The 71345-nt window shown below is 42.4% G+C and overlaps 2 protein-coding genes and 1 pseudogene across 6 annotated transcripts; 1 reads left to right on the top strand and 2 right to left on the bottom strand.

The window, feature by feature from the left end:
• The first annotated feature begins 14617 nt into the window (after positions 1–14617).
• Positions 14618–51854, top strand: PAIP2B (poly(A) binding protein interacting protein 2B). 2 transcript variants are annotated; one of them, XM_090280288.1, is made up of 5 exons: positions 14618–14807; positions 15432–15488; positions 47527–47675; positions 49362–49538; positions 50685–51854. In XM_090280288.1, exons 3-5 carry the CDS (start codon positions 47538–47540, stop codon positions 50739–50741), a joined length of 372 nt encoding a protein of 123 aa, XP_090136414.1. In that variant the 5' UTR covers positions 14618–14807; positions 15432–15488; positions 47527–47537; the 3' UTR covers positions 50742–51854. The 2 variants fall into 2 exon arrangements, with proteins under 2 accessions (XP_090136414.1, XP_090136413.1); XM_090280287.1 differs by lacking the exon at positions 15432–15488.
• LOC150006193 (large ribosomal subunit protein eL33 pseudogene) lies at positions 46912–47267 on the bottom strand (annotated as a pseudogene).
• Positions 51855–59077: 7223 nt separating the features above from the next.
• NAGK (N-acetylglucosamine kinase) lies at positions 59078–68271 on the bottom strand. 4 transcript variants are annotated; one of them, XM_090281498.1, is made up of 10 exons: positions 68178–68271; positions 66127–66211; positions 65876–65974; positions 64959–65100; positions 64061–64171; positions 63232–63344; positions 61652–61739; positions 60585–60682; positions 60020–60098; positions 59078–59407 (listed from the first exon to the last, which is right to left on the bottom strand). In XM_090281498.1, exons 3-10 carry the CDS (start codon positions 65933–65935, stop codon positions 59217–59219), a joined length of 882 nt encoding a protein of 293 aa, XP_090137624.1. In that variant the 5' UTR covers positions 65936–65974; positions 66127–66211; positions 68178–68271; the 3' UTR covers positions 59078–59216. The 4 variants fall into 4 exon arrangements, with proteins under 4 accessions (XP_090137624.1, XP_090137626.1, XP_090137623.1 ...); XM_090281500.1 differs by lacking the exon at positions 68178–68271 and adding an exon at positions 67962–68159; XM_090281497.1 differs by lacking the exon at positions 68178–68271 and adding an exon at positions 67868–67955.
• Between the last annotated feature and the right edge of the window lie 3074 nt (positions 68272–71345).

The raw sequence follows: 71345 nt of genomic DNA, 5'->3' as shown, positions 1-71345 counted from the left end.
CGAACTGTAACACCCGTTCCCCAGCAAGCCCCCAGCGTCCTTTGTAAAGAACTCCTACCAGGACTACCAAGGCCTCCACATAGCTCATCACTATATCTGGCAGCTTTGGAAATTACTAATGCTAGTTCAGCCCTTTCCTGCTCTGAAAGCACTACAAAAGAGCAACCTGGTTGTTGCTCTATAATCCAGAGGCTGCAAGCTTTGTATCTCTGTGTTGGTCTTATCTGAGCCAATCTGGCATTTTATAGTCCTCTAGACTTTTAGTTTGTAATAAAGTTATGGGTGGAAGACTGTATCTCAGGGGGTCATCAAGTCTAGTAACTTCAACCCTATACCCATTTCTCATGGAAGATGACCCTAACTGAGGTCAAATGTTATCCCAGGAAATGGGGATTCCAGCCTAAAATCCTCTTTTAGTCACTGTTTCCTCAGGGCTCTGCATCTGTGGCGAGGTCACATAACCCATCACAGCCTGCAGCAGCTGCACATGCAGAGGAGTTCTGTTCACATCAGGCAGGCTACCTCTTCCTAATGTTCTGAGTTTTCAATCTCATACACTCTAGACAGCCAAAACTGCCATGTGGACGCTCTCTCTAAAGATCAGGGAGCATGTGCTCAGGGTGATGCTCTGTCATGTACTTCTTGAGTAGCTTTCACTAGCTGTAAATATGCTCTACAAAGTATAGAATCAAACAAAACATCCTTCATATTACTGCTGTGTAAGACTTCCACACTGATGTCAACAGTACATGGAAAGTGTGAGGATTTAATGTATCCTCTTTAACTCCCAGTTCTTCCCTGGATGTTTCTGATCCAACCTCCTATCCTGCAGGTTTTTCCTAATAACCCCTATCTACACCTTCACAACCAATCTGTTCATCGTGAGGTTGTCTTCCTCCACAGTTATTTAATTTCTGACCTAGCCACTAGTGTGCCTTCCAGTTTAGAAGGGTACATCCTTTTCCACCTGAACACTGCCCAACATACAGTAATGACCAAATAGCACATCTCAGCCAAAGACTCAGAGAACCTGTCAACATCCCTTTGCAGAGTACTTCATCAATGCAGGGTTTGTGTTTAATAGTTTGCTCCCTGTCTAATCCGAGTGCCCCCACTATGTTCTTATGTCCCCCTGCACTACCAACCTGAAACTCCACAAGCTCCTGAGCAATGATGCTTCAACCACCCTCATGTTTACTTAACCTTGAGTCTCCAAACCCACCAGACCAGCCTGTGGATCACAACTGAGAGAATAATAAAGACAAGTATTGCTCACTTTATTCAATCCCTTCCCTAGGAATTAACTAGCATCCTCTCAATTTTACTTCCAATCAGTTCTTATCCAAGTCCAGATCTTCTCGGGTCTTGACTCTTGATGTTACCATCCATTGAGGCTTTGTTCCTGCCCTTTGGATTCACTGAATGAACTTGGTTTTCTGGGTTTGACACATCAAGTTCTCAAAGATCCTTCCTTGTAATCACTGCTCTGGTGTATCAGTCATGATGGGTTAAGTCAGGTTGTGTTCTCAAACAATTCCAAGGTCTCAGAGCCTTTATATAACAAAAATTTGTTACTCATTCTGTATGTCCAATGTGAGTCAGCAGGGGGCTCTACTCATTGTAGTTACTAAGAGATCCAAACTGACGGAAGCTCCATCTAAACACCTGCTACACAGAGATGTGGAGACATGGAATGGGCAGTCCCACACCTACGTGTGTGAATGAAAATCAAGAGGGATACCTTACCTCAGAAGCAAGGGGTCACAGCCCCACACCAGACCACCCATCTCAGGGTTCCAGTGCCAGAAATATAAGTCCCCATAACTTTTGGCTGAAAAAAACCAGTGGGGGTTAGGGCTGGAAGAAACTGTAGGATTCTCAGAAATCTTATCTTAAAGGGTGAGCAACAGACTTAGGACTTATGGAGACTCACTCCCTCTGGGCTTCAGCATGAGAACAGCAGCTAGAAGGGCATCAGTGTCATATGGGGAGAAATTGCAGTGTCTAGCATCAGGGTGAGTGCAAGGGGACAGCTTCCTCCTAGAAAAAATACCAAAGGCCAGGCAGCAGCATTGTCCCCATTCTGAGCCCTCCCCAACACAGAGCCACAGAGCAGCGACACCATATCAGAGACTACATCAACCTGGTTCACATGGGTTGCCCCACCCTGTGATTACCTAAGGCTCCACCTCATTCAACTTACTGGAACACTTTTCTACAATACGTCATGCTACTGAGACAGGGAGTCAAAGCACCTCTACCTAATTCATAGAGACAAACACAGGGAAGCTGCCAAAATTAGGAGACAAAGAAATATTGGCCCAAATGAAAGAACAGAACAAGACCCCAGAAAAAGAACTAAACAAAATGGAGATATGCAATCTATCTGATGCTGAGTTCAAAACACTGGTTATTAGGATTCTCAAGGAACTCATGCAGTACTTCTACAGCATAAAAAAGACCCAGGCAGAACTGAAGGATACACTGATTTAAATAAAGAACAATTTACAGGAAACCAGCAGTGAAGTGGATGAAGCTGAGAATCCAATCAATGATTTGGAACATAAGGAAGAAAAATCATTCAATCAGAACAGCAAAAAGAAACAAGAATCAAAAAACAAAAAACAATAACAACAAAAAAATCACCAAAACAAGGGTAGACTAAAAACCTCTGGGACAGCTTCAAATGTACCAACACTTGAATCATAGGGGTGCCAAAAGGAGAAGAGAAAGAGCAAGAAATTGAAAACTTATTTGAAAAAAATAATTATGAAAGAAAATACCCCTAATTTGGTGAAGGAAACAGACATACAAATCCAGAAAGCACAAAGAGTCCCAAACAAGATGGACACAAAGAGGACTACACCAAGACACATCATAATTAAAATGTCAAAGGTTAAAGATAAAGAAGTAATCTTAAAAGCAGTAAGAGAAAAGCAGATAGTTAACTACAAAGGAGTTTCCATAAGACTGTCAGCTAATTTCTCAAAAGAAACTTTTCAGGCTAGAAGGAGCTGGCAAGAAGTATTCAAAGTGATCAAAAGCAAGGTCCTACAACCTAGGTTACTCTATCCAGCAAAGCTATCATTTAAAATTGAAGGGCAGATAAAGTGCTTCACAGATAAGGTAAAGCTAACGGAGTTCATCACCACCAAGCCATTATTATATGAAATGTTAAAGGGACTTATTTAAGAAAAAGAAGAAGATCAAAACTATGAACAATAAAATGGCAATAAATGCATATTAATCAACAACTGAATCTAAAAAACAAATTAAGCAAACAAGCAGAACAGAAAAGGAATCATAGATAGGGAGATCATTTGGAGGCTTATCATCTGGGAGGGGGTAGGAGAAGAATGGGGAAAAGGTGCAGGAATTAAGAAGTACAAATGGTAGGTACAGAATAGAGAGGGGGATGTTAAGAACAGTATAAGAAATAGAGTAGTCAAAGAACTTATATGCATGTCCCATGGACACAAACTAAGGGGGGGATTGCCGTAGGGAATGGAGCGTACCAGGTGGAAGGGGCAAAGGGGGAAAAATTGGGACAACTGTGATAGTATAGTCAATAAAATATATTTTTAAAATATGAATAAATAAATAAAGTTTAAAAAAAATAAACACCTGCTACATCATCACTGTGGTAAGAAGATGTGGCATCTACTGTTCTGGCTCTTAAAATACCTGTCTGGAAATAATATGCATTGCCCCCATTCACATTTCATTAACCAAAGCAAATCACATAAATGGCAATCTACCATGAGTCTAGAAAAAATACTGGGGTACTTGGTTCTAATGACAGGTGCAAGCCCTCCCTACTTGTTATGGCTCATTTGCTTGTCACTTCTAGTGCCCCAGTCCCTTCTGTCACTCCTTGTTCTTGGAAGAAATTTCCATTCCTTTACCCATATTCACTCATCCCATATTGGCTCTACAACCTGGCTCCTGCTCTCTGCATTGCCGCTAAGGTGAATTCGCTGGTGTATAATTTCTACTTTTGCCTCTGATTCTGGTCTCTGCCTTTTGGCTTCAGGCCCTATTAACATGGGACAGAGGTGCCCTGCCCACATCCTTTGCCTGGAAACCACCAAAACCAGATTGGCCCTTGTCTGTCCGCCCTCTAGCAGAGGAGGTTTAGACACCCAGAGTCTCAGACTTGCAACTGGAGGACAAATACCAAAGCTGTGTCCAAGAAAGAGTGCCAAGGCTAAGGAACTCAGCCAAATCTAGTCATCATGAAAGGAGCCAGAAGCAAGTAACAAGATCCTGAGACAAGGTCGGTGAGCTGGGAAACATGAGAGTAAAGACCAACAGGGAGGAAGTTGCAAATAGAAACTCTATAAACATGGTCCTCTATTCACAACTTAGGGTTTTCTAATTAAATATCTTGAATCAAAGTAATGCCCACACATGTTTCACAAAACCTATTAGTTTTCCAGACTTTCCACACATATTAATAACTTCGCTATATATTTATTCTTTGATTTTTTCTTTTAGTTTTAGATTATTTAGTCTATTGCCTTTCTGCTGTGCAATATGGAGAATTAACTCTCTTATGGTGCTTACTACATACTTTCCTTCTCCTCATCCTCCCAGTGTAGTTATATCCCAAATTTTGTTAAATCTATGTTGAGTGTTAAAATGAGTATGACTATGTAAATATTTTCACAGAAGCAACAGAGCATAGTTAATAAATCAAAAGTTTGGAGATAGATTTGAATCCTGCCTCCACCACTAACTGTGTGTAATAAGCTAAATAATGGCTCCTCAAAGATGTTTATGCCCTAATCCCCAAATCCTATGACTACATTACTTTCCTTCATAAAAAGGGATTTTGTAGATGTGATTAAGGTAAGGATTCTGAGATGGAGAGATTGTCCTGTATTACCAGGTGGGCCCAATGTAATCACCAGGGTCCCATTAAGAGAAAGGCAGAAGAACCAGGAGAGAGAAGATGTAAGGTTGGGAGCAGAAGCCAGAGGGAGATGAGGTGCTGTGCTGCTGACATTGAAGATGCAGGAAGGGGCCAGGAGTCAAGAAATGTAGGCTCCTCTAGAAGGTGGAAAAACCAAAGAAATGCATCCTTTCCCAAAGCCTCCAGTTAGAATGCAGGCCTGCAGACACCTTGATTTTAGCTCATTGAAAATTATCTTGGACTTCTGCCCTCCGGAAGTATAAGATAATAAATTTGTGTTGTTTCCAGCAATTCCGTCGTCAGCAGCCGTCCCTCTCGAGAGACGATGGTGTAGCTTCTTAAGAGTCTATCTGCACCGCCGAGAATGGCTGTGCAGTCCGACTCGGGAGTGACACGGTATCTGTCTCCTCCCATGTTGAATCGACATCTTGCGATGACGCTGGAGTGTCCTCTCCAGTGAAGCTGAAGCTACAGAGCCTGGGCAGGGTGATATGGAGGGTCTGCTGTTGCCCATGCAGCAGACCCCCCTCTCTTCGCAGCTGAGGGATCCAAGGGAAAGACGGAGTCAATACAGCTTGGCTTCAGGTGCGCCGCAGGAGTTGCCGGTGTTGACTACAACGTCAAACCGCCTTAGGGACTCCGGCTCCGGATTTTCTGTCGGGGTTTACTCCCTTAGCCTTTCCCCTGAAGAGGTATGCCGCAAGTCAGCGGAGGTTTTTGGAATCAGAGTTTTCCTTCTCTGATGTGCCCTGACTGGAAGATCGAACCAGCGACACTTAGCTCACAGGCCGATGCTCAATCCACTGAGCCAAACCAGCCAGGGCGAATTTCCAGCAATTAAGCTTGTGGTAATTTGTTACAGTAGCAGGAGAAAACTAATACACTGTGTTACCTTCAGCAAGATACTTAACTTCTTTGACAAATATTTCTTATCTACAAAATGAGTTACTATGAAGATTAAAGGAATTAATAAATGTAAAACCTTTAGAACAGTGACTAGCACACAGTAAATGCTATACATGTATTTGCTGTTATTGTTTTCAGCGAAGCCACCAAGAGTAGTATGTGCCTGTTTTGTCTTTTCCTGGAGCTTATAATTTCCTCTTAGTCTTCTATTCATTTATTGTTAATTCATCCCCAGCTATTGATACTAGAATTGCCTGTCAATGTGGCCATGCATATAGGTAACATATCCATTCCATTTTTTCTGGGAGACAGCATTCCTAAAGCTCTGCGTTCTTCTTACCCTATAAGCAGGTTGCCTGTTGCAGAGCCCTTGGCCCTTCATTGTTATTCTAGGGATTCCCTTCATTCTCTTCTGTTCGGTCTGCTTTCCTTGATTTTGTCTTCCCTTTTTATTTTTTATTTTTTTTCTTTTCTCCAGCTTTATTGAGCTACAGTCGTGTCTTCCTCTTCCTTGATTTACTTTCTAGTTTTGGTGGTGCACATCCTGCAACAGCTCTGAGGAAGGGTACTTGAGAGGTAAATTTTTTGAGAACTTGATTGTCTGAAAATGTTTTTATTCTACCCTCACACTTAATTGACAGAATGGCTGGGTATAATTTCTAGTTCCATAGAATGAATGTTATTGTCCTCCTAAAATCTGAGTGTTGGATCTTAATCCCCAATGTGATGGTATTTGCAGGGGACATTTCCTGCCCTGTTTGGGAGCCAGAGGTTTGGGAGACCTCCTTATGTGCACGTTAAATTTCTTCATGTCTTCTTGGTATGTGTGTGGCATCTTCAGTATTGACATCCAAATACATTCAATGTCTGAAGAGTGACCACAATACAGCTCCATCACTTACTATCTGAATGATCTTGGGTAAATCACATAATCTTTTCCCACCTCAGTTTCCTCTTTATAAAATGAGGATAATAACAGCACTCATGCTGTTGTTTTAAAGATTAAATGTATTAATACATATTAAGTGCTTAAAGCATTACTTATAACATAGCAAAAATTCAACAAGTGTTAGTTACTATTGGTGTAAAGTGAACCTTTTTTATTCAAAGTTTTGGGCATTTGAGTTGTTTCAATTAGAGAACTCTGGTTAATTCAGTTATGTGACATATTTTTGGTATTTATATCCTTCCCTCTATTCTCTACTTCTAGAGCATTTCTCACACTGTCTCTTATTTTCCACCAAAATTTCTTTTTATTTTGCTTTATGGGATATTTCCTCAACTTTCTTCCACCTCTTTTGTGGCCTTTATATCCTTTGTCTTTTTAATAAACAATAGAATCCTTGTTTTTTTTTTTAAATTAACTAATTATTTATTTAGAGGGCAGGGAAGGAGAAAGGGAGAGAAACATCGATTGGTTGCCTTTAACATGCACCTCGATTAGGACTGAACCTTCAACCTAGCCATGTGCCCTGACCGGGAATGGAACGGGTGATCTTATGCTTTACAGGACAACTCCCAACCAACTGAGCCACACTGGTCAGGACAAATCCTTGTTTGTATGCTTTTTTAGCAACATAATAATTTTTTAAATTATATTTTACTGATTATGCTATTACAGTTGTTCCCCCTTTGCCCCCCTCCACCAAGGACTCCCAATCCCTCAGGCAATCCCCCACCAGTGTTCATGTCAATGGGTCATCCATAGGTTCTTTGGCTAATCCATTTTCTATGATGTATTGTACTGCCCCATGGCTATTCTGTAGCTACCAATTTGTACTTCTTAATCCTCTCACATCTTTACCCATTCCCCCATGACCCTATCCCATCTGGCAACTATCAATAATTCTGTCTCTGTTCTTCTTATTTGCTTGGTTTGTTTTTTAGATTCAATTGTAGGTATATATATATATTTATTGCCATTTTATTGTTCATAGTTTTGATCTTCTTCCTCTTAAATAAGTCCCTTTAACATTTCATGCAATAATGGTTTGGTGATGATGAACTCTTTTAGCTGTTTCTCATCTGGGATGCTCTTTATCTGCCCTTCGATTCTAAATGACAGCTTTGCTGGGCATAGCAGTCTTGGCTGAAGGTGCCTGTTTTTCATGACTTTAAATATTTCTTGCCAGTCTCTTCTATCCTGCAAAGATTCTTTTGAGAAATCAGCTGAAAGTCTTATGGGAACTCCCCTGTAGGTAACTGTCTGCTTTTCTCTTACTGCTTTTAAGATCCTCTCTTTATCTTTAACCTTTGGCATTTTAATTATGATGTGTCTTGGAGTTGGCCTCTTTACATCCATCTTGTTTGGGACTCTGTGCTTCCTGGACTTGCATGTCTATTTTCTTCACCAAATTAGGAAAGTTTTCTTTCATTATTTTTTCAAATAGATTTCCAATTTCTTGCTCTTTCTCTTCTCCTTCTGGTACCCTTGGATGCAAATGTTGGACCTTTTGAAGTTGTCCCAGAGGCTGCTTAAACTACCCTTTTTTAAAAAATTATTTTTTTCTCCTTCTTGTTATGATTGGTTGTTTTTACTTTCTTTTCTTTTTTAAGTATATTTTATTGATTATGTTGTTACAGTAGTTCCAATTTTTCCCCTTTGCTCCCCTCTGCCCGGTACCCCCCTTCCCTCCAGCAATCCCATCGCCCTTAGTTGATGTCCATGGGTCGTGCATATAAGTTCTTCGGCTTCACCCTTTCCTATATTATTCTTAACTTCCCCCTTTCTATTTTGTACCAACCAATTATGCTTCTTAATTCCTGCACCTCTCTCACCCCCTTCCCAGTTGACAACCCTCCAAATCATCCCCATACCTATGAATCTGTTCCCATTCTGGTTTGCTTTGTTGGATTTTGTTTTTGTTTTTTAGATTCAGTTGTTGACAGTTGTGAGTTTGTTGTCATTTTAGTGTTCATAGTTTTGATCTTCTTTTTCTTAAGTAAGTCCCTTTGACATTTCATATAATAATGGCTTGGTGATGATGAACTCTTTTAGCTTTACCTTGTCTGGGAAGCACTTCATCTGCCCTTCCATTCCAAATGATAGCTTTGCTGGATAGAGCAATCTTGGCTGTAGGTCCTTGCCTCCCATCACATTAAATACTGCTTGCCGGTCCCTTCTTACTTGCAATGTGTCCTTTGAGAAATCAGCTGATAGTCTTATAGGCACCACCTTGTAGGCAACTCTCCATTTCTCTCTTGCTGCTTTTAGGATTCTCTCTTTATCTCTCACCTTTGGCATTTTAATCATGATGGTCTTGGTGTGGTCCCCTCTGGATCCAGCTTGCCTGGGACTCTCTATGCTTCCTGGACTTGTATGTGTACTTCCTCTGCCAAACTTGGAAGTTTTCCTTCATTATTTTTTTACATAAGCTTTCAATTTCTTGCTCTTTCTCTTGTTCTTCTGGCACCCTTATGATTTGGATGTTGGCATGTTTAAAGTTGTCTCAGAGGTTCCCAAGCCTCTCCTCATTTTTTTCCATTCTTATTTCCTCATTCTGTAGTGGTTGACTATCTTTCTCTTCCTTATGTTCCAAAACATCAATTTGAACCCTGGTTTTCTTCCCTTCACGATTGGTTTTGTGTGGATTTCCCTTCGTTTCACTTAACATAGCCTTCACTTCTTCTCTTATTCGTTTGCTGTACTCAAGTATCTGTCAAGCATGCAAGCATCTTTATCACCAGTGTTTGGAATTCTGTGTCTGTTAGGTTGGCTATCTCCTAGTCACTCAGTTCTCCCACTATAACCCTAATCCACTCCCTCCTTTGGGCCATACTTCTCTGTCTCCTCATCTTGACAGACTTCTGTGTTTGTTTGCCTCTGTGTCTTAGGTAGAGCTGTTGCCCTTCTTACACTGTAAGGGGCGGAGCCTTAGGTATTCATCAGTACAGGGCGACCCATTTCACCATGTTGTGGCGCTGTATGTGGGGGAGGTGTCTGATAGGGAACAATGCCACTTGCTCAGCATTTGCCCCTTTTCCAGGTACTTCTCCCACTTCCCATATATGACTGGTGCCTCTTTAGCTGTTGCACTGGCTGTCGTTCCCAGAGTAGGTGGGTTTGCAGATGTTCTAGGACAATGGGGGCCCTTTAAACAAGTGGACTCTACTGAGAGACTGGCAGTTTCTTCTTCCACCCCAACCACCACTGGCTTGCACAGTCAGAAGCAATGAGGTTTTACTTTTCCCCATGAGCTGTGCATTCTGGTGTGATGCTGGGAGCACTCCCCAGGTGTCCTTTCCTACTTTTTAAAATGTCTGACCATGCTTTCTCCTGGCCTGCCACTGTTGCCACTGCTGCTGCCACCACACCATGACCTCTCTGCCCCGGCTTCGCCCCGTCTACCTGTCTGGATGAGTATTTCTTCCTTATATCTTTGTTTGTTGGACTTCCATGGAGATCAATTTTCTGGAACTTCTGGTTGTTTCTAGTTTTGAGGTAGTTGTATTACTTCCTAGTTGTGGAGAGAGATGCAGCGTGTCTGTCTAGGTCTCCATCTTGGCCAAAAGTCTGCCCACCTTTCTCTCTGAGAGAAAGCTGTCTCCCAGCTCCCACCTTGATGCCAGACACGTCAGTTCCTCCCTGTTTGCCACTGGTGCCTTTCAAGCTGCTACTCAGGTGCTGGAGCTCAGAGGGAATGAGTCAGAGTAATCTGTGTGGGTGTTCTTTAAGGGAAATTGCTTGGGACTCCAGAAGTTTCTTCTACTGACTCAATCCCTGCTGTTCTTTGCAGCCAGACGTTATGGGGACTTATCTTCCTGGTACTAGAACCCTGAGCTGCAGGGCCTGGTGTAGGGCTGGGAATCTTTGCTCCTGATATCCCTCCCAAATTTTTATTTATTACATGTGGATGTGGGGCCAGCCCATTCCACATCTCTGCCCCTCCTACCAGTCTGGATGGATGTGGTTTCTTTAATTCCATAGTTGTCAGACTCCCATTCAACTCAATTTCTGATGGTTCTAAGGGATGGTTGTTCTATATTTTAGTTGTAATTTTGATGTGGTTGTGATCTGTGTTTACCTAATCTGCCATCTTGACAAGAAGCCTGTAAATATCAATTTTTGAATCCCTGTCTTTTAATTAGCCATTTGGTCATCCAGAACTTGCACCATCAGAAATACTCTTCAAGTATCAAGAATAGATGAAATATTTGCAAATCACATATCTGACTAGGGATTAATATCCAGAATAGATACAGAACTCTCAAAACTCAAAAACAAAACAAACAAACAGCCTGATTTAAACATATGCAAAGGACTTGTATAGACATTTCTCTGAAGAAGATATACAAACATCCAATAGACACATGAAAAGATGTCAGCATCACTACTAATTAGGACAGTACAAACTAAAACCACCACGAGATACCACTTCCCACTCAGAATAGCTATTAGGAAAAAAACAAACAGAAAATAACAAGTTTTGGTGAGGATGTGGAAAAATTGGAACCCTTCTATACTATTGATAGGAATGTAAAATGTACAGCTGCTGTAGAAATGAGTATGGCAGATCCTCAAAAAGTTAAACATGGATATACCATATGATACAGCAATTCTACTTCAGAATATACACTCAAAAGAACCAAAAGCAGGGACTTGAGCCCTGACCACGTTGCTCGGTTGGTTAGAGTATCATCCTGTACACCAAAAAGTTGCAGGTTTGATTCCCCGGTCAGGACATATACCTAGGATGCAGGTTCAATCCACAGTTGGGGTGCATATGGGAAGTAACCGATAGAGGCTTCTCTCTCACACCGATGTTTCTCTCTCTCTCTCTCTCATCAATAAATATATCCTCAGGTGAGGATTACAAAGTAATAATAAAGTAAATGCAGGGACTTCAACAGATATTTGTATACCAATGTTCATAGCAGCATTAATTACAATAGTCAAATTCCATTGCCAGATGAATGGCTAAACAAAAGGTGGTATATACATATGTGTACACTATTCAGTATATATAAATAGTATGGAAAATTATTCAGCTTTAAAAGGAAATGAAGTTATGATACATGCTACAACATGGACAAACCTTGAAGACATCATATCTAGCGAAATAAACCAGACGCAAAGGACAAATATAATTCTGCTTATATGAGGTACCTATAGTAGTCAAATTCTTAGAGACAGAAAGTAAAATAGTAATTTCCAGATATTAGGGGAAGGGGGTATGTTTAATGAATACAGAATTTTAGTTTGGGATGGTGATAATGTTCTGGAAATGGGTAGTGGTGATGGTTGTACAACAATGTAAATGTACTTATGAACTGTGATGAACTGCATACTTAAAAGTGGTAAAAATAGTAAAATATATGATATGTGTATTTCATCACAAAAAAAAATTAAAAAGACACTCTTCAATGATGAAGAGCTATCACCATGACGGCAATGGGTTGTGGAAAAGGGTTGGTGAATTCTTGTTGTCTCCCTCTCTTCAACTGACACCATCTCCTATAACTTCATGACTGGTTATTGTCTCTTATTTGGAGGGCACATCAGAGAAGGAAAACTCTGATTCCAAAAAACCTCCGCTGCCTTGCGGCATACCTCTTCAGGGGAAAGGCTAAGGGAGTAAACCCCGACAGAAAATCCGGAGCCGGAGTCCCTAAGGCGGTTTGATGTTGTAGTCAACACCGGCAACTCCTGCGGCGCACCTGAAGCCAAGCTGTATTGACTCCGTCTTTCCCTTGGATCCTTCAGCTGCGAAGAGAGGGGGGGTCTGCTGCATGGGCAACAGCAGACCCTCCATATCACCCTGCCCAGGCTCTGTAGCTTCAGCTTCACTGGAGAGGACACTCCAGCGTCATCGCAAGATGTCGATTCAACACGGGAGGAGACAGATACCGTGTCACTCCCGAGTCGGACTGCACAACCATTCTCGGCGGTGCAGATAGACTCTTAAGAAGCTACACCATCGTCTCTCGAGATGGACGGCTGCCTACGATTGTCTCTTATTTGTCCCTTTGGACTCTTATTTATTCTGAATACCACTACCAAATATCCACATGGCTACTTCCCTCTTTGTCTTTTTTTTGGCTTCCATAGTTTCTCAAAAGAAGTCTGCTGTATTTCTTATCATTTTTACTCTTGTATGTAATGTATCTTTGTTCTCTGTCTACTTTTAAGATTTTCTCTTTATCATCGGTTATACCTAGTAATGAAATTATAAGAGACAGTGTCAGTGGTAGAGAGGAAAACAACAGAAGCCAATCAACAACATCTCATTGCTATCCTGGTAGTAAATCTTCATTCTTGAAGAGTATTTCCTGTTGTGCGAGGATACTAATGGGACGGAAGACCCTGTTTGTTTGTTTTTTAAACTGTGAGATAACATAAGCTTCTATAGCTCCATATGCCTTAAGGCAACCTTAGGAAAAGAAGCAGTGGAAGGTATGGGGAAGTTACCTCGGAAACAGATTTTTTTTCCTAAAAGAAATGTGTGTCTTGTAGGACCCATTTAAATTATTTTATCAGATTAAATTTAAAAGAACAGTAGTCAATCCTGAAAATACTTATATCTAAAAACACAAGTTGGAAATATATGAGGCAATGTGACTAGTTTTCCTCGTGTTGGGCAATGTACTGCCCCTGCTTACCAACCTCCTTCCCACTCTTCATTTCACATTATTCACATCTCTGTTCAATGCTCCTTCCTCAAACAGTTCTTAAACTGATCATTCTACCCAAAACAGCCATTTCCTCAAACATTCCTTAACCTTGCTTTATTTTTCTTTGTAGCATTTAATCACATGACATTTTATTATTTATTGGTTTCTTGTTAATTGTCAGTCCCCTTTCCTAGAGAATAAACACCATGGGTGCATCTTCATTTTCTTATTCATATCATGTACTCAAGAGCATAGATCAGAGCATATGCTCAAAAGTATTTGTTGAAAGAATGAATTTATCTAATTATTTATGTATTTACTTTATATTATTTATATGAAGCATATATTTAACATTTATTTCCCTATTATGTTATTTAACCTGACATTAACTGTTGGTTTCATTTGTATCATTTATCCTCTCGTGCAATCACTAAGCCTCTCCTTTGTGTTATGTATATAGTTAGCATGAACATTATATAAAAAAAGATTTCCATAAAGAAGTCCCCACTTACTGACGAATAAATTCAGAGTTCTTAGCAGGCAAAGATTGTACACCCTAAATTCAAGGGGAAAATAAGTTTTTATGTTTTCAAAAACACTCGAGAGGTTAGGTTTGTTTCTGGAAATGTGTAAGTCACCCTGCTTCCTTTCAGCCCTTCCAAGGAGCCCAACTCCCCAATTTTCCACCAGTGCCAGGTCCTAGCCTTGCTTAGATCTCCTTGGTAATTGATAGGTGGCGAAGTTCCACTAAGCGCCCCCCCCCACACACACCTCCTTGTTATCTGAATGGTGCGACCCGTGCGAGGGGCTGATAGATCAACCAATGGAAGGAAGCGAGAGTAAGAGCCTGTGTAAACAAACACAGAGGGGCTGTGGGTTGGGCTCCTCCCAGCAGGACGCCCAATGCCTTGGCTTTCTGCCTAACAGCAGGAGTCTCCCTCAAGAAGGCACCCCACCTGGAGGGAAAGAATGAAGGGAGAGAAGAGACAGATGTTAGTACCAATCAGAAGCTAGAACTTCTGAGGGAGTGGGCGGTAACTACTTCACATTTAAGCCAATAAGCACCACACGTGCCCTTCTAGGTGACTGAATGACATCCTCTTCAGTCCAATAGATGAATAGGGCGGTGCCCAGCAACCAATGGCTTGGGTTCGGGGGCGGGGTGAGGAGTCGAGCTGTAAGAGGCAACCTGGCGAGTGCTTCTCTATGCTGTGGCTCACGCTTTGGTACTAGAGGCCAAGACTCTTTTGGCGACGACGAACTCTACGGGGACGGCTGAGGCTCTCAAAAGAGCAGCGGGGTAGGGTCTGAAGGAGAGGCTTCAGGTCAGCCCCGGAGGGCTTAGGCGCCCGCGCCGCAGGGGAGGGTACCCGCGGTAAGTGCTGCTCTCCCGGTTTGAGGGGCCGCCCCGCGCCTCTTTTCCACCACCCTCGGGGCTGTGAGGGCCGGTGCGCGCCCCCCCTGAGCTCCAGTGGGGAGGTTAAGCCGGCAGGTCCCACGTCGGATCAGCTGCGGTGCCCCTTCGCCCTTGGAAGCGCGGGGCTTCTTAGTCCCTTTCTTCGCGCAAAGGCGCGCTATTCGTCTCCTACCTCCCAACTTCCCAACACCCCTGCCCCCCGCAACCCTTTCTAACAGCTGAACTGAAATCTCTGGTATGTGAGTCCCTTTACAACCTCAGTGCAACACTGCTAGGCAAATTAACCATCGTTCCATCGCACCCCCGCCCGCGGCCCCGGGACCCCCTTCCCGCGGTTGCGCATTTTTGCCCCTCCTCCATCCACTGCCCCTCCTCACCCCCGTGCGTTTTTTGCGTTTCTTCTAGTCCTTCCTCCACTCCCTTTACTCCAGCCCTCATTCTTTATACCTAATTTGAGTTAGGGACCTTGGCTATTTCTCTTCTGCCTTCCCTAACGCGAGTGAGTCCTTTACCCTCCTCGCACCCTCTACATTTCATCCTCATCTCTCATGGAAACTAACATTTTCCACTTGCCCCTTCCAGGCAACTGGAAGGTAAACACCGGAGAGGCAGACTACACTGTACAAGGAGCTTTACAAGGTTGGAAACTTTAATCGGTTTTGTAAATGGTAAACCATTCTTGTCTTCCTTTAAATGGCATTGGGTCATTATATTTTCTCTAGAACCTTTGTCCGGGTACAGCTGTTTTGGTGATAATTTATGAAATGCAGTTGAGAAGCATTTACTGGCAGCAAGAAATTTAAAATGTATTATTATTTTTAAGTAGATAGAATTGGATTACATTTTAAACAGTTTACCTGGAGTGTCAGAGTTTGCAGTGTGAGGGCCTGACCACTCTAGTTTGTCATAAATTATAGAACATACTTTAGCTGTATAGCACAATGTGATTTGATTACACCCAGCTGTGGGTAATATAGTATTAAAACTGTTTTTAAGTGACATTCTGTATTCCCCTTTCACAATTTGTATTCACCTTCATAGTATATAAGTTTGGATATCAGTAATGTCGATTCTAGCCATATGTTCTAGATAATAGCACATACTATGTTGTGCCTAAATAAAATTATGCTAATAATTTCATGGGGAAATTATTTGATTTAGACTTTAGAGAGTTTTAAAAATATTAATCTGGGTATTGGAGGGTTTTGTAACTGAGGGCTTTGTTTTGGGAAACGGGGGAAATTGAAGTACTGGGATAAGCCTGATGGACCCATTAGGCTGTGTGTGTATGAGAGTGCATGTAGAAGAGAATACACGTGTAACAGTGCTTAGTTTCATGATCTTACATAAATTGGAATTGTTTTTCCTAGTTCTCAGTGTTGAATTGTAAGCAGTGAATTTAATATCATGTCCAGGCTGTTTTGGCCAAAAATTTGCAAACTTTTGTGAAAAATTATTACCGTTTTTCTTATTCTATTTGTAACATACATATCAGTATGCTTCCTTGTATGGTAAGACTATATATTGTATGTAGAGAAGTCAGATAGAGTGAATTAAAAGGAATCTTTACTATGAGGATGCAACATTGTCCAATGGACCATATGTTCGAGCCCTATTAATAAATCACACTAAAAAGAGGAAGATCTTAAAGCTTTTCCAATAAATGCTCAGGTGTTTATAACAATAAAAAGAATTTATGACATAATTCTTAGCATTCAAAAAGAAAAGTCCTGGACAAATAGCAAATCTATGAGTGAGTCACAATTGTGAGTAGGTATAAGGCTGCAGTTGGAAACCAAAGTTATTTTGTACTGTCTTTTCATATGGATCTGTACTTATAACTAGTCGTTTGCAAATTTAAAGACTATAGTTACAGTTTCTTCCTAGAGGACTTTCCTTTAAGGAGTTCACAGTTTAATGGAAAGAAGACTTGAAAACAAGAATTAAATGTAGAGGGAGAGGTTCTGTAGTACAGGATGTGAACAGAGCTCAGAGAAGCACAGTGGCCCCGTGTCAGAACCCTGTCACATCTCAACTGCTCTAGACCTCCTGAAGTGCCATTTTCCTGAACCTACCTGTTTTATTTCACACACGTTGGCTTCTTTCTGTAGGTGTTATTCTCTTCCACAGTGTATGTGCCCGGAGAGGTCCTATTTCAAAATCTTGAAGCTTGCCACTGGCCTCCACTCTATCCAAATAATTGTTTTCTATATCTTTCTGTTATTTTACTATGAATTATTACAGTTGATTCTCATTATTCACAGTAATTATGGTCTATAAAGTTACCTAGATCACCAAATTAGCAAATATGGAGCATTGCTCCCAGGGGAAAAAAATACACACACACACACACACACACACACACACACACACACGTACGTGTCACATAGATTATAATATTAAGTACTAAGTACAACTCATCCTGGTAGATTCTGTTTTTTTATTTTTACAAAGGAGAAAATGAGGTTCAGAAGTGTTAAGTGACTTGTCTGAGGCCGCCCCCTAACAGGTGTTAGGGTTTTAGGATTCAAACCATTTCTTACTGGCTCCAGTGGCAGAGCTTCTTGCACTACAATGCACTGCCCCCTACCGTTTGTGTCCCTGTATGAGAGCTGAAAGCAGAGAACACTGCCTTGTTCTTTCTACCTTCGCTGGAAATGTGAGGGGAGACTCAAAATTTTTTCCATTCTATGAATGACTGCGAAAGTGCCACAAGTATTGATTTTAGGATTACAAGTAAATTTTAACAAGTAGGCAAATTCTTAAATACAGGACTCACAAATAATGAGGATCAACTGTACTTGTAAATGATCCCTGGAGGCTATTTCCTGGTACCACACGCCCCCAGCACTTAGTCCACTGTAAATTCCTTAGCTTTGAGAATTCATTCACATATTCATTTATTCAACAACTTTTTAATTATGCACTTACTTTAAGTCAGGGTCTGTTCCGGACTGGTGAACAAATTAGAGATTAAGCTCCTGCCCTTATAAGATGTTATATTCAAGTAAAAAAGACAGTGGGCAGTGTAGAGCTCAGGGGAGAGGTCCAGGTTGGAATTATAAACTTGACCAAAGTGAAACCTAGTGCACCCCCTCCCCTTTACATTCTCTAGAATACTGACTTCCAGAACACTTCCATTCTGCTCTGTGCATAAACGCTTCCCATTGAGCCAAGCCATGTCCTAGGTGATCTCCTTCAGTTCAACTTGTCCTTAGTTTGGGCTCTGAACCCTGGTCCAGTCTTTTGTGGCCAAAGAAGTAGGATTGGTTTCATTCATTATCTGTCCCACAGACATAGTGTATACAGAAGGACCCCTTGGAGACCATTTCTTCAGGAGACAATTGAAACTACAGCAATCCTTAGAGTTTGCTGAACCTCTGTCCATTTCAAAACCTATCACATGATCATAGATAATGTTCAATAAAGCATCTAACAAAGTTATTGACACATGCCACAATATTTCATAAAGCTTCCTTTTGGTGTTACATTTAATATTATTATTGTGTGGTTATTTTGTTCATATGGCTGTCTTCCTTTCTAGACTGAGCTCCATGAGGCAGGATCTACATCTTCATTCTTCTATCCTTGTCACTTAGTACAGTGCCTGTTATATATTAATAAATGCACAAATGTATGACTTGAGGAATTCCTAACTCTTTCTGAAAAGATGGGAAATATGAAATGTTCCTAGAGAAGGTATTGTTTAAGCTCGTTCTTACAGGGTAAGTAGGAATGTCTTCCTAGTGAATAAAATCTTGAGACTGTATGCTAAGTTTGGACCAGCAGGTGCAAAGGCACAGAGATATGAAAAGATAATGAAGATTACTGAACACTCCTAGTAGATTTTTTAAAAAGCAAGCAAACAAAAAACACCTAAGGAAAAAATTATAAGTGGGCTTGGCTAAAGAGCATGTCACAACTGAGTGAGTTAACCATGATGACAGCTACTTAGTTATGAATGTAAATTTTAGGGAGAAACTTTCTCAAGTTGTTGGCAGGGTATCAGTAATAGTTTAGAAATAGAAGTGCTGAACTATGGGAACTGTTACACTGCAATAAAATTATTTACTTCATCAGGAAGCTCGTGTGTCCCACACTGTTCGGGGTGTTTAAAATATAATCAAACTTTATTCCTGAAGAGCTCACAGGCTAGCAAGGAGACAGATGGACTGATTTATCATGTGATAAGTGAGGGAATATATAAATAAAATGCTATAAGGAGAAAGGACTAGTTAGCACTGAGGGGAAATTTTCTCAAATGAGGTGATAATTGAGCTAGAGGGGAGTTCACTAGACTGAATTAGGACTTATTGAATTCATATTTTGTGGTAAAAGATTTAAGAATTATCTATTTTTGCTATATGTGTTTTGAGTTTTAATTAATAGTTATATTTATTCAAACAGTTTTTCTGAACACAAAATGTGCATAGTTATGTCATAGTAGAAGAATTTTGTGTCATAACTGGTTTAACCACAAGTTTCTTTACTGCTAGGCTTCTCTAGAGCCTTTATTATATTATTGTCCATTGTGAGCTGTGGATCTTCAAAAGGGATACATTGCGTTTCTGTGGCCACTCCCTCCCCCACCCCCACAGCATACCTAAACACCTTTTGCAACAGAATTATATGAGACATAGTTTGAGGAACGATGAATTAAAATATATTTTACCAAACCATGATTTATCAGTGCTCTCCATGTGCATTATAAAATAATATGTATAATCTTAAATGAAAGAAGGAGAGACATTTGGAAAGAAAGAAAATATTCTAACAGAGTTATTATCATCCCCCCCTTGAAAAGTATGGCTTACCCATATTCTCAAATTTCTTTGGAGGTACCCGGGGGTGTTGCAAAACTAGGACAGAAGTCAGTTCAGGGGGCAAAGCCAAAGGTCATCTTGAAAGTGAGACTCTTCCAACTTAAGAGGATGCTGCTTTTATTATGTGTTAATATTAGGCCATATTAGACATTATGTTTTGCCAGTCAGATATTTCGTTTAGGAACATTCTGAAAATTCTCGCCGTATTCTGACTTGAGTTTTGGGGGTTGTATGCTAATGTTCTCCTTTGATAATGTCTGATTATATGAGCATTAGGGACTGAGGCCTTATACTATGTAATTTTAATTCATCTGCCAATTCTGATTGTGTAACTCCCAAGGAATTGTTAAGATTAAGGAAGCAGTGATCACTTTTTAGAAAAAAATATTTATTTATTTATTTTTAGAGGGGAAGGGAGGGAAAAAGAGAGGGAAAGAAATATAAGTATGTGGTTCCCTCTCACAAGCTCCCAACAGGGGACCTGGCCCTCAACCCAGGCATGTGCCCTGCCTGGGAATCGAACCAATGACCCTTTGGTTCACAGGCAGGTGTCCAATCCACTGAGCCACACCAGCCAGGGCATGATGACGTTTTTGATAGTTCACTGAATTTGAAGTCAGAAGATGTTGGTTTGAAATGTGTCTCTGCCAGCTTTCTATTTGAATGACCTTGGGCACAGCTACCTGACCATCTGTTGCCTCTGTTTCCTTTTTGATAAAATGAAGGTACATAGGGTTAGTGTAAGAATTAAGTGTTGCACATGAACATACTTTATAAACGTTGAAGCACTACAGAAATATAACAGACAAAAGAAACGTACCAAGCTTAATTTGAATTAACATTTTAATTTTAGTTTTTAATTTTACATTAAAAAAATAGTATGTAAAATTCAAAAGCATTGGTAGACATAATTGGGGGAAAACTACAAAGCCCTCCATAGATTTACCATACTGAGACAATGGTTAATATTTTGATGGATATATTTTATACTCTATGCATATTCTTGTCTGCATATGTAGACATATACCATCAAACCTCGATTCTCAAATGTCCCCCACCTCAAAAAATTCATTTCTCAACCAAGTTGTAAATGGAAAAAATGTCTTAGTTGTCAAACAAAGTGGATTCTCCATCCAGCAACCCTTTCATGCTGATACATGTATGATCAATCACATGTCTCTTATTCAACAAACAAAGGAGATTCAGTTTTCGAACAAGCTGCTTCTCAGACTTCTGGAATGAATTAAGTTCAAAAACCAAAGTTCCACTATATGCATTTTTTATATTAGAAATGGGTTCATCTTAGGTGTTTGTTTAGTCATTTTATTTTTATGAGATAAATTCTCTAAAAGCAGAGGTCTCCGACCTTCTTGGTACCAGGGACTGGTTTCTTGGAAGACAATATTTCCACGGACAGAAGTGGGGCAGAATAGGAGGCAGAGCTCTGGCAGTAAAGTGAGCAAAGCTTCACTTTCTCACCAGCTGGTCACCTCCTGCTGTGTGGCCCTGTTCCTAACAGGCCACAGACCATACAGGTCCCCAGCCCGAGGGTTGGGGACCTCTGCCTAAAAGTACAATTGTTTGGTTCAAAGAATTATTAAGTCTTTTGCTACATGTTGCTGTACAGAATGAGAACTAGAAAAGGTGCTATCTTCTTAGCCTGGTGAATGTGCGACCTTGTGGTAATCTAATATCCTGAATCACTTCAGAAGCTTCATCAAAGGCACATTCAGAAAAGACCTTGATGTATGTATGCAGTTATGCTTGACATTGTAATGGCATGATAGGAATGACTAGTGCTTCTTAACAAGGAGCTGGTTAAATAAACTTTGGTACAATAGTCCCTCTCTATATCACGGTTCACTTATCATGGCCTCACTGTATCACGGGATTTAAAAAAATATTATATTTAATTATTTATCATGGATTTTTCGCTATATCGTGGGATTTTGCAGTACCGTATATGTATGTTGTTAAAGTTGCATAGATTTAAGAGTGTAGAATATGTTTAAGAACGTAAGTAGTGTTTATAAAAGTGTGGAAAAGGTTAATAAGGGCCTGGGAATGGTTTATAAGTGTGTGGGAAGGGTTTATAAAGCCTTAAAATATATATAAATACTAAAATAAACGTAAGGTTCCTACTTCGCGGATTTTCACCTATCGCACGTAATACCTGCGATGTGAGGGAATACTGTACATCCAATTCATGGAAGATTGTATAGTTGTAAAAAAGAATGAGGAAGATCTGTGTACCCATGTAAAGGAACTTTAAGATAATGTTTTGATTTTTACAAAGGAATAAGGTATGAAACAATGTGTTTAGTATGCTTTTTGTGTTGAGAAAGAAAGAAGAGTAGAATAAAAACATACATTCATAGTTGCTTATAATTGCAAAAAAATTCTGAAGTGTTATATAAGAAATGGAACTGGGATTCCCTTTACACATATTCATATATACATACGAGGTCTGTCCAGAAGGTATCCAGCCATGTAATATGAAAAATAGAGACATTTATTGAAGAAGATAAAGATACAAGAAACACTGTACATGGGACAATGGTGCCTCTGTCCCCTTCAAAGTAGGCACCTTGGGACCTCACACAGTTCTCCCAAGCACCATCATCTGCCGCGTTGTATTTTCCTAAATCTCATTGACAGTCTGAAATCTCTTCCCTTTCAAAGGAGATTTTAGTTTTCAGAAAAGCCAGATATTGCAGGGTACCAAATCTGGGCTATCGGGTCACCTGGGTGATTTGATGTTTCACCAAAAAACTCTGCATGAGATATGATGCATAGTGGGCCCGTTATCATGATGAAGCTGCCAGTCTCCAGTTGCCCATAGCTGAGGTCTTGTGAATCATCTGAACAGTTTCGACAGAAGAGTGTTCAAGCTTAACGCAAAATTTGATGCATATTTGTTGCTCTACTTGCTCAGTCATTTTGAATGCAGTGGCCTCACAGTACAGATGCTCACCCAAGGGCTTCTACTGTCCCCAGTGACCAGTACAGTAAAGTCATCATTGTTCATGTATGTGCATTGCAGTCCACTCTTCTTGCTGCAAGGTTACATTGATTTCATGCAAACTGTTCTTGTTATATTAACAATGGCTGGACTTTCTTAGGACAGACCTCATCATACATACATATATATATATTTAATCCTCACCTGTGAATATGTTTATTGATTTTAGAGAGAGAGGAAGTGGGGAGAGAGAGATATCTATGTGAGAGAGACACATCAATTGGTTGCCTCCTGTACACTCTCTGGACAGAGATTGAACCCACAGCCTCAGTATGTACCCTGACTGGGATCAAACCCTCAACCTTTTGGTGCATAGTGACGTTCCAACCAACCAATCCACCCAGCCAAGGCTGTGTGTGTGTGTGTGTGTGTGTATGTACTTTTTAAAATTTTGGATCATGTGTTTGTATTACCTTTTTATAAAATGAGTGAATGAATGAATGAGGTTATAAGATAGAAGGTAAAAGGATCATAGGGGCTACCCACTACCTAGCAAATATATAGAAATAGTAGCAAAAATTGGAAGAGTGGCCCCAGGAAGGGACTGGCAGCCTTTTTTCTTCTTTTACTCAGTTTTGTATATTTTAAAAATAATTTAAGAACAATGAAACAATTTAAAACATTACCAGATAGCAGTCCCCATTGCTTTAATAGCTGGTTTCTTTTTCATATTCACTTGTAGTATTTTTCATATGCATACATATTATTTTCTATTGTAATCACACTTTTTATATTTTTAAACTTAATAATATTTTTTCACATGAGGATCTATTTAAAAAAATGAAGGTAAGGAAGCTTTGTCTAGTACACATCCCAGAAGTGGGCTGATCTACATCAGGAGGAGATATTCAAGTCCTCTAATCTACATGAGACACACATATATGAGGGGAAAAAAGAGATTTAAATAAATATAAATGAAAGTAACATTTCTCCTGATTATAAAATAAAACATGTTCTTTTTTGTAATTACTCAGGAAAAAAAAAAATAGAAAAAAAATGACCTTTAATTTTGCCACTCACAGCATTGGAGTTCTTTTGCTTTTTAGACCTTTTTTTATGCATATAAATATTTTAAAAAGTAAAATCATTATACATAGTCTTTTTTTCACTTACTGTAGTTTGGGACTATTTCCATGGCAGTAAATACATTCTGGCATCATTTTAAATAGCTGAATATATATTATTAACTAACAAATGCCCCCCTGTGGTGAAATTTCTTGTACATGCATTTTAGCAGACTTGAGCAGGTATTTTTGCACTGAATTCCTAGAAGTAGAATTTCTTGAGGAAAAGAGTACAAAACAGTTAATATAAATTTTCAAATTATCCTGTAGAAAAATTGCTTACATTTATATTCCCACATACAGTTGAGTGAGAACTCCAGTTTCCTACCTACATTTGTTATCTTTGCTGGTCTTTAGACAGAAAAATCTCACTTTAAATTTACATTTCTTTGATTTCTAGTGACCTTGACTTTTTTTTATATGCCTGTTGGCCATTTTTATTCCTGTAAGAATTGCCTGTTTCTTCATTGCCTATTTTCTGTTGAAGCATTTGTCTTCTTTAAAGTAATTTTTAAGATTTCCTTATAGGCTAAGGATGTAAACATTTTAGTTCTTGATGAGGTTGCAAATACTTTCCCCCAGAAAGTAATTTGCCACTTTAGTTTTGTTATCTTCCTAAATGAAAACTTTTTTTTTCCTGTAGTGTACTCACATCTATCCTTTTTTTTCCTTCTGTAACTTTTCACTTCCGTGGCTTTATATTAAGAAAGACTTTCATCCATCTCAAAGTTAAAAATATTTATTCAAATGTTGTATTTTTTGCCATTTTGAAACTTAATCTGTATGTAATTCATTTTTGTGTGAAGGTAGGCAGTTTGTTTTTTATTTCCCCTCCCACCCCAGTTTTCAATGGCTGAGTGGTTGCCTCAATGATTATTTGAGAGAGACTCTGGGTTTTTTCTAGTGGAAAAATCACACACACACACACACACACACACACTCTGGGTTTTTTCTAGTGGAAAATCACACACACACACTCTGGGTTTTTTTAGTGGAAAATCACACACACACGCACACACACTCTGGGTTTTTTCTAGTGGAAAATCACACACACACACACACACACACACATACACACACATACACATGTGCGCGCTTCTTTATTAGCCAAGGTTTTTATCCACTTTCCATATGCGTAAGTACTTAAGGAAAATATGCAGCCCTTCCTCAAATGATAGGGAGTGAAAGGGAAATGCAGATCAGTTCAGGGTTGGAACATCCAGGTATTTTACACAAGGTCAAAATCACTTCCTCTTACTTAATCGTCCTGTTCTTCACATTTTACTGACAAGGATATGGGGCTATACAGAGAAAAACAGAGCAGGTTCCCTTTTCCTTAAAAGCCACTTTGTATTTCTATTCTATCTTTAAAATCTCCCGGAGGGTAGGATTCAGAGCAGGCCTGGGAGACAACCTGCCGGCTAAGGGCCCAGCTGGGGGCGGCTCCGCAGGTCAGTCTTTTAAACTAAGCCTGTCTGCTTCCCACATTTCCCCATGTCTGTCTGTCCCCCACAATTATTCTTTCTCCACTATGTGAAATCCAATTTATAACAACGACCAAATTCCTCTTTCTGGGCTTTGTGTTCCATTGATGTGTTTATTTCTATGCTCATTCTATACTGTTTTAATTAATTTTATATTTTTCCTTATTCTTTTTAAAACATCTTATTGACTATTTTTATGTAATTATTAACCCACCTGAAATTAGAATTAATTGGTCAAGTTTTCAAAAAATCATTTTTGAAGGTTTTATCAGAATTTAACAAAAGCTTTATATTAATTTAGGAAGAGTTAATATTTTACAGTATGTCCATCCATTCATTCAAGTGATTTTAAAAATATTAATTAATTAATTTATTTTTAGAGAGTGGGGAAAGGAGGGAGATAGAGAGGGAAAGAAACATCAATGTGTGAGCGAAACATCAGTTGGTTACCTCTCACATACCTCCAACTGGAGACCTGGCCAGCAACCCAGGCATGTGCCCCTACTGTGACTCAAACCTGTGAGCTTTTGGTTTTAGGATGACATCCAACCCACTGAGCCACACCAATCGGCATATTCAGGTCATCTGAAAATTCTTGCAATATGTTGTTTTATATTCTATATATTTATTAGCTTTATTCTGAATTAGTAGATTTTGTGTGTGTGTGTGATATTATAATTTAGGTCTTTTTTTCTTTTTTTAAACTGGTTGTTAGTTTATATGAAAGCCATTTTGTATGTTTATTTTGCAACCAGTCTTACTAAGTTCTTGCTGTCTCTAATAGTTTTCAAGTGATTTATGATAGTTGTACCTCTTATCCTGCGTTCTTGATAGATTGCATTGGATGGTAGCATTAAAAGTTACAAGTAGTCATGATAGTGCACGTTCCTAATCTTCTTCCTTTCTTTAATGGGAATGCACTGAAGTTTTGAGACAGAGAGATGCTTTTGTGAGTATATTGATTGCAATGAAGAAGCTTGGTTTTATTTCTTTTTTAAAAATGTATTCCATTCTAAAATGATTTTTAAAGATTTTATTTATTTTTAGAAAGAGGGGAAGGGAGGAAGAGAGAGGGAGAGAAACATCAATGTGGAAGAGAAACATGGATCATTTGCCTCTTGCATGCACCTGACTGGGGACTGAACCCACAACGCAGGCATGTGCCCTGACCAGGGGTCGAACTGGGTGACTTTTTGCTTTGTGGAACAATGCCCAATGAGCTGAGTCATACCAGTCAGGGCTCCACAATGATTTTTTAATGTGTTTTTAAAATACATTTCTGGCAAATATTGAGGTATTTATGTATTTTTTTTTCCCCTTTGCCTAATATGATAAAATACATTTTTATATTCCTCTATTTTAGACCATCTTGCATTTCTGGGCTGAACCCTATTTGATCAAAGTGGTTTTGTTTTAAATAAATTGCTTGATTTTATTTGCTCATGTTTTATTTGAACTTATATGTTTGTAGCATAAAAATAGGTCTGTACTTTTCTTTTGAGCTAATTTTGTTCTTTTTAATGTGTTGAGTTACCTGTATATTAATAACTAAAGGACGCTTTTCATTTCTTTGTGCTCTGAAACAGTTGCATAGGAATTATCTGCTTTTTGAAAGTAGGCACTGTAGGACCAGTCCACAACTGGTCTTGCCCAATGTAAAATGCCATAATCTCAGTGATTTTAGTGTACATAGGAGCAGAACAGAATGTAATTATCTAGTGAGAGCTGACTTTAGGTTGATAATGGTGTTCTTGGTCTTTTTATTGCCAAAGCTAGTACTCTAGTATTACACTCATTATCTGGATGTTTTACAGGACCTTTGTTTTAATAGTGAACAGATATAATTGTTGAGTTCTGCAGTGTCAAAGATATACAGCGTGCCTATCAGGGTTCTGCTTCATTCCACTGAAAGCAAGAAGTTATGTAATAAAACTTTGCTGGGCTCGAAGCTTTTGAAGAATAGGGTGTTCTGACTTAATTTTATTAACTTGGAAATATAAAGGTGAAAAAAAATCCTAACCTTTAACTCCCTGTTGAATGCAGTTCTAAGATGGAGCAAATAATTCCACTTTACTTCTTTAGTAAGTTTCAGACTTAGCTCATGTTTTATTATAGAATTCCTAATGTGTCTGAGACTCACATTATAAAGATCCTTATTTAAAACTTTAGATGTATGAAAATGTATTGTATGTATTCAGGCTGATGGGTACAGATGCCGAAATCTCTCATTGCAACATGTTTTCTTATTTAACTCATAAAAATAAAACATATTTGATTGAGGGTGGGAGTTAGGAGAAGATTGTTTTTAAATTGGATGTCTTTATTTCATACTAAGATAGACTGCTATGCAGTAGCCCTGGCTTTGGACCTACAAAGGTTGCCCTGGCTGGTGTGGCTCAGTGGACTGAGCACTGACTTGGGAACCGAAGAGTCCTGGGTTTGATTCCCAGTCAGGGTGCATGCCTGGGTTGCAGGCCAGGTCCCCAGGTGGGGGCGCTCGAGAGGCAACCACACATTGATGTTTCTCTCCTCTTTCTCCTTCCCCTCTCCTCTCTCTAAAAATAAGTAAGTAAATCTTTTTAAAAAAGAAAAGAAACACATTTTTCTACTTGCTGTACACCAGTGGTTCTCAAATTTAGATTGCTTCAGAATCTCCTGAAGGGCTTATTTCAACAGATTGCTGGGCCCCACCCAGAACTTCTAGGGTGGGGTCTGATAATTTGCATTTCTAACAAGTTCCTGTCTGAGGTGATACTGATGCTGCTGGGCCAGGGGCTATATTTTGAGAACCACTGCTGTATACTAATTGTAAATACTAGAAATCTAATTCTAAAGGTTGAATTTGGTCTGGGAGCGTTGCATAGGTTATGGAGCAAATCATGAAAGATTCAGCCGTCTGCTGCCAGCATAGTGTTTTGGTCAGGTAATTAGTAATACACCGTGACACAGCACAATTCTCTTTTCATGATTGTAACTCCTAGCCAAATATCAAGTAAAAAATTGTTTCATTTGCAAGGCTTGGAGACCTGGGGACTCTGGTCAGATAGGATTTAATGATTAATCCCATGAAAACGGGGGTTATTTAAATGTCCTTTTCTCTCTCCCATTACTTAACATTTGGCCTTGCTTTAGAAGGGTCCAGTAATTTTTTTTAATGTTAAATAACTGAGTGCTTATTAAATTGAAAGTTTTATGTGTTTTTTAAAGATATTCTTGAAATGTTTTAAAAACAATAATTAAAGAGAATAAGAAGCTTTTTCCAAAAAAATGAAATCACTGGAATTTCTTTATCTTATTGTAATGTTGGAGAACATAGTCTGCTGCATAAAACATCAGAAGTGTTATGAATTTTTAATTGTTCCAATGATTTGTCATTGTATTGTTTGAGGAAATACTAGTAGTTCTTGTAATCCCTCTGCAGATGAAAAAGGAAGGCCAAAATCATAGACCTGGCATAGAAACTGGATATGGGAGACAGCTATGGAGGAATAGATAGATAGATACACACACATATATACATACATATGATACACATGTTACAGAACCCCTGGGCTGCTCCAGTTGAAAACAAACCCATGGGCTCTTTAGTTAGGGGCCCGATTGCCTGCCACCAAAATTATAACTCTCAATACCAGAGTTTGGTGAAAAGAAAACGAATTGTTTATTTAACAGTTATATAGATTTAGTTATTTGCGGATTTCTGTTATTAAGTCTTATGCTCTTTAAAATACCCACAAACACATATCCTTGCCTCCCCCCCTTCCAAACCAGGCTAGTTTTAGGGAAGTCAGAGAAACTGTTTCCCTACTTTCCAAACACAGTTCAGCTTTACCAGCAGCTGCCAATCATTCAGTCTGATTGGGGAGGTCCTTTCTGTGCTGTGGTGCCCTCCAGCTCTCAATGCAGAACCACCTGGATTCTCAGCCTCCTTGCAAACTGCCTTCTTCCTGCAAAACCGCGTGGATCTTCTCTCCTTCTCAAAACTGCATGGCGAGAGCCTCTTAAAGCAGCCTGGAGACTCCTTCTCCAAGCCACATGGAGGGAGCACACGAGAGAGCGAGAGAGCAAACCAGAGAGAGAGAGCTAGAGCCCGAGAGCGAGCGCGCGAGAGAGTCAGAGCGCCAGAGCGAGAGCGAGAGCCAGAGAGCGAGAGTCCCAGAGTGAGAGCACAAGCAAGAGCCAGAGAGAGTCTGAGCGAGAGTCTGAGAGAGTCTGAGCGCCAGAGCCAGAGCGCGAGTGAGAGCCCGAGTCAGAGAGTGAGAGTCAGAGCGCCAGTGAGAGCCAGAGCCCGAAAGAGAGCTTGAGAGAGTCTCAGAGCGAGAGTCTGAGAGAGTCTGCAGCTGCTTATATATCCCTGACTGCGTCATCTGACACAGTGGGCGTTGCAAACAGTTCTGACCATTCACAGGTCCTTACGTAGGCTCTGTGTGCTTTCCATACCGTCCCCTGGTTCAAGACCCCTCCCATCTGCCTGAGGCTTTGGATGCATTAAACCATTTGCATAAGAAAGACAGTAGCCACCAGCCTCAGGCATGTGGAAGCATTTGAAAAGCTGCTTACTTCTCCCCATCCCCCAGCAGCAAACTCTGGGGATTTTTGGACTCCCCTGTTTCTGTAACACACATACATGCATATATTACTTAAATTATTTTTTTATATAGACAAAGATAACTGTTCTGAACTTGAGCATGATATAGAAACTTCAAGTTGAAGAGAAAGCAAACTCTGGAAACCTCATCTTCTCACAGAGGAAATTTGCTTCAACAAATTTTTCTCACTTGTCTGCTATGTAATTTCTCTTGTCCTACTGTGAGAAACGCTCACAATAAAAACTGGGACACAGGACTTGAGCAGTAAAACGAGGCCTTTATTCACGAGTCTGCAGAGCCGGGCGCACCCTCACAGCCAGGAGAATGTGCGCGCCAAGTAGACAAAGGAAACTGGTTTTATAGTCTTAGCTTCCCCACCCTGAAATTGCCACCCTAAAGTGATTATCTTCTTTGCCCTAAAGTGAGAGCGATTAGCTTCCCCGCCCTAACGCAATTAGCTCCCCCTCCCCGCTCCTTCTTCCCCGTTTCTCCATTACTGGTTACTCCAGAGTTACAATCTAACACGGTTATCTAAATGCCCCTTCTGTGGTTTGTAGATATGCCAGTGATGTCAGCTCCCTTCTCAGAGACCCTCTAATTACATTTGCCCTTAAGACCCTTTAATTACATTTGCCCTTTGTTACTAATGACTTTTCACTGGTTTGAGAATCACTATGTCCTTGTTTCTAACAATTCCCCCCTGTCTCTTTTGGAAAATTGACTACTCAAACCATTCTATTTATCCCTTCAAATTTAAGGAGGATTTCTCAACTTTCTTCCTTATAGTTAGGATTCCCTTTGGTCTCTTGGAGGAGGAGATTATGAAAAGTTGCTGGCATTTGTTTAGTTAGTGCAGTCTCAGTTAGCCTTTGAACCAAACCTCTGACGCATGGAATAATACAACAGCCTAAAGCTGTGAGGACACCTGCTACCACTATGAGGGCTACCAGAGCTGATGAGATCATTCCTTTCCAGTTGCCAAACCAGTTTTCTAACCATCCTGTTATGGGATTATCAATACCTGAGTTTTCTGCCAGCTTATTTGCTAAGATAGTTAGTCCCTGCAGAGCCTTAGTGATAGATCCATCAGGGGCTGTATTATTAGGGATAAAGGTGCAACACTGCCCCCCAAGCATTACACATACACCTCCCTTTTCTGCCAGCATCATATCCAGTGCCATCCTGTTCTCCCAAGCCACTCAACTGGTGGCATCTAATTGTTGAGCGATTCCTTCTATAGTATTCCTAGTATAATTGATAAACCTCTGTTGGTTATAATAAATGTAGTTTATCTAATCAACAGAAGAGCACTGACTTAAACCCTGCTGCTATCTGATTTCAAGCTTTAAACTTATCTGGAACTTCTCTGGGGACTTCAATGGCGTCACTATAGATATGAGGATTATAGGATTCACCAGGCGCCACTGACCTTTTTTTCTTAACAGGGGCAGTCTGGATCGGTTTTGGAAATGCTAGGGTAAATGGGATAGCCAATTGAACAGGGCACAGGTTCCACTTCACCTGTTAGGTAGGATTTTCCAGAGACTCCTCTGCCCACAATACCACCAGACATCTGACCTGGGGATTCGGAGGGGAATATAGTTGCTGGCCCCACTGTAAAGGTGGCTCGCATTTCTGGTATGAGTGCATATTAGGAGTTCTTCCACAGGGGTACCCGAATTCGCTTCCCACCTAGAGAGGCAAGAAGAGTAATTCATGGGCCCCACTGAGTATGAAGGGAGGGATTGAGTCCCATTACTCCTTATAGAGGGAAGAGGAGAGACAAGCTTCTGCAAGTCCCATTTCCCCATGCATTCTCATCCTGGTAGAGAGCGAGCATACAGGCCATTCCCGAGGGGTCAGAGTCCCAGCCTAGTGGAAATGGTACGACCTGTGCCTGGGGTCTCCCTGTGGTACAAGCATAACAGTTGCGTTTATTCAGGGAATTAACAGCAAATTTGACCCATTCTACCCAAGCATTTGCGTCTCCGTACCCAATCTCTATCTCTAAGGTTTGTCTGAGGTTTAATACCTTAAAAACTTTTACCTTGGCTGGATTATTCTGGGGTCTTTTCTGAGGTGTTTCTGAGATCTAGCTGAGAGAAGTTAGATTTTCTAGGGAAGGAGGAGTTGTCACTAAGTGAAGACCTAGCCATCTTACTGGATCTATGCCAGATACATCCACTCCTAAGCCATAAACTCTGGTAGCCACATGGGGTTTCTGACTTAAGGCCTGTGGCTGGTTAAGTGTTAGAAGAGGGTTGCACTGGAGAGGCTGGCAGTTTGGGGAAGGAGCACTTTGGTGAAAGTTATTTTAAGCAAAAGAGAGACCAGTTTTAAAATGAAGCCCATTGACCAACCCATACTTCGCCAACCCAACCACTTAGTTCAGCCAAACTGTTGAGTCTCAGGAGGCAGCAATGCAGATGGGCTTCTTAAGTGCGGCTTGTATGTACAGACAACCACTCAGGAAATTAGATCATAGGCTTATGCCCTATGAAAACAGAAACACACACACATGTTAATTCACACAACACAATTCACAAACCAGTCTTTAAATTTGCAAGACTGTCTTATTGGGAAGATATCCAGTTGCAAGGCATTTGATATTCTTCTTGCCTGTAAATTAAGCATTGTTGATGTCACAGACCTGTTTTAACTTTCGAATGAAAACAAACTTTGAATTAAAATGAACTTTATAGACACAGTTAGCTGCACTAGTTTATAGTCTACCACTGAGCATTGTGATCTTCCTCAAATCATGATTTTTCTCCCTAAGATTACCCTCCTCGTTATTAAAGGGACTGCATTAAGTCCAGTTTTAATTTAGCCTGTTCATTTGCATAAATACAACAAGAGCAGCCATTGATAGCATAAATCTTTTAAGTCTGCTTTGCTGGAACTTACACAAGGAACCTTCAGGATTACCTTTAGTCTGCCCTCTGGGCACAGAAGCTGAGCCACATACCTGCCATCTGGCCTTGCCTGTAAAACCCATGCTTTTTACAAATTCTTCAAGCTTTCCATTGTGCCTAAAGTTTCCTCCTAGCCATTTATCAGGGAAGCAACCTTTGTTTCTTCCCTAGAAAGATTGCCATGGACCGCACAACCACCCAAGGTGCTAGGCCTTTCCCTCATGGGCTTGCATTAGCCTAGGCATGCCTCCTTCAGGCATGACATTCCAGTCAAAGCCTCGGCTGACAAAAACCACCATTAGCAACTGGTCTTATTAGTTTTATGCAAAGGAACCTTATGTCACTTCTTACTTCTTTACAATGCCAAATACTGGAGGGTTCCCGTAGGGAGAAAAATATAAAGGCGTGAAGGAAAATCCTTGTCCTTCAAAACTGCATTTCCATGCATTATACCTTCTATTACTAAAACCATACAATTTCTTCTCAAAACCTTTATAAATTTCTAACAAATTTTTCATTTACATGCTTTACACTTCTTTTGATTCCCTTTCTTTCATGTGAAGTTTTAAAATTTCCCTGGGAAACCTCAATTTTTCCTTTCAGAGCATAAACAGAACACAAGCAGCTGAGGTTTTCTTTTCCCAGGTTTAAAGCTTCCATAACTTTCTTTCTTTTTTATAATTACAACTTTCCTCAGACCTTCTGCAACATTCACAAACTTTCTAAATACCCTTTACTGCTTTAGATTTGACCATAACATGCTTCCAATCCTTGTTCTTTTCCACACGGCGAAGAACTGTACTTAAACTCAGTATCTGGCAGCTAAAAGTTCCTAGATTTGCAGAGATATTCTGCAGCTTTTTGAAGTTCCTGCTTCTCCTCTTCTCTTCTAACATACGCTTTCTGAGCTTTCCTAAGGAGTTTTTCAGTTGCTTTATTTGGCCCATTCATTTACTTTTTGCAATTTCTTACAAATATTTGGCCAGTTTCTGTTACAATGGTGACTTTTAAGAGTCCCTGTCCCACAGCATTCTCTGGATTTAGACCAGAATACTTCCTCATTTTGTCCCTAAGCTTCTGCAGGGATCTGATGGAGCTGTATTTCGAATGCCTTGGAGACATTCTGTGCATGGGGAACGGACTCCTTGATTCCCCTGATGATGAGGCTCCTAAGGTCTTTCATTTGAGCCCTAGCCTCCGGCCTGTTATCCCAATCAGGGTCTATACTGGGAAACTTCTGTTAGGCCGGGACAATTTCCTGACCGGGGGGATGTTCCCTTTCCCATATCCTCATAGCAGCCCGTCTGATCACTCCCTTCTCTTCCCCACTGAAGATGTCTAGTATAGACATTAATTCTGTCCACATGTATATGCTGGGTCCGGGGAACTGATCTAATTATTCTGCCAGTCCAAGGGGGTCCTTTACCAAGCGCTTCATATTGCACTTGAAGTTTCTAACTTCAGTGCTTGTTGAAGGAGCATTTGACATATCTAATATGTCCTGGACCCATGGAGACTTCCCTAAGGGGAAACCGGCTGCTCTGAGGGAACGGGGAAGTTCTTTAGGTCTTGACTACATTGTTTCAATTCCTTTCTTAATTTAGATAAGTTGCCACCAGCGCCGTAGGTGTCATGGGGGCGGATACTGGTGGGGTATCTGCTAGGTGTTCCTGGCCTCTTCCGTCTGTACTGTCCGTCCACGGTGCCTCTGCCCAGTTGGCCGCCGGCTGGCCAGGGCTATAAGGCAGTGGGAGACAGGACAGAGGGTCCCAGGCCTTCTCTTTTTCTTTTTTACAGGGAAGAGACCTGCGGATCTGCTGGTAGGTGGTGATCAGCAGAGAGTATATTCCCTCTCTTCCTTAAAGGCTGATGCCTGGCCCTGGCTGTTGTGACCCAGTGGACCAAGCACCAGCCCGCGAACCAAGTGTCGCCGGTTCAACTCCCAGTCAGGGCACACGACCAGGCCACACGCCAGGTCCCCAACTGGGGGCATGAGCGAGAGGCAACCACACAGCGATGCCCCTCTCCTCTTTCTCCAAAAACAAACAAACAAACAAACAATCCAAAAAAGCTGAACACACATATAAGACCAGGGCTTAACAAACCCAACATTCATCAGACCCAAATCGGGGCTAGAAGACAGATTTCCCCCAAATGGGTTCCTTTGGCCAAAGGAAACAACAATAATTTACCATTGTCTGTTTTTCCTTACTTTTGGTCCCCACCCCTAGGCCTAAAATTTCCATTTCCCATCCTCAGCTGATTCCCATGGCTGAATCCGGCTGTGTTCTCAACCTAACGGACCCAGCAGAGGGGCACTCCACACTCGCTTACTTGCACACAGACCGAGATGCTTCGTTCATCTCCGGCCGCTTCCCTCACAGGACAATGGACCCAGCGGAGGTGCACTCCGGCCGTCTCCCTAATGGGAGGACGGACCCAGCGGAGGTGGCACTCCGGCCATTTCCTCACAGGACAACGGACCCAGCGGAGGGGCACTCCGGCCGCTTCCCTTCACGGGACAACGGACCCAGCGGAGGTGGCACTCCGGCCGTTTCCTTCACGGGACAACGGACCCAGCGGAGGTGCACTCCGGCCGCTTCCCTTCACGGGAGAACGGACCCAGCGGAGGTGGCACTCCGGCCGTTTCCCTCACGGGAGGACGGACCCAGCGGAGGTGCACTCCGGCCGTCTCCCTAATGGGAGAACGGACCCAGCGGAGGTGGCACTCCGGCCGTCTCCCTCACAGGACAGCGGACCCAGCGGAGAGGCACTCCACAACTCGTACCAGCCACACACACAACTGGTACCAGCCACACGCACAACTCGTACCAGCCACACGCATAATCAGCTTCCCGAGGATGCCCAACCACCAAGGCGGTACTTAAGTCCAATTTTCCTACCTTGGCCCGTGCACGAGGTTGCCTAGTTGCCGCGGTGTTTGCTTTTGTTTCCCCCTGCGTCGATCCACTGCTGTCCCAACAAGAAGTCTCGGGTCGTTTCCGGACACTGAGGCGCGTGGGCCCTGGGTCAAGCAGGCCACCCAAAAGCGGGTAGGACGCGTCTCCCCGCCTTGGCTCAGAGCCCTTCCCGCACACAGGCGGAGGATCCCGGACGAGCCCCCAAATTGTGAGAAACGCTCACAATAAAAACTGGGACACAGGACTTGAGCAGTAAAACGAGGCCTTTATTCCCGAGTCTGCAGAGCCGGGCGCACCCTCACAGCCAGGAGAATGTGCGCGCCAAGTAGACAAAGGAAACTGGTTTTATAGTCTTAGCTTCCCCACCCTGAAATTGCCACCCTAAAGTGATTATCTTCTTTGCCCTAAAGTGAGAGCGATTAGCTTCCCCGCCCTAACGCAATTAGCTCCCCCTCCCCGCTCCTTCTTCCCCGTTTCTCCATTACTGGTTACTCCGGAGTTACAATCTAACACGGTTATCTAAATGCCCCTTCTGTGGTTTGTAGATATGCCAGTGATGTCAGCTCCCTTCTCAGAGACCCTCTAATTACATTTGCCCTTAAGACCCTTTAATTACATTTGCCCTTTGTTACTAATGACTTTTCACTGGTTTGAGAGTCACTATGTCCTTGTTTCTAACACTACTGCCAACTAACTGCCTCAGTTTTTCAAGTTGATCAGCTGGTTCAGCATTGACTGTTGAAGGAATAACTGATATTGCAAGCAGTGCATTGCGCACACTCCCTACTTGGAAATGTTCTTGTTTCGTCCCCCTTTTCTTCAGAGAAGACTTTGAGGAAAAGAAGAACAGAACCAGATCCTACAGATTAGACCAGTGCTTCTGAAGCTTGGCCGCACATCGCAAACAATTTCCAAGAGTGGTTAGATCAGAGATACTCAATCTTTAGGATTTCACAGGCCAGTAAATTTTCAAAAATATTTTGAGGACAACATACAATTACAATTTTTTAAAAGTAGGGATTGTAAAAACATTCTTACTAATACCATTCTATAAAAGGATATTTTAACACCAAAAGACATAGCAAGGCCTTAATTCAATGCAAAAAAGCAGTTCTTTAAATTGATTAAATTTAACCTAATGAAAAACACTATGTGGTCCTAATTTTTCTTAATTCACCACAGGCTGGTCAATGTTCAGCTGACTACATAAAAATACTTCAGCAAGTCTTTAAAAATACCTGCAGGCTCAGAGATCATGATTCAGAATGTCTGGGGACGAAGCCCCCAAATCTACATTGTGTTTTAGAAAGCTTTCTGACAACTTTGAATGTTTATGGTAGGGAATATAATTTATTTTGATTTAAACACGCTAGCATGTGGTGTGACCTTGTTTGTATTTTCTTTCCAAAGACCTGGTCTTACCATTGAATAGCATTTTTCTTCAGCCTGGTTCCTCTATTCCCATTAGCAATATTTAAGAAAAATCAGAGTTTTATAGCATAGTCGTCTTGGAACTAAAGTGGGAAGTGTGAGAGGGTAGGATAGTGGCTAAAAGCATGGGCTTTGGGGACAGAAGGACTTAAACTGAAGCCCCAATATGGCACTTACTAGTGTTGTTTCTTAGGGAAGGTGTTGAATCTCTGAATAGTGGAGAATTCATCTGAAAAACCACAGTAATGACAGCACCTCTCTGCGAAGATTGTTGTGAAGATTAAAAGAGAGAATGTTAGTGAAGTACTTAGAAATGCTGTTGTTTTTTTTTTCTCATCTTTCCCCGTTTTTGGGTAAATTACTTGTTGATCTTTGTAACCCAATTGTCCAGTGAAGCCCTCTCTTTCATTTGTAGGTCTGGATAAACTTCCTTCAAATACTTTCCGAATTGATGACTTACCTTTCCAATCCAGTTTTGCCCTTGCAATTTAGATGTAAAATTCTACCTTTTCAATGGTTTCCACATCAAAAAAATAAAAAAAGAAAGAAAGAAGAAGAAAAAACCCATAGGCCCTCAAGCCTTCTATGGCCCTAGCACTTTTACTGAAAATTGAAGGTCTTTGAGTAGAGATCACATTGTGCAGTGTGAGCCTTTCACTATCTGAAATGTACCCTTTTGAGTATTTCTTTCTTTACTTGTTCCAGCGCTGTGCCCCCATTAGCTAGAGAAATGTTCCCCTTTCTCTGATTGAACAGTTCTGTTCTTACCCTCATCCCTCAAGGATTCTCCTAATCCAAATTAATTTTCAAGGAGTTTCTCCCACCAAAAATGGTACCCTTTCTGAAAAGACTTCCAGTGAATACAGTTTTCTCTACCTCATTATATATGTATTTAGACTGCTTGGCTGCCCTCTCCTCACTTTACTGGGGCAAACTATCCTTTTTTTGCCAGGAAGATACAAAATAAATATGTGGTCTCCGGTGATTTTTCTTGGGACTCGTGGTATGGGTTTTTTCTAGTTTAGGTAACTGTACTGTGCCAAGCTTTTTATGCCTAACGTGCAGCTCTTGAGGAGAGTGTAAGTTACCTGGTGTTAGTAAATGCTAAAATAGTAAATAAGAACATGTAAAAATGGTTCCAAGAATAGAAGTGGGAGGGTTTTTCCCCCCTCTAGAGTAATTTAACCTATCAAGAACAGATTTCTGAGTGATGGCATCACACTGGCTATCGAGAATAACTTAATACTCAATGAAAGTGCTTAGCTGCAGATCCTAGCCCCTATAAAGGCATAAGCAGTCTTCCTAGGAAAGGGATTTAGAATACAGCATTCTAGAAATGGCAGTCAACAAATTATTTAGTGGGGAATTGGTACACAAAATCATGCTAGAAGCTGTAAAAGGCTCGATTCTTACCCTCAAGAAACTTCTACTTGACTGGTGTGGCTAGGTTGGTTGGGCATCGTTCTACAGACCTAAAGTTGCCGGTTTGAATCCCATTCAGAGCACCTACCTGGGTTACAGATTCGATTCCTAGTCAGGGTATGCGTGAGAGGCAACAAATCATTATTTCTCTCTCATAGTTATTTCTCTCCCTCTCTTTCCCCCTCCTTTCCCCTCTCTCTAAAAAGAAATAAATAAAATCTTAAAAAAGAAACTTCTCAGGTTATAATAGACTGTTTCCAAAACAAATAATGTATATGTGTATAATATATGCACTCAAATACATATATAATCAAATATGAAATAGGGGTGGAGGTTGGGGAGATCTTAAGCAGAGATCGTTTCAGGCTTTTATAGTGGCATTTCTGGTATGCATTTAAAAAACAAGTCAAACTATTATCAGATCAATTGAAGACACTTGAGGCCTTTGTTATTGAGAAAAGTTACACATATTTCACATGTAATAATTTGTCCTTTGGAATGTTTTTGACTAGTGTTATCTGCTAAAGATTTTAGTTCTCAGTATTTCCCCTGTTAATAGCATATATCTTTTTTGGAGCTGGATATGGAGAAATCAAAGTCTCTGATGTAGGACCATTTGATATTATTCTTGGAGGACAATTGATGGCCTTAACCTGCAGGTGTGGAATCTGAGTGCAAGGCTGGGTACAAAGAACTTGACCTCAACTGTAGGCAAGTCTGTTGATTCTACCTTTGGAAGTACCTTTAAATGCTTTACGGAGTGTATTTTATGTCTGTCCTGTACTTTTCCAATAGGTAATAGCAATGTCACAGAATATCCTAAAGGCATCATGGTTTCTAAAAGTTTGTGTGTTGTTAGTAACTGTTAGATTAAAAAACGTAATAAATAAATAATAAAAGCAATTAGGGGACTGCTTGATAGTTAAAGTTAAACAGAACTTCTCAGAGCAATGAATTTACTTGTCCATGGATTTTTTTTCCCCCCTAACAAGCAGTCACAAGACTGGTGTTTTGTAGAATATCAATTTGGGAACTACTCAGTAGGAATTAGGGCAATTGAGATTTGGACTGTTCCATGTAGAGTTTTCCAGTATTTTGAAAAAAACTGTCCTTAATCTTTAGTCTTTCTATAATCAGAATCACCTATAGCAGTTAATAAGCAAAAATACAAATGTTGGGTCTTGGCTTAGGCCTAACAAATTGTTACAGAACCCCTGGACTGCTCCAATTGAAAACAAACCCACGGGCTGTCTAGTTAGGGGCCCGATTGCCCGCCAGCGGAATTATAACTCTCAATACCAGAGTTTAGTGAAAAGAAAAAGAGTTGTTTATTTTACAGTTATACAGATCTAATTATTTGCAGATTTCTGCTGTTAAGTCTTATGTTAAAACACCCATAGACATATCCTTGCCTCCCCTCTACCAAACCAGGCTAGTTTTAGAAAAGTTAGAGATACCGTTTTCCTAATTTCTAAACACAGTTCAGCTTTACCAGTAGCTGCCAATCATTCAGTTCTGATTAGGGAGACCTCGTCTGTGTTATGGTGTCCACCAGCTTTTAATCCAGAATCTCGTGGATTCTTAGCCTCCTTGTAAACTGCATGGGTCGTCGTCGTCGGCAGCCGTCCGTCTCGAGAGACGATGGTGTAGCTTCTTAAGAGTCTATCTGCACCGCCAAGAATGGTTGTGCAGTCCGACTCGGGAGTGACACGGTATCTGTCTCCTCCCGTGTTGAATCGACATCTTGCGATGACGCTGGAGTGTCCTCTCCAGTGAAGCTGAAGCTACAGAGCCTGGGCAGGGTGATATGGAGGGTCTGCTGTTGCCCATGCAGCAGACCCCCCCTCTCTTCGCAGCTGAAGGGTCCAAGGGAAAGACGGAGTCAATACAGCTTGGCTTCAGGTGCGCCGCAGGAGTTGCCGGTGTTGACTACAACGTCAAACCGCCTTAGGGACTCCGGCTCCGGATTTTCTGTCGGGGTTTACTCCCTTAGCCTTTCCCCTGAAGAGGTATGCCGCAAGGCAGCGGAGGTTTTTTGGAATCAGAGTTTTCCTTCTCTGAAACTGCATGGGTAGTCCTTTGTAATCCACATGGAGAATTTTTCAAAGCAGCAAGGTACGTCCCTTCCTTAAAACTGCATCGTCAGTTCCTGTTAAATCCGTATGGTCAGCCTTGTTAAAATGTCTGCCGCTTATTTTTAGATCCCTGACTGTCCTGTGATGCATGTCACTCAGTTCTGACCATTCACAGCACCTCACGCAGGCTCTGCGTGCTTTTTCCATACCATCCCCTGGGCCAAGACCCCTCCCATCTACCTGAGGCATTGGATGCATTAAAGCCATTTTGCATAACAAAGACACTAGCCACCAGCCTCAGGCATGTGAAGGCATCCTGAAAGCTGCTTCCTTCTCCCCATCCCCTAGCTGCAAGCTCAGGGGTTTTTTAGACACCCCTGTTTCTGTAACAAAATCAGAATATTTGAAGGGTATGATATGGAAAGTTTCCAGGTGATTCTGATGTGCTCTAGAGAACCACTGAATAGAAATAGACCTTCTCAACACTTGCTAAATGCAGTCTTAATCCTATTTGAGTGTGTTTCTATTTTATATTCTGGGCTCAGGTCTAAGTACTAGACTATGTAGTAATTATGTTCAGTGTTGTCATTCTTCCCAGAGTGTTTGTATCCAGATTTTCAGAGTGCATTTCATCAGTAGGTCAGTATAGGACACAACAGAGATTATGTTCTATTTATATTGTCTTTCTAATCTGGCAGCCTGAGTTAAAATTCTGTTTGTAATTTACTTTTGTTTTTAATGTGTTTTCTATTAGGAAACCTAAATTTTCCTTTTTACTTGTGAGGCAATAAGCTTTTGAAAGCTGCTTGTCAGCTTCCAATTTTGCTGGTCAGTTCAGTTTTCTGTGTGGTTAACGAGGGCATTGATATTCTATTAGCAAGCCTTTTTCTTGTATCAAATGGAAGATAACTAATGGAGCATTGTGTGTTGAGGGCAATATAGGAAAGCTTAGCAGGGTGGTCACTCCCTTATTTTCTATTAAAGACCATTCAGCTTCCCTGAGAACAAAGGAAATGGAAATAGAGGGGACTAGATCATTGTAATGAGAGATGGACCTGAAATTTTTAAAACCTCTATATGCATATACTACCTGTCCTCCCCGCTCCACCTTCCATAAAAGCTGAACTGCTAATCCTTCCTCCTTTCCACCCTGATCTTCCACCAAATGATAGAGAAAAGCTGATGGGTTTGTTTACTTTGTAAAACAGGGAAACAGAGAAACAGAGAAATTACTTTAGTGCAGAGTATAACATGCCATATAAAAATATGTTCTACATGAATTTAAGAGGCTTTATAAAATTGTTTTTCATATTGCTTATGAAGCTTTAAAATGTGTATGTAGGTATATATATATATACCTACATACACATATACACAGCCCTGTGAGAAATTAGACGATGAAACAAAGTCACAAAGTTGGAATTTGGTAGGTTTATCTAGCAACTGTCTGGCAGGGAGACTTGCAGTAGGGGAACATAAGCATTCCTGACCCAGAGAAGTAAAATCTGCATTTCACGTGGCTTTGTGATGGGCCAATGGGCCACTTCTCTCCCGATCACATCTCTTTCCCGATTGCTCTCCTTCCCTCAGCTATGACTTTATGCTCACTATGTAGCTCTCTATTACTGATTAAGAATACCAGGCATTTAGATTTTGAAACATGGGAATGTATTAGCTATTCAAAAGATCAAATGAGTATCTCCTCTTACCCTCCCATGCCTGATACTTAGTTATTCCTTCTTTCTCCTGAATTTGTAGCCTCTTCCTCTCCACTAGAACCTTTCTGTGAAAATTTAAGCATGCTCTCGACTCTCCACTCTTTAAAAAATAAAGTTTCCAGAGACCTCTCATCCCTCCAGTTTTTGTTCATTCCTATCCCTTTCCTTGGCAGCTGGACTCCTTGAAAAGGTTATCTCATACTTACCATCACCTGCAAGTCATACCTTCATTTGCCTCTCACCCTCATTTCTCTTCTTGGGAACTCCTCTTACTAATAATTATGTTCATCATAGACTTCCATGATCCTAAATTCTGTGGACACTCCTCAGCCTTTCAGCAGTCTTCAACACACCCATCTACTAGGTGTATTAGTTTCCTGTCGCTGCTGTAACAAATTACCACAAACTGGTAGCTAAAAACAGCGTAAACTTATTCTCTGGCAGTTCTGGAGGACAGAAGTAAAAAATCAAGGGGTAACCAGGCTGCACTCCCTCTGGAGGCTGTTGGGGAGGGAAAATCTGTTTTTTGCCTCTTCAACTGCTATGGCCATAGGCATTCCTTGACTTGTGGCCACTTTACTCCAGTCTCTGCCTCCATGATCACATTTCCTCCTTCTCTCTTGTCTCAGATCTCCCTCTGCTTTTCTCTTATAAGGACACTTATCATTGGATTCAGGGCTTACTGACATAATCCAGGATGATTTACTTATCTCAAGGTCCTTAATTTAGTTATATCTGCAAAGATCCCTATTTTATAGGTTTTAGGGATTCCGGGGGGTGGGGGGGAGCTACCATTCAACTCACCATACCGGGGTTCTTTCTTCCCTTGATTTCTCTGATGACACACTCTTCTGGTTTCCTTCTCAATTCTCTGGTTTCTTCTCAGTCTCCTTTTCTACATTACCCTCCTCCTCTACCTGACTTTTAAAAATGTGTGCACATCATTTGTAATACAGTATTTCCTCACTTATCGCAGGTATTACGTTCCAGACCGTCCCCCCGCGAAGTAGGAACCTTACATTTATTCTACACTCTTAAACCTACGTAACTTTAACAACGTATGTATACAGTACCGCAAAATCCTGCAATATAGCAAAAAATCCGCGATAAATAATTAAATATAATATTTTTTAAAATCCCGCAATACAGTGAGACTGTGATAAGTGAACCGCGATATAGTGAGGGACTACTGTAGTGTCAGGAATAAAAAAAAATTTTTTTAATTAAAAAAGCAAGAGAAAAGGATAAATAAATAAATAATGTGCGCACACATCAGATCTGGGATTTGGACCCTCTTCTCAACTCATTTTGTTGTTTGTCCCTGGGAAATATCTTCTAGTCCCATGGCTTCTGTTACCAGATTTTTTATATTTAGCCACAGCTCTTTAGTTCTTGATACATATAGACATCCTACTTAACATCACCATTTGAGTGTTTCAGAGGCATTACAAATTTAACATATCCAAAATAGAACTCATCACCCCTTTTACCGTCACTCCCATCACCACCCAAGGATGAAGTTTTCCCTTCCCACAGAGTTCCTTAGCTCTGTGAATGACTTTACCATTTATCCAGTTGCTTATGCCAGAGTTATCCTTGATACTTTTCTCATCCTGTCTCCCCACAGAAGTTCATCACCACAAACAACCAAAAATAGTTTTGGAATCTGCCCACACTCTTCTCACTACCATTATCGTGGTCCAGGCAGCCATTATTTTCTTCATCTGGGTCAGCACATTAGCTGCCTTGCTGGTCTCCCATTATTCACTCTCGGTCTATCTAGTCCATTTTCCATATGGCATCCTGAGTTATGTACAAGTATAAATGGAATCATGTTGCTATGCTATCTAGAACCCTTTTTAATGGTTTTCATTGCTTTGATCATGAAATCCAAAATCCTCCATGTGGCCTGTAATGTCCTGCAGGATCTGGCCCTGTCTGCCTCCGCAGCCTCATCGCTCTTGCTTGCCATTCTCTCACCGCTTCTCCTTTGGCCCTCCAACTCTATGCCTACATACCTCCTTTTAGTTCCTGAAAGTTCTTTCCTGCCTCTGAGTCTTTGCATGTTCTTTTTCTTTGTCTCTTTATTGGAGCTGATATTCTTTAGGTATCAATGTGTTGCTTGCTCAGGGAAGCCTTTCCTAACCATCCTTCTCTCCTGAACTTGAATGGATCCTTCTGTTATTTTCTCATAGTTCCATTTACTTCTCCTTTTGTAACAGGGATCATAATTTTTCATAATTATTTGCTTGTCTCTGTCAAAGCACCACAGGTGCAGTTGGCAAGGGAAACAGGCACTTAGATATTAATGAGTGAGTGTATCTAGATATAACTAAGAATGGACGAAACCTGAATCTAGTGGCGGTGTATTTGAAGTAAAATAAAATTTAAAACTGTTATTCACAATATTTAACTTTAAAAAATGGTATTAACCACACTGAATGTCATTAACAAAACTGTAGGAAACAGTAAAGACTAGTTTTTATATCCACTGCTCAATAAACTTTTTCCAGGCAATTCAGTCGAAAGTCCAAAAACTCATTTAGACTTAAAGAATAGCTAGTCTTTGCTGTGAGCATGTGGATCTGAAAGTTTGTGGGAGATTAAAGTGTTGCACTGATGAAGCACATATTCTAGAAATATCCTAGATACATTAAAAGCCCTAAAATTCTTTATGGCTGAGAACCAAAGCCCCTATTTCAAGCCATTTTAGACATGAATCCGTGACCATAGTAAAATGTTAAATCAAATGCTTGGCAGGACTTAGCACCTCTATTTTGACTATGAACAGAGCTACATGTTTTTCTATCTTCAGCCAAAATGACAACTATTTTCCATTTTCGTCCTGTTTGCTATGTATATAAGAGGGAAGGTGAGGTGGAGGGGAAATAAGTTTCAAGCACTTCTTAGACATCAGCTCTTTTATATACTGTGGGTATAATTCTAAAGAACTTCTCAAGCAATGACCCACTTTATAAGTTATTTTATGAAAAATATAATAGAAGTTCTTCAAAACATAAGGAAATGATATATATTCTGATAGAAAAATTGGCAAAGTACTTTAGCAGAAAAATTACAAAACAAGAAACATAAAAGGTGTAAGTATATCTCAAAATATTCAGCCTCATTTGAAATCAAGGAAATCTAAATGTAAACAATAAATTGCAAGTTTTCTCTTATGAGATTGGCAGTGGTTTAAAGAATAATATACTCATGAATGCAGAGGAACAGGCACTTACGTACTGCTGATGGGAATTTAAATTCTTATGGCAGTGTGGCAGTAAATCAAGAGAATTAAAAAAGTAAACATACCTTCCAATATAGAATTTCTATTCTTAGGAGTTATCCTAAAGCAATTATTAGAAAAAATGAACACAAGAAGTCATGGAACCTTTATAATATAGAAACATTAGAAATGCCACCAAAGACAGCATGGCTATCGTCGGCAGCCGTCCGTCTCGAGAGACGATGGTGTAGCTTCTTAAGAGTCTATCTGCACCGCCAAGAATGGTTGTGCAGTCCGACTCGGGAGTGACACGGTATCTGTCTCCTCCCGTGTTGAATCGACATCTTGCGATGACGCTGGAGTGTCCTCTCCAGTGAAGCTGAAGCTACAGAGCCTGGGCAGGGTGATATGGAGGGTCTGCTGTTGCCCATGCAGCAGACCCCCCCTCTCTTCGCAGCTGAAGGGTCCAAGGGAAAGACGGAGTCAATACAGCTTGGCTTCAGGTGCGCCGCAGGAGTTGCCGGTGTTGACTACAACGTCAAACCGCCTTAGGGACTCCGGCTCCGGATTTTCTGTCGGGGTTTACTCCCTTAGCCTTTCCCCTGAAGAGGTATGCCGCAAGGCAGCGGAGGTTTTTTGGAGACAGAGTTTTCCTTCTCTGATGTGCCCTGACTGGAAGATCGAACCAGCGACACTTAGCTCGCAGGCCGACGCTCAATCCACTGAGCCAAACCAGCCAGGGGCACAGCATGGCTATATAAACACAGAAATGAATAAAAGCAAATGATGGCACACCATGCTGTTACTATAAGAATGGATACTTGGAGAATGTGTATGTGTGTCTATGTACCTGAATACAGTAGGGATGCCAGGAAAGTTCTATGCACCACATTGTTAATCATTCTTTACCCTGGTTAGTTGAACAACTAGTGACCGTAATTTTCTTCTTTCTGCTTATCAATACAATGAACATGTATTATTTTTTGAAATACATCCTAAAAAAAAACAAGAATCAGAGTAAGAGACAGTTGCTTACAATGTTCATTAAGAATGTATTTTCTTTACTTGTTTAAACATTAAGGAAGCCATGTGATCTTGATTAGGTTCTAGAACCTACAGAATTTGCCTTGAAAAGATTCCTTCCTCCACTTGCCTAGAAAGGCTAACTATCCCTAGACCTGTTTTTGTTTTTCTCTTTCCTTCCTCTCTCCCTCCCTCCGTTCCTTCCTTCCTTCCTTCCTTCCTTCCTTCCTTCCTTCCTTCCTTCCTTCCTTCCTTCCTTCTTTCCTTCCTTCCTTCTTTCCTTCCTTCCTTCCCTCCCTTCTTCCTACAAGCGAACAAATCTATTTTATGTATTTATTTTTCAGTAAGTTTAAGTCCTTGAGGGGCACACCATTACACGAATTCTGTGCCCAATGGCTTTATCAGGAAGGTTGCTTTGGAATTTAGCACAAGCCATGCCACTGATTCCATGAGCACGAGCGATCTTTCCCTAGGTGACTCTGGTTTTGTTCGGTTTGCCACCAGGAGTCACTGTGTTGTTCTTTGACAGACACAAGCCTGTCTCTTGCCTAGATAGAATTTAGTTTCATCTCAAGAATAAACACTTATAATTTTGAGAAGGGCTGTTTGCTCCCTCTGGTTCCAGAGATCCCAGTTATAGCCAGCAAAAATGTCCTTGGAACTCAGCCTCCCAGATGTATTTGTCATTATAGAAGTCCTGTTCCCAGCAGGCCTCCACAGGCTCCAAGATGGCAGAAAGAGGACTTGTTTTTTTCTTTAAACTTTTAAAGAATTGTACATCTGTATAGTTGATAACTACAGGATATGATTAGTTTTGTAACAGATACAGATTAGCAATTTGTGTTCCCCTATAGTTAATAACTTTGACTTGGAACTTCAGAAGCTTCTGGAAGAATCTGAATATTATAGGTTTTCATTTCCTTGATCCTTGTAATGTTTTATTCTTTCTTTGGCTTCTGTGTAGGTTCTGCCATAATGAACGGATCCAGTGTGGTGAATACATCACCCAGCGTAAAATCCAAAGAGGATCAGGGGTTGAATGGGCACGAGGAGAAGGAAAACCCATTTGCAGAGTACATGTGGATGGAGAATGAAGAGGATTTTAACAGACAGGTAAAGAAAGAAGTGGGAGGGCAATGATGTCTAAGTCAGCAGCTATAATATTTTACTGTCAGTCTGTTACAAAACAAATTGGTCATTGGCTTTAGAATGGTAAGCCATTCCAGGTAGGTAAGAGGACCACACAGTTCCTTCCGTGGTGTTGCTTTGCCGCCACTGGGACACTTATCATCAGCCGAGTAGCTGAAAGGTAACTGGAAGTCTAGCCACTGGGAAAGGGAGAGACCTGAAGGCCAAGGCAGGGGTTTCCTTTTAACCAACTGATGCAAAGTGCTCACATCCCTTCTGGGAACATTACGTGATAAATAGTTACATGGCCATATACAACATGGGAGACAGGAAATACAGTATTAACTAAACAGCTTGGTGCTGTGGGAAGAAGAGAACAAGCTTTGGGGATGCAGCCAGCAATTTACACTCCAAGAGGCTCACTGTGTCTTGATTTGTGTGAACAGCACATATACCATGCTTCCGTCGCAGCCCTGTGCCCAGGTTAACATTTTCTAGGACTGTACCTATGGATAAGGATAGATTTAATAAGGGGAACACACTGTCGTGCTTTTGGGGAGAGTCAGGGCAGATCTTGAGCAGTCACATTAAATCTTGTGGCTTGGAAATATTATGTGGTTATTGTTATTTTAAGTACTTCATAACTGTCTAATTTACTTGAAATTTTAAAAAGGTGTTGCTAATTATAATGTTGAAATACTATTTTTGAGTCTTGCTACCAGTAACTTTTCCTTTGAATTCATGACATTAACCATATTGGCTAGTTTGGGTGATTGTTTTTGCTTGAATCCCTCTGGTCGTGGCATGAGTGAGCTGTGAATTTGTCACCAAGCTGGCTGTGGGAAATGGGATGGTCAAATGTGAAATAAGAGGCCTGCTAAAATCACGCAATCTGCAGAATAAACTCTTTTGTAAGAGTTAACAATGACTGCAAACAAGTATAAAATATCCTAGGTACATATGGCTTCAGTTTAGGTCAATCTTTTAAGAAATTTGGAGTTGTTTTAATATTCAAATCATTTCTTGATGTGGAAGAATACTACATTAAAGACATTGTTTTCTATTGGTATGCCAAAAAATATTCTTTCTAAGGTTCTGCAAATATTTTTCTTCCTTAGGGGCCTCATTACCAGAAAAGTGGGCCAGAGCTGAGAGTTTGTTTTGATATAATGTCCACTATCCAGATAGTAGTCTAGTTAAATAGCTCCTGTACATTTTTCATAGTTGTAAAATGGGAAATTTAGGAAGAGTTACTTCATAACAAAATTGAGAAAAGAATTCTAAGCTATAAAGATGACTTGGCAAGTGCCATATAAATGGGAAATCTCTGTGTCACATATTTAGATTTTAGAAGATCTGTGAAGAATTTTTGCTATTTTGAATAACTTTCCTTAGTCTTATTGTTGATGGACTTTGGTTGAAAAAATTAAAGATTATATTTTTTCCAGCTAGTCATTGGAAGCATTCTGATTCTTAGTAGATCTCATGCAAGATCATTCTTAATCTTGGAGTAATAACCTCTGAAAGAAAGAGGTGGATTAAATAGAAAAGAAGGAAGAGAGGGAGGGAGGGAGGGAGGAAGGAAGGAAGGAAGGATAAGGTAGAGAAAAAACTGGGAGGGATGAGTGCCACGGGGACAGTAAGTCTGAGCTCCCCACCTTTGCTTGCCAGGTGGAGGAGGAGCTGCAGGAGCAGGACTTTTTGGACCGGTGCTTCCAGGAGATGCTGGATGAAGAAGACCAAGACTGGTTTATTCCATCACGAGACCTGCCTCAGGTCATGGGACAGTTGCAACAACAGTTAAATGGACTGTCTCTCAGCGATGGTCATGATTCTGAAGATATTTTGGTAAGAGCCATAAGTAATTCCACATGTCACATAGTGAAAAGAATATAGGGTTTGGAGTCACAGACTTTCTGGCCCTACAACCTTGAGCAAATCTCTGGAGCCCTCTGAGCCACTATTTCTTCATTCATCATGTGGGCATTAATAAGCATGTACATTGGCCATGACTGGCATGGTTCAGTTGGTTGGGCATCACTCGGCAAAGCAAAAGGTCGCTGGTTCGATTCCTAGTCAGGGCATGTGCCTAGGTTGTGTCCCTGGTCAGGGTGTGTATGAGAGGCAACAGATTAATGTTTCTCTCCCTCCCTTTTTCCCTCCCTTCCTATTTCTCTAAAAAAAAAAAAATAATAATACTAAAATAAATAAATAAATAAACAGGTACATTTAAAGATGCATTTCACCTGATAAAGCACAGTGAAAACATTAATGTTGCAGCAGCACCAACTTTCATTTTCCCCAGTAGACTTTTCAAAGTAGAATTGAGATCAAGGATACAAAATTAAACATGGAAAAGGTTTGGTTTCAGATTATCATTTGCTGCTGTCCTTTCCTGTCCCTCATATTTTTGAACAATGTTGTTACAAAAATTGTTCATTTTGGAAGCAACATGCTTATAAGAGGCCATTTTCTACTTAAAATTAGGAGACCCAATAAATGAATCCCCTGCCTGCCATGTTTACCTATGGAACTGAGTGATTTAGTTCTCACACAGCCCATATTCTGAGTGATTGTGCCTTGTAGTTTGCTAAGGTGTTGGGCATTCACAAGATAGTAGACAACCAAAGAGGGTACAGCAAGAGGAAGAAAGATGTGTGTTTTTAGGGATTGTGGTACCAAACTAGTTTGACGGGGTTCTCTAATGTTCATCAAGTTAAGGTATTCAATGAATGGAATTATTTTTGGAGTCAAACTTGCAATCCCCTAATGAAAGCATCATAAAGGAAGCAGGAGGGAGAAAATGAGTCTGGTCAGGGCTTAGCATGTCAGGAGCCATTGAGAGCAGCCCAGCAGTAATAGCCCGAGTTGCAAAGAATTCTATTTCTCTCCTTGAAGCTGAAAGGAAGGTACTGGTAATAATGGAAGCAGGGAGAAAATTAGTTTTAAAGTGCAGCTTGCGGAGGATTTATTATCTTTTGGTTCTTATTTCAGAGCAAAAGTAACCTGAACCCAGATGCCAAGGAATTTATTCCAGGAGTGAAGTACTGAGCCAACAGAAAAGCTTTGAGGAGGACTTTTATGTCCCCGGATGTGGAGACAGCGCTGCATAAAAAGGCAGAGCTAAAGGGGGTGGGGGGCTAGGGTTGCACAGCGGGGAAGGGGAATAGTGGTTTCACCTGACACTGTGACTGGAGTAGCTAATGTGCTCAGTCTTACTCTGCAAGCCTGAGCATTTATTTCTCTTTTGTTCTACTGACTTTCATTTTGAGCAGTTTCCTATTATTATTATTATTGTTATTGTTATTATTAGTTTTTGGCTTTTTGAGTTAAGGAAATTGCAAGCTTTTCCCCACTTCATCAGGAATGTTCTGCTATGTGCGTTTAAACAAAATAAGGCGACCAAGAAAAAATCTAGGTGTTTACGAATGCCTCTCACCCTGCTGTATACTTAAAAAGGCAGTGAACACCTAGAAAACTACTCTCAAGTCTTTTAAGCTGGATGGGAAGAGTGATGAGTGGAAGAAGCAGGTGTTGTAAAAGAATATGCAACTTGGCTCTCCCGATGCGACGCCTGGGGCTTCCAGCAATGAACTGGGATTACCAATGGCCTGCTGAGCCCGTGTCTTCCTGCCTTGAACCCCGTTCAAGAAAACACAGACTTAAAGTACTGGTTTATGGTAACTTTGTCGATGGTTGATGAAAGTTGTAAATCAGAAGGGGAAAACTGTGACGGTTATTGTCACCTGAGTCACGCAGTTACTGTTGGCCTGCTCTTACGCCTCTGTTTACAGCTCCTGTCAGACTCATCATTTCAAGGTAGATTTGCCTCTTTGTCTCTCATGGTACCTAGTTCCCTATCCCTTTCCACCCCCATCCTACTGTGGTTTTAAGAAAAGATATTGTTACCAAAGGTGTGTGAGAGGCATGCTATGCTGGCCATAATCTTCAGGCTGGAAAAGTCATCCTTGAATCCTGTGAGTTGTGTCTTAAGTTTATTTTGACATTTTTTTTTCAGCTCCACGAAGGTTTGGTCCTTTTGGTATCTTCCTTTAGAAAGGTTTATGCACTTTTATAAGTAAATATATATTTCAGGACACTAGCTGGAAGCTCATTTCACAATTTTGATGCTTTTCCCACTTTATAGAATTATACAAAAGAACTAAAAAAGGCTAGTAGTGAATTCCACTTGCCCCAAGTGACCGTGTGATCCATCGGGATAGTTTCAGCAGTTACCATGTTTTCCTGTTCCTACATCCCCAGCTCTGCAAGATTTCTAGGTTGGGCTCTCTGGGTTCGCTCTTATCATCTTTCCTGCCTGCAAGTCACAGGGGCTTTTTGTTGAAACTCATAAGGAACTAAACTGGGCACCAGGTACTGCCTTTGTGTGATAGTGATGTGGGTGGCAGAGTCAGGTCTAAAAGAGAGTGTGTCAAGTCCTGCCGTTCTCCCTGGACGAGGGCTCGCAGAGGCCTGAGCATAGTAGCTGCTGTGTGACTGCTGTTGTGTGTGTGAGAGGCATATCAGGTAAAGATCCTGTAACTTGAAATAAAGTCTGTGTGAGTTCAGTATGTGGAGGTGGGACAGAGATTGGAAGGTAAGAACTAGGGTCTGGAAAGCTTAAGAATTTTTCCTTTTTCTTATGAGTTCTTCATTGACTTTTTTGAACAGCCACAGCCTAAGGTCAGATTTAAAATAGAGTATTCCCTCACTTATCACGGGTATTACGTTCCAGAACCCCCCGCGAAGTAGGAACCTTACATTTATTCTACACCCTTAAACCTATGTAACTTTAACAACATACATATACAGTACCGCAAAATCGTGCGATATAGCAAAAAATCCGCAATAAATAATTATATATATATTTTTAAAATTTGCGATACAATAAGGCTGTGCTGTGATAAGTGACCTGCGATATAGCGAGGGACTAATGTGCGAACACACATCTTTTTCTCATATGACTCTATTGGATGGCATTATTTGAAAACTTGTTAGGTCACATGTCATAGGAGAGTAGCTTAAGGAGCTTGTATTGCCAGATGTGCACATTAATTTCCACAGCCTCTACCTCGAGAGAATGGAACTCTGACTTGTTTTCAGGGAGGTCTATGAGTAAAGAAATTTCTTTATTCCATCTTCAGCTTTCAGCTGGCATTGTTGCCTAAAACAAGGAGAGAGCCTTGGAAGTGCAGAAAAAGAAGTCTTTCTCTCCTGGGGCTGCTTTTCTTTATTTAGTCTCCATTAGCTTGTCCAAACTCGAATTATAGACTTGGAAATGTGTTGTCATTGCAGAAAGAACCATTTTCTAGACCCTAGATACCTAGATGTGTACTCCATCACAAAGAGTACGATGGATTCTTGTGTGGCTGCCAGTCTGGAAAGTGCTACAGGGATCCAGATCTAGTAATTTCTTCATCCTGAAGAAGCGTTGCTCTTCTGACACCAGGACAGGCTAAGATGCTAGGTGCAGTTGTCTGGTGTGAGGTTCCATTTTGGGTGTCAGTCTTTGCCGTGGTTTTACAAGGCATGTTTAGTCAGGACTAAGAACTCTTCCTGCCAAGTGAGCAGTGAACCTGAGGGCTGGACTATCCAGTCCTATTCTGACCCGTGTGTGCTAAATCCAGGATCAGAAAGCAGTTAGCAAGGTGACCCCTTTTTTAATGTCTCAATTGATGCTTCCAATGGTTCCTCTTATAGCCCAACTCTTCTCCATCTGTTTTGTTGTGAGGTGGGCACAGAGCTGTAACCCAGATCACAGGCTCAGCTATACTTAGTTTGCCAAGTCCTTAGCAGAAAATGCATTTGGGTCCTGCTGGACCTTGACTGGGAAAGACTGGGAGCCTCTATCTCAGACTTTTCATCATAGGAGAGAGTCTGGGTGCCAGCCAGGCTGGCACCTTTACTCTTTAAAGGTGAGGCTGGTATTTATAAGTCATCACTTTGATGTTGAATTTAAGTCGGTATTCTGTTGAAACTTTTTTTGGCAACTGGGAGTCTGAAAATTTGTATAAAAACAGAAAATGCATCTTTAATAGTTGCCAATTCTGGCTGGTCCCAGTGTTAGTTTATTAATGGTTGATTTCTGATTTTCTCTGATGATTGAACTCTAAAACTCAAAGGTAAAAATTGTTTTATCTCTTGCTCTTTAAGGAGAAAATCATGAAAATAAAGAAAATGCCTTTTCAGCTTCTCCAGGGTTTAGAACTACAGCAGAAAACTTTATGGGCACAGCCTAGGCCTAAGCACCTGCAACTTTGGGTCTTTGGCCTAATTTCTGAATGCAGCAGTTGACTTTTGGGACCATAAAAGGTCAAACCAAAAGAGATCATAAATAAAAGGCTGGATCTTTGTAGCACCTCAGTTTCCAAAGTCAAAATAGCTGAGATCTTTTAAGGTCCTAATGCTAACTATGGCTTAAAAATGTTTTACTGAAATACTAAACATTTTTCAAATTGTGTATTGCTACAGTGTCAGAAGTTTTGTCTTAATTTCAGAGAGTCTGGCAAGTAAGGTCAATTAGATACGCTGGCAATTTCATGTCAGAGAGGAAAGTCATTTGAAGTAGCCAAAGGTAATAGCTTGACTGACTCTTCTTAGAATACATTAGTGCTGCTGCAAACACCATGTAGAATCATTAGGCGCCCAGAAATCTACCTACTGTGATTGGAAGGGGCAAATGCTCTTTGAGGAAGGTTAATGTTCTTGGTTTAGGTGATCCTGAGGTATGGGAACAGGCAGAAGAGACCTGACATTTGACTAAGATTTCCATCTTTTGGGAAAGGCTGTATATCCTCCAGCAGCCTCCTTGGGGATTATGCAAACCTCATGAGTTTAGGAGGTGGGTCGAGAAAACAGAAGGGTTGACGCAGGTCTGGTGTGCATCGGGAACCTTCATCTCTTTCTACCTCTGCTCACGTTTCCCAAGTGCGTCATTTCTCCCTCGTTGCCCACCAGGATCCTTAGTTCTTGTCCCGCTGCCCTGTGTAGTGCAGAGTACTTTCTGCAGCTACTACTCTGCTGTCATGTGAATTTCACCCACAGACTTGGTTAGTCACAACTTTGAAAGGTTTTTTTTTTCCATTTGCTTTTAATCTTCTGTCTTTATTTGTCCCATATTACAACTGTAATTGGTGACGAGAGACAGGGCAGTAGGAGGTTGATGGAAGGCAACACTTGTTTTTTTGCTTGCTACTTGACCTTCTGCCCACGCCCCTACTGCTGTCTCCAGTCAGTCTAGTTTTTGTGAGTCATAGGAATAGGATAGCTGAGTACACTGATCTCCACAGGGTATCAGCCAAGAGTCACCCCAGGGGTAGAAGAGAAATCTGCAAAGTGGCAGATGCACCACCTTTATTCCAAAAGAAAAGGCCCCCCCTTAGATTTTGTTGTTACTAGGAGTCTCATTTTTGAGACTACCTTCTTACTGGCTACCTTTTGTTTTAAAATAATGAAGAAACATTCTAGGCAATTTACTATAAAATAGTACACTGTTTTTACTCTGTAACTCAACATTAAGTGATAATTCTGATCTGTTGATTGTGAGCCTCAGGAATGTTTAGTGCTTGATGGGTGGTTTGGGAGGCAGAGTCTTTTTCACTTTTTACTTAAAAACAAAAACAAAAACAAAAAGAACCTTTGAGGCATATCTTACATATAAAGTTCACCAATTTCAAATATTAAATTCAGTGATTTTAGTAACTTTCCTAAGTGTTGCAGCCATAACCACAACTCAGTTGCAGAACATTTTCATCCTCCACAATAAGATCCTTATTTATTACATGATAATTCCTGTTCCCAACTGTAAGGGACATCAATCTTTGTCTGTATAAATTTGTCTTTCCTGGACATCATATGAATGGAATCTTGCCTCTGGCTTTTTTCCCTTAGCATATTTTGTGGTTCATCCATGATTAACTTGTGTTGGTAGTTTGTTCCTTTTTATTGCTGCATAGTATTCCATTGAGATATATCACCTTTTTTCAGCAAGATGTCTTTTAAACTTGGATTTCAACCTAGTGGTCTAAACTCTCAGAACATAGGACTCTAGGGGATGGTGCTGTGCACGACAAAGGAACTGTTTCTCAGAACCAGCTTTGTCATCAGAAGCTCCACATGAGGAGCCTGAACTGCTGCAGAAATTTTTATAATTTTGCAACTTCTATTTTTTAAGGAACTTCTTAGCTATCTACATGTCAGGATTTTTGAAGTATCTGGTAATTAATTTATTCTAAAGTATGAGCATGTGTTTGAGTGGACAAGAAAGTGAACCATCAATAATTTCATGTTGGGGATTTTTCCTCCCCAACTGAATGGAGAGTCCCTGAACTTTCTAAGTACAGTATCATCTCCATCACAAAGCTGAACCTCTATTAAAGATCATGCTGCCTTTGTTGGACAGATTGTGGGGAAGGAAGACTGCAAGCAGAGGAGGTCCAGAGCAGAAATGCAGTGCAGCTTGTGAAACAAGAAGCCCCCAGAGGGTCTGTGCACGGTCCACCTTCTGTTGGTGTGGATGGCGAAGCGCTGATGGTGTCCAGAGGCAGCGAGCACTTCCAGCAGGCCCAGGTCTTGAACCTTTATCCCTATTTCACAAGCGTTTAAAAGCTCTTTTTGTTCCCCTCTCCCCCTAAATAATCATTACATGGTAGTTACTAATACTTCTTTGGAAGGGGCAGGGCTTTAAAATGGAAAGAAATCATTTTCATAAAAATATCAAAAATGGAAAAAAGATTACTTTAAAAAATTGCTATACAAACCAAATGGCAGCTGTTGAAAATCTCAATAAAAATGAGAATAAAATGTACTTGCTGACAGTGAGACCCTTTTTCCTAAGTTTGGGTCATTATATATCATTATACAGGTGTTTGTGAGACTTTTTTGTCTCAAGATTGATCATAGTTCTGGTTGCATAATTTCCCATTCTAAATAGTGTTACAAGGAAGTATTAAGCATTGGCCTGAATATTACAGACCTGAGTGAATTCCTCTTCCACCACTTTCTTTGTGCTTTCAGTCTGAACCTGTTTATTTGTAAAGCTGCCACACCTCCTTTCTAAATTAATATGACAATTGGACTGAATTTAATTTCAAAATACTGCCTGGCACATAATAGGGACTTAATACATAGTGGCAATAATGTGTACAGGTTTGAACAAAAAGGTGGTAACAGGAAATCCTTGGGCTTAAAGGGAAATTGGATAGCTCTTATTTTTCCTGTTTCTGGGCAAAACTCGTATCTAGAATACAGGGAATCTGTATCTGCCTTTCAACTATTGAACAAGTTTGAGAGCCTGCTAGGTCCCACACACTGTCCTAGGTATCAGTGCTAGAGGATGACAAGGAAATATCATCTCTGCTGTTGTGGAGGTTAGTTTGATTATTAGTACTCAGTTTACACCTCACTTGACCCTCCCGATCATTTTCTGAGAGGATTTATAGGATGGTAAAAAGATCATGGGACCAGACCATTGCCCATGGGTTTTGCTTTGAGTACTGTCATCTCTGCCTCCTTCCTAAAACCAGAAGGGAAAGAAAAAAAAAAACTGAGCTGATTTGCCAATTCATAGCTTTTTGAGATGTTACAGTTATGTATATACAGTGACTGAATCCTTAAAGATGTGAATGGCATATGTTTTTAAAATTTCATTAAGGTTAATTGAAGTATGTTACAGAAAAGCACAGATATTGTAAGCATGCAGCTCCATAAACTTCACCACTTTCGGTTGGCATAAGGTGTAAGGATATACTTTTTTAATCCTTAGAGCACCCATCACAGCTAGAAGACATTTGATAAATGTTTGCTGAATGAATAGTAGATGCAGCTGGTACTGTCCAGATCACACAGGTAGGTTAAGACAGTGCTGGCCTCATCGGATTCCAGGTCTGGTTCTAAGCTCTTGCCTTGTCACAGGTATTATAGGCTCAGATGAGCTAACTATATGTATGTCCAATGCCATGGTAGAATCCCATTAATTGCTTCTGATATTCATCAGTAAAGTTTTAGATTCTAATCCAAAATACTGCTTGATCCTGACCGTGACATCATGTAAAAAACTTCTCCAAGCTCACTGCTTATTAACAGTGTTACTGGGACAAAGATATAGCAAAAGCACCTCCCTGGTGTCCCTATTTTCTTTGCCAGCCTTTTACCAGATGATGTACTGGGGACTTGCTGAGAGCTCGCCCCTCGCAGTATGGACCATAGCTAAATGCAAAGATGGCTGGCATTCCTTCAGAAGGGACTTGGCTAGAGTTCTTATTGCTCAAAGCTTCACCTTACTATGTTGGGCTAGAGCTGATGGAATGAGAACTCGCTGTCATTGTACCGTGATACAGTGTTATCTGATTTGGGAAACAAACATCCAAGACCACTTCAATAACTTCATCCAAACTCAAAAACAGTGGGGTAGAGCTTCCGCAAGTGCAGATCCGGGACCTCTGCAGCAAGAATTACACAAACATATTTAAAATTAATGAAAATCCCCCATCTCATCCTGGACCTATTGAATCAAGTCACCTTACAGAGGGAGAAGAAAAAAAAAATCTGAGTCTAGAGTAATTGACACATACAAGTTTGAGAACTGATGTCCAGGAAATAATCCATGCTTTCTAACATCTTACACTGTAAACACCTAGAGAGGCAGCCACTATTAATGAAAATTCTGTCTTCGGTCTTCACTAAGCAGCATCGGCAGCAGAACAGGAAGTTTTGGGCTTGTCTTAACCAGTCAAACTACAGTATCCAGAGGACAGGAATCATGTCTGCTCTTGGCTGATGTTAATCTTTCCTCATGCCACACAACAAATGCCAAGTGTCACACTGTAAACAGAGCCAGACTAGTAGTCCCAGAACAGGTAGTTAACCTAGTTAAGTTGTATCTAGTTGGCCTTGGATCTCGGCCATTTCCATAACCTCTCAAAGAACTCATTCATGCAGAAAAACTGCAAAATGTGCTGCTTATCCTTAAGTACCAATTCCAGTGAGGTAAAAATTCTCCCTGACAAGATTTGCACCCTGTCCCCTAAATCCTACTTGGGACTAACAGTAGGGAGTGTGGTATGTCTAAGGTTATTCGCAGGGATGTTGAGCATGAACATTTAGTTCCACTGGAAGTGCTCTGGCAGGGATCAATACCCATTTAAAACAGAAAACCGAGGTCGCCAAGTTAACTGCGGCAGCAGCGTAAGTTCACCAACAGCGGGGAGGGGTGGCACACACAAATTATACACCCCACTGCAGGGCAAGCGGACTAATCCACAGGCTGAGCAACTAGGGTGGGGCTTTAACCTCTGGGCTAAAACCTTCCTGAACCCTCTGGGATACATGCAGGTAGGTACACTGAGAATGTACACAGCAAGTGTGCTTCATAACACAACCCAACTGGGGAGTGGGTAAAGTGCATTTATTTTCTTCTATATGTGTTTTTCTTCAAAAAAAAAAAAAAAAGTAAACGGAAAAAAGCCCCCTCCCTTCCAGCACCCAATGTCCACTGTGCATGGAGGGGGTGGAGCCAGGGCCAGCCCCCTAGGAGAAGGTGTGAGAGTAGAAGGCAACAGCATTGGCACTATAGTCCATGGGGAGGAGGTGCCCGACGTGCCTGGCCCCCAGGCTGGCCCCGCCCAGGGCGGAGGAGTGCCTCAGCTTCATCAGGGTGAAGCTGGAGAAGGAGTTCTGAGCCTGGATCTCTCTGCCCTGGGTCAACGCCAAAAGGAAGCCTGGAGGGAGAGAATGCAGAGAACAGAGATGAGAGAAAACCAGCAGCCTGTGGTAGAGACCAGGGAGGGGACAAAGAGCAAGAAAAGACAAGGCCCGGGCCTCGAGGTATTCCTGTAGGCGTCCTAGAGGGGCTCACATGTCAAATCCCCAACAGGTGGTGCACCGTGGTGCGTGAGGCCAGTACTGGAACCCTCTGCCCTCCAGCATGTGATGCCAAGGAACCCCAAGTTAGCAACAGGGGTCCTCGGCCTACTTCAGAATGTCTAATGGAAACCAGAGTTGCCCAAAACAAGGAAGCAAGGGCAAAGGAGGCACGTTTCTTTCCTTCTGACCAGGACTGTGTTGACTAGGGATGTCACCACATGCTGGTCAGAAGCTCTGATTTTAAGTTAAATTTGTCTTTAATTTTTGAAAAGTGGTGGTTATTTAATAAATCCTTTGGAAAAGAACATCTTTTTAAAGAAGCTGGATTGGACCTTATAAAAGGGCTTCCTGGCAGACTGAAGGTTGAGAGCCTTGAGCTGAGGTATCAGTGGCCTGGAGCAGGTGGCTTTCCCGAGCGGCCACCTTTCCAGCACCATCCCTCACCCTTATCCCCACCCCATACTCACCTTCCTTCAGCAGCTCCCAGCTCTTCCACACAGACCCCACACACAGGATGGGGAGGCCAATTTCCCCTTTGAACAAGACCTGGACAGGGCAGAAATGGACAGTGGGAGTGACCAAGTCTTTCCAATGCTTAAAGGGGTACTTTCTTAAGACCAGCATTCCCTATCCCACTTATACTCCCTCTAGTTGAGAACCAGAAGGTGAACTCAAGAAAAGAAAAAAGGGAAGGAAAACAAGGAGATTCATAAAGACAAGGGGGAGAGGGGAAAGGAAAAAGCATTGAACAAGAGGGCAAGAAGAGAGGAAAATGGGCACAAACATGACTTCAAGGGAGAGCACATGTACCACATTAAACCAATGTACTACATATATAAAGACTATAGGCTAGCCACAGAGGGGAAGCAATGTACCAAAGAACGTTTTTATTTTTTCTGCAAAATTTTTCTCAAACCCGTTTTCACTTAAAATCATATCCAATTTACAGTTTGATGGACAGTCTCACCCCTCATGGGAAAGAGCCAAACCTGGCCCAGCAGCTCCCAGCCTTCATTTCCCCCCTCAACTCACCGGATCAATCTCAGGCAACACAGCCACAACGTGTCTTCCCAGCATCTCCCCAGCCTTCCTGAAGATATACCGGGAGAGGGGGTCTCCCTGCTGAGCACCTGGGGTTGGGAAGAGGGCAGGGGTTGGTGAGCACCTAGGGAGCCACCAGCGCTTAGTTCTCGCTCTCTGGTGCAGGGCAGCAACACCTAGCTCTCAGTCAGGGACAGATGCCCGCCTCACAGTCTGTGGGTAAGTAAACCTCCGAAGCTGCCACTCTACCCTTACTTCCTCCACCCCACCAGGCACACCTACCCTAGGAGGGGGTGTCCTGTATGGAGGTTGCTCGTTCCATCACTTCAGAAGGGAAGTGCCCCACTAGAGCAGCACACTGGCACCTGGTTCATACTCCAGGTTACATGGAGTTACTGAGTTCTGTCCCTGAGGGCCTCTTGGCTCTGGGGACCCAGGACCCTATTTGAGCAGCTGACTGGTGTTCCTGTCAGGGTGCCCATCCACCCCCAACAGTCTACTGTTGGTCAGCGCCTTCCCAGCTCTGCTCTGATAGGGCCTCAGTCCAGGAGGACCTAAGAGGACGCTCCAATGCCCCGAGGCTGCAGGAATCCAGGGTAAGGGAGTGTGGCCCAAACAGTGGAGACTGAGTAATGTGCAGACAAGCAAGCCCTATAGTTCAGCCTTTCCTGACACCCAACTAAATATGCCTAACCTCTCCAGAATCCCCCAGTTCTTTGGGTATCATTGGTTTAAAACAAGTTATAGATTTTCCCAAAGGGCAACTGCTTCATCAATTTCTCAGACACAGACATACAGTCTGCAGAAGCCACAACAGCTGTCAAGAAGAGAAACACAGATTAACAACCGTCAATATGACCTGCATGTCCTTCTGCCTCCGCCTCAAGGCCCACCAGTACCAAGGCCCACAGTGGCAGGGAACAGAGGTCACTTGGTCAAAGGGAGATTTAACCAGCTTCCACTGCCCATCTGAATCTTACTCCACTATGCCACTGCCTTCCCATCTGGGAGGGCTCTGGGGAAGAAAGCAAAATAAAACTCCGCCCCACCTCTAGTACCTTCTGCAATTTTCCGGCAAAACCCAGCAAACCTGCATTTATCAAAGTCCCTATACAGGTGTACGAGGATTCCTAGCCGATCTGGCACCTGAGAGGCAGAGAAAGAGTACAAGACAGTCATCAGAAGCAAAGGAAAATTCCTAGTCAGCCCACCCAAGCTGGCCTTCCTGATCTCTACTGTTTGAAAAGCTGGAATAATGTTTGTTTTTTTAAGCTCTAGAGAGTGCAAGGATTTGTGATCCCTCATTTGGGGAACGTTCTTAATTTTCCCGACATGAACTCCATTGCTCCTTACAGATTAGTTTGGATAGAGCACAGATCTCTGCTCACCAAAGTGTGTTCTATAGTTCCTTGAGGTGTTCTTAAAAAGATTTCTTTGGTCAAAGGAATCTAAGGACTATTGTACATTATAACTCTCCCTTAGAGATTCACAATGCACGTTAGCAAGTTAAAGACTCTGAGAAGTCCTAAACCAAGAAATCTGTATTTGTTTCCCCTAAATTTATTTGAGCACAGACGGTCCTTCCACCCCAACAAACTTACACACTAGTAACACCTCTGAAGGTCCTGAGGAACCAGTGATTCATTCCCCAGATATGTTACTAAGGTGGAAGAAGGGGGGGGGGGGGCTAAAATTTGAGCACCTACAGCAATGTATTAATAAGCATGTTATACAGACTATCTCATTTGCTCTTTGTAATGACCTTAAGAGAATGACCAAAGGATAAGAAAGGGAATGGCAGACATATCACTGGGGTTTAGAACCAATATGCTGAGTCAGGACACCTTAACTCCACTTCCTACAGCAGCTGCTATAGGACGTGATTTCTCTCCCTAGTCCTCAGCTTGGCCCAGGCCAGTTTCTCTATCATTTGCACCTTAGTCTTGAAACTACAGGTCCTACTTTCCAGCATTTCTAATCTCCTTCCCTGGCCCCAGCCCCAGCTCCCCTGAGTGGCCCTCATTCAGAGAGATGTCTGTCACATAAACATTCTCTTCCTTCTCCTCTCCCTACCTTTTACCTCTGGCTCAGATCAAGAAAGCTGTTTCCAAACCCATTACAGATAAGCATGGCTCAGAGAGGAAGGAAAGTCAATTCCTGATACCCTGGGTAAGAGGCTATACCTCCCTAAGAACTCTCCCTGTCCACCTCTCTTAATGGCTCACTCCCTGACCCACACAGGCCAGAAGCCGCTCACTGCCTAATGCATCTGTTCAACTTTACCTGCTGTCTCTGTCTGTGAGCCCTGGTCCCTAAGCTCACCCTGCACTTCTCACTCCAGTTCAGAATGTCATCTGCCTTCACCTCCCAGCAGGGTCTAGCTGCAAAAATAAAATCTGGCTAACTACTTGTCCCCAGCCTACCCCTCCCTCATCCCTGATACCCTCCTGGAATGCACCACCCACATCATTCTGAATCCTGTCCTCACCTGTGACTTTTCCATCCTCCAGCTCTGACCCATAACTCACCTCTACTTTCCTTTGGCTCACCCAGTCTCCCCCCTGCATACACTACTGCTCTCAGGCTCTCACTGCCTGGTCCCAGGTGTGCGCGTTTACCGGGGGCACAGGAGGAGTACCTGGAAATAGTTGAACATGGCCTGTTTGACGTAGCCAATGTCATGAGGTGCTGCCTCTAAGTTGTCGATGGAATCAAACACTATTTTCACTGCTTGGTGTGCAATCCAGTACGCTGTGGAGAGGAGAGAAAACTAGGAGATGGGGCAATCTCCCTGAGCTCACAAGGAAGAAAACTCAGACCTAGACAAGGTTAGTGATCAGCTTGTATACTACAGCAAATTAAGTGTCCCAATTCCCAGCCTGGAGGCCTCTAATTAAACTGTACCTGACTGGTCCACATAAAGGAAAGCTGGAGGGGGAAGACAGAACAGGTGACACTGTGTCACACCAGCTGCTACCCAAAACTCAAGACAAGGTCAGTCAGTTATCACACAAACCACTGGATCACTGATGAACTGGACCCCAAGGGCTCCTATGAAAACGTACACATGTTGCCTATCAATAGGTGACAGGGGGAAAAGCTTCTATACCCCTTTCCCACCAGCAGACTGGTGCAGCACCTCCTGGCCTCTATCGCTTTAACCTTCATAGTGTCAGTTCCTCCCCAGGGCTCCAAAAGTCAACACAGGTAGTCAACAGCCATTATGCTGAGGCATGAACCTGAATTCTGGGTGCAAATCACTGCTGAAGAGCAAGACCAGCCACTTGTCCAGCATTTGAATCTCTATGATCTCTGTCATTATTTTGTACTCAGGACCATCAGATTCAGGCACTGTCCCCAGAAAGTCCCAAGGGGTCAGCAGGCTGAGGGCAATAGAGAGAAGATAGAGAGCTGCAGAAAGGGAAGGTTCCAGGATTCTGAGCCAGGTTCAGTAGGCAGGAGCTCACCTGAGCCCTCATCCCCCATCATGTGACCCCAGCCACCGCAGCCACTCTCAGAGCCATCAGGGTTGACGAGCCTGCAGTTGGAGCCTGTCCCAGAGATGAGCACGATACCACCTGGGGAAAGGGCACAGGAAACTCAGCATGCCCTGCAAAGGGTGAGCACACAGCTTCCGACTGAGGAAGGACAGGACAGAAACCAACCCTGGGCCAAGGAATCACCACCCAGTCTTGCAGAGAAAACTGAGCTAGCTAGTTTCCTGCTGAAGGTGGGGGGCCTGCCTCTCAGGGAAACTCCAATCACATACAGCCCTACTCTGGGGGAAAGAGAGAAATATGAGCCTGTGTCTCCTTGCCCAGCCAGCCTTCAAGTGACTACCTGCTTTACTGAGTACCTACTATGTGCCAGGGATGGTGCTAGGCCCTATTCAGTGATACTCAATACCCTAAACCACCTTATCAATACAATTACCCCCAGTTAATAGATGAGGAAACTGAAACTCTGAGAGTTCTGTAATTTCTCCAAGATGGTACAGCTGGAAAAAACAGGAACTGATATCAAATGCCAATCTGGTGGTACCAATGCTTTTTACCCTCCTATCAGAGCTCCTCCCACTCACTTCTCAGCACTTACTGCTTTCCTCAGCCGGCCTCAGGACCTCCTTCCTTTGGAATGGAGCCTTAAGTCTGACTCTACTCCTTGCTTCTCATCAAGATAGCCTCTTGCCCTCCCTCCTGTCCAGTCCTTACTCTGGCAGGGACTTAAGCTAACTAAAAGGGGGAAGGGAGGAAATGATGGCAGTTGCCTTCCAGATATTTGCAAGGCAAGTTCTGCCCAGCTTCATATAAGGAACTTTCCCAAGAAAAACAGTTCTCAACCTCACCCCTCCCTTCACGTCCTCACCATCCTGGGTAGCTGTGGCGATGGAGCCAGCGGCATCAGTGGTGATTAAGTAGTTTTCACTCAGATAGGGAAATCGATCCCTCAGCTCCTCCGTCAGGATCCTCACCGCATCCTCCTGCTCCCCACCGCTCAGAGATAGGCCCTAGGCCAGGGAGAGGTGAGCAAGTGAGAGGCCCCAGACCCAGCTCCATTCTCCAACCCCTTCCCTCCTACTATCCGACCCTGCTTATCCAGCCTCAGTCCTCCCTCCATCCCACATGATGGCCCCTCAGAAGGCTGCGGCTGTAAGAAGAACCTGGACTGGAAATGAACAGAGAGGAGTTTCAACAATGCCAAGTTTGGAGCTTAGGACAACAGGAGTGCCACTAACAGAACAATTAGACAGAGGAACAAGCTGAGGAGAGATGCGCTTGGCCTGGAATACATGGGGTTTAGCTGCAGAATATCTCCCTGAGGACATGTCCAGGGAGTAGCCAGAGCCACAGCAACTTGGGAGAAAAGTCAGAGCTGGGAATATCAGTGAACATTTAATGAGTACTTGGTGGCCAGGGTCTCTGCTAACCACTTCAGGATGGGTCATGACATTTTACTTGCCCAGCAACTCTGAGGTAGCTACTGTTATCTGCACTTTCCAAATGAGGAAACTGAGGTTTAAAGAAGTAACCTGCTTAGAGTCACACAGATGTCGAGTGATAAACCAAGATCTCAGTGACTCTCCAAAGCCCGGTGCTCTTCCAATTGTGACTTGGAGATGACAACTGAAGCCACAAAAATAGAGGGATCATGTGAGTTTCTAGACCAGAGACCAAGCCCCCAAGGTCTTTCCCTCTGCAGCCAAGGTCATCAGACTCATTTAGCCCAGCTTTGCTTTCTCAGCGTTGCTGAAACTTAATTCCCAGTCTCTACCCCAGACTCACCAAGCTTCGCAGAGGTACCAGAAGATCGACCCCTGCTTTCCGTTTGGCCCTGTTCACCATCTCATTGATCCTCTCCACACACTTGTCTGTCCCGATCAGCTGGCCCCAATCAAGGTAAGAGGAGTTACAAAGGCCTGCATAAGCTTTGCTGCCCCTACAGGCTGCTATATAAGCCCCCAGCCACCCTTCCACAGGAATTACAAGGCCTAAAACCACACCAAGCCCACTGGTCCCTTCACTGTGGCCTTTACCCAGTGGTTTGTGCTGAGTCCATCTGCTTCTGCCAGGATCTGCCCATCCTCTGAGAGCAAAAGGACCTTGGACCGTGTTCCTCCCCTACAGAACACAAGGGGGCACTCAGTCTTGCTCAGAAGAACCTGAAGGGACAGGCAAGCTTGTGCAATCCTTGTCACAGAGCCCAGTATGACAGACTGTTTCAGCAAACCCAGTCACCATTCCCAAACCCACCTCTGTGGTTTGGTGTTTGCTGTGCTGTTGGACAGCTTCCCCTGGGGATGTCCTACTTATCCTGCAAGGCCCTACTTATAATACATCAGCTAGCCCTTGAAATCTGTGTGGCCCACCCACACAGCAGCACTAGTTAAGCCAAGTCAGTGCCCCCATAACTCTGTATTAAGGGTGTATTAGTTGTTTTCCTGTCTACAAGCTCCAGATCATTTCTCCATCTCATGCCTAGCACAGGCTACACTCAGTAATGTGATTAAAGAGAATGGTGTATCTCTCTGCTTCTCACAAAAGCTAAAGTCTGCTTTTCAAGATCCAGTTCCAGCTGCCAAGGTCTTAAAGACACTCTCGTGAGAAGCACTAACCAGATGGCAGGGAGAATTTATATCCACTTAAGCAACTAAATGGTCAAATGCTTATGACTGGGGAAAACAGGTTTGGAGGGAGGTCTGTGGTGGTGTGTGTATGCTTCTTTACTGTCAGAAGAGGACACTGAAGGCCTGATGACCAAACTGAAAAATGACAACTTTCAAGGGGTAGTTAATTCATGAGATCCTAACAAGGATGAGTACAAACTGTTGTACTTACGTTTTTCTTAGTTTTTTTCTTTTCTTTTCAGGACAAAAGTTAAAGGAAGGGGGAGATCAACCTTAACAATGCATGTGAAAAAAAGACGTTGGGGTCTGTGAGTCAGCAGTGAGATGTGGCTGCCACATAAGTAATCCAATCTCAGATTCAAAGGTGCCCTGGATGAGACAACAGCAATCCCTAATATGCCCTGCCTTGACACACCCAGAATCACAGAATGCTGTCACTGGCAGGGGACTTCGCGATCATCTCCTTCATCTCCCCTCTCAGTTCATACACATGTGGTAACCGAAACCTATGCTGGGTAAGTCTTGCCCATATTCATACCGAGAAGAGCTATTACAAAAAGCCCAGCAGACAAGCTCTGAGCAGGATAAATCCAAGAATAACAGGGTTCTATCTAGGGTGAGGAGCCCGGAGTGCTGACAAGAATGAAGGAGTTTCCGGGATCCGGACCGGCCGAGGCTACGCCAGCTACCAGCTACTCTTCGGCAAAGATCTTTGTCCTGGCTTCCACCACACTCCCTCTCCCCACCCGGCAGTCCAGCAACTTCACACCTGACACCTGTTCTGCAAAACTCTCTCTGGAGTCGGGAATAGGGAAAAGGGGCATCTCAAGCAGAGGGACAGAGGAGTGGATCCTTCTTGGGGAAAAGGGGCGTGGTTCCGCAGAGAAAAACAAAGGACCCCCTCTGGGGTGTGGTCGTGGCACTCGCAGAGCCCCTGCAAGGCATACCTGCGCGCGTGCAAAAACACCGTGCGCGTGCACAGAACCCGGCTCCGCAAGGCCCCGCAGTCCGAAAGCCCAAAGTGGCCGGACTCAGAGGCGGGAGGGCACCAGCCTGCCCACGGCCTTCTTTCCGCCCGCCCTGGGGTGGGCGCAGGCCCAAGCCGCTGCCAGGACGCCCCTCCCGGACTCCCTCCGCCGGGCCAACTCACCCCTCTACACCCCCGTAGAGCGCGGCCATTCTGATCCTACCGCTGCCGCTGATCCCGCCGTTAGTTTCCCTCCCGCTGGCCTTTCCCTCCCTACCTCCCGCCCGTCCACTCGTCACCGCCCCGCGTCACGTGAACGCCGGCGCGGTCCAGCTGACTTCGAGTGCGGGCGCGCGCCGGCGCGCGCTGGGGGCCGATTGGGGGCGTGGTGCCGCGAGCTGCTGTTTGCCCCGGGCTGAGTGCTGGGGCGGCTCTCGGGGTGGACGAGGGCCCTTCTTAGCGGCTCCTCCCAACCCCGACGGCCCCTCCCCACCTCCTGGCCGGTTTTCGGAGATGGGCACCAGATCCCCAGCGAAGGTGTCAGAAACAGGTGTCTGGAACTGACCCGCTGGAACGTCACTGCTGCCAGCCCTTCAGCACCCGGAAGTTGCTGGCAGCCTCCCCTCGCGCGTGCGCACTGCTTTTGAGCTACGTAGGCTGTTGGGACGCGCGGTACTGCGAGCACCGCCAGGTACCACTATCTATCTCCCAGGTTATGGGGCGGGGTAGATGTGTACCTAAGCCAGGGGCGTCGTAGGGCCTCAAAAAAATGTTGATGTTCAACCCAATACCTGTCCCGCGATGGCAAAAGTCACACGTGCACACAACCCCCCACGCAGACTATACGCTGCGCTTGTGTCAATTTGCATGACCAGGATTATCTAGAAGTGGGCTGGGGAAGGAGAGAAGCCCTGGAGACTGCCCTTGTCCTAGCCCCAGAGAAGGGGCATTTAGCTTTTGCTCCCCGCCCAGTTTAATTCTTGGGGGGAGGGAGGGAGAAAAAAAGTGAAAATAGGGAATATATTATAGAGTCATTTTAACCCATCCTGGCTGGTTTGGCTCAGTGGATTGAGCGTCGGCCTGCGAGCTAAGTGTCGCTGGTTCGATCTTCCAGTCAGGGCACATCAGAGAAGGAAAACTCTGACTCCAAAAAACCTCCGCTGCCTTGCGGCATACCTCTTCAGGGGAAAGGCTAAGGGAGTAAACCCCGACAGAAAATCCGGAGCCGGAGTCCCTAAGGCGGTTTGACGTTGTAGTCAACACCGGCAACTCCTCGGCGCACCTGAAGCCAAGCTGTATTGACTCCGTCTTTCCCTTGGACCCTTCAGCTGCGAAGAGAGGGGGGGTCTGCTGCATGGGCAACAGCAGACCCTCCATATCACCCTGCCCAGGCTCTGTAGCTTCAGCTTCACTGGAGAGGACACTCCAGCGTCATCGCAAGATGTCGATTCAACACGGGAGGAGACAGATACCGTGTCACTCCCGAGTCGGACTGCACAGCCATTCTCGGCGGTGCAGATAGACTCTTAAGAAGCTACACCATCGTCTCTCCAGACAGATGGCTGCCGATACGATACGATACATTTTAACCAAGCTGCTAAAATTCTTACTATGGAGGTTGATGCAAAAGAAAAGAGTCCATTCTCATTCTAACTACCCTGGGAACTTAAACCTTTTTGAATTTTGCAGTCTTGCATCGATGTCTGAATATACATCTGGACTCCAGGTAACCCTCCAATTACCTTCTGAAGGATTCGCATATATATCCCCTGGACATCCATTATCCAGACCACTGATCCATTTTCTGAATCACCTGGCATTCATCATCTTGACTGCCTGACATTGTCTGATAATCATCCTGGAACAGTCCTGGGGCAAAGAATGCAGGACTGACAGTTCTCAAGAATATAGTTTTTTACTTGAAGAACTTTTGACTTTTCTTCTTTGGAATGCTTCTGGAGTTTTGCTTAGCTGGTTCCTGATTTGCAAACTCCAAGACCCTTGAATAAATCTCTAAAAGTTATTTCTATGCCTCCAGGCTCTTCCTGAGTTGGTTTGACAAAGTATTTGTGGAAACTAGACTATCAGGCAAGCTACCATATACAATTTTACAAGCCTTTTGTTGCCCTCCAGCTAAGGGGGAAAAATTAGCTGGGTCTGGAAGTCAAGCTGGGGCTGCTGCTGGTAGTTCTGGGCTGGTGAGGGGCAACTTTGCTGGTCAGGAGTGTGGTCAGCTGCCCTTGGCATCTCTTTGGAAACATTAGCCTAGGGACTAGTCCTTCGCAGGGCAGGTCTCAAGCTGGCCTGTCCACCGCTCTGCCCCCCATAACCTTACAGGCCTGCTATCTTCTTATAGAGAAATCCTGCATTAAAAACCTCTTCTGATAGCCATCTGGGTCTGGTTATGCTTTGGTATAAACATTCGGCATGTATATGCTCCTTAAACTAGAAGAGAGGAGCCTTTGCTTCATTTCTTATTTGGAATGCTGAAACACTACAATGTCACCCCCAAGAGTAATTAGAAAGTTAAGTCACTACATCATAGAGAATGTCAGAGGGGTAGGATTTTTTTTATGCCCACTTATATCATTTACATCCATAGCACACCAGAGCTGAAGGTGCTTGATTCAGCACATATATTTTTAGAATAATGGTGCTAACAGATTATGGTGGCATTAAACTGGGCATGATTTTTGAAGGGAGGAGATTGTAGGTGAATTTTGAAAGAACTGTTCTTTTTCATGCACTAGTGCAATGAGTCTTGAGACGTGACTGTGTGGTAATATTCAAGTTTCCCTTTGTATCGCTTGTTTAGAAAAGGAAGCAAAAGAAAATGTCAAGTTTGAAGACAAGGATTGAATTCACCATTTACTAGCTGATAACCTTAGGTGAATTACACATAATTGCTGCTGCTTCTGCTCATCTCCAAAATGGAGATGATAAACATAGGCCTAGTCAGGCCAAGGCGAGATTTAAATATCAAGAATTTTGGAAACTGTTAAGTACTACAAAGATCGTTAATTTTTATATATGTTATTAATTAGTGTGTACTGTCCAACACAGCAGCGAACCTGCAGACATCCACTGGTGTCGTGGATGAAATGAAGACTTCCCAGGCAGCTTGTGCTAGGGGAGAGAAGGCTGGCAAATGTCTGAGAGACAAATTCCTTACTTGCCTTCCTCCAAGGTCTTTTACTGGTGCAGTAAGTTTAAGGGCATATAGCACACACATAAAGCTCATCAATCAATGTTAAACAGTGCTGATTACAGAAAACAGATATTGTCCAGGGATAACAATTGAAGGAACGTTGAGATCTCCCTCAGGTCAAGGTGTGTTGGACACAAAGACTTCAGATGGCCGTAAAATAGAGAGGGTGAGTTCATTTTGAGTAAAAGTTAAAACCTCTGCTGCTGGTACAATAAAGCAATCAAGTGAGGTAAAAAGAACAGGGCAAGCTTCAAAGGGCAAAAGGCATTTTCTCATGGCTGGATTCCCAAGAGGGCCCACTGGCTATTAGCATGGAGGCACGTATGCACCCAGCTTTCCTGGTTTTCTGGTCAGGTCTTACAGGATTCATTTCCTTTGCATGGCCTGCGCGGGGCTCCAAGTCTCGATACTTTCCCAGGGGGACCTTGACAGCCAAGCACTTGAAATGTGGCT

The sequence above is a fragment of the Furipterus horrens genome, unplaced genomic scaffold, assembly GCF_987537825.1.
Source record: "Furipterus horrens unplaced genomic scaffold, mFurHor1.1.pri manual_scaffold_6, whole genome shotgun sequence".
Taxonomy (NCBI): domain Eukaryota; kingdom Metazoa; phylum Chordata; class Mammalia; order Chiroptera; family Furipteridae; genus Furipterus; species Furipterus horrens.
Note: the sequence above shows the minus strand (reverse complement) of the source record. Positions and strands in the feature narration are given on the sequence as shown.

Bases quoted from the DNA above. Each gene is read 5' to 3' on its own strand.
- PAIP2B (XM_090280287.1), top strand. From the start codon at position 47,538: ATGAACGGATCCAGTGTGGTGAATACATCACCCAGCGTAAAATCCAAA. The intron at 47,676-49,361 runs GTAAAGAAAGAA...TTTGCTTGCCAG, and splicing joins AAGAGGATTTTAACAGACAG to GTGGAGGAGGAGCTGCAGGA. The intron at 49,539-50,684 runs GTAAGAGCCATA...TTCTTATTTCAG, and splicing joins ATGATTCTGAAGATATTTTG to AGCAAAAGTAACCTGAACCC.
- NAGK (XM_090281497.1), bottom strand. From the start codon at position 67,896: ATGGCCGCGCTCTACGGGGGTGTAGAGGG. The intron at 65,975-66,126 runs GTAAAGGCCACA...GATTGGGGCCAG, and splicing joins GACTCAGCACAAACCACTGG to CTGATCGGGACAGACAAGTG. The intron at 65,101-65,875 runs GTGAGTCTGGGG...TCCCTGGCCTAG, and splicing joins TGGTACCTCTGCGAAGCTTG to GGCCTATCTCTGAGCGGTGG.